We start from the raw sequence: 72,089 nt of genomic DNA, 5'->3' as shown, positions 1-72,089 counted from the left end.
ATCTTCGTAAGGCGATTTTATTAGCGCACATGCGAATATCGGCACGTCCCAGAACAGAGGCAAAGGGCTTTGCATTCATACATTAGTGAATTGAGTTGCGAATCTTCGTAAGGCGATTTTATTAGCGCACATGCGAATATCTACACTTGTCCCAGAACAGAGGCAAAGGGCTTTGCATTCATACATTAGTGATTGAATTGAGCTGCGAATCTTCGTAAGGCGATTTTATTAACGCAAATGCAAATATCTACACTTGTCCCCAGAACAGAGAGGCAAAGGCCTGTGCATTCATATAGTATAGCACCATATTCGCGAATACGTAGAACTTCGTAAAATTCGATTTACGAATATTCGTATTTTTTATTTTACTTTCCACCTTACAGATTACATTGATCTGTACTCTGTCAACTACTGTCATCACCCCCCACTGTATCTCGATTGATTCCCAAAAGTCTCACATTCCCTAGAAAGTGATTGAGGTGCGAATCTTCGTAAGGCGATTTTATTAGCGCACATGCGAATATCTACACTTGTCCCAGAACAGAGGCAAAGGGCATTGCATTCATACATTAGTGATTGAATTGAGTTGCGAATCTTCGTAAGGCGATTTCATTAGCGCACATGTGAATTTTGCATAGCATATGTATTATGCGATAATTCGAATTATCGCATATGCGAAATAATAACGAATTTGAATAATCGCGAATATTTTACGAATATTCTTTCGAATATTCACAAAATTTCGCGAATTCGAATATGGGACATGCCGCTCAACACTAGTGCTGGGCCTAAATTTATGACAATGGACTGTTGCAGTGGTGGGTGACGTGAAGCCTGATTCTCTGCTATGACATGCAGACTGATTCTCTGCTGACATGAAGCCAGATTGTCTGTTACGGGACCTCTCTCCTCTGCCTGGGTGCTGGGCCTAAATATATGCCAATGGACTGTTGCAGTGGTGGCTGACGTGAAGCCTCATTCTCTGCTATGACATGCAGACTAATTCTCTGCTGACATGAAGACAGATTCTCTGTTACGGGACCTCTCTCCTCTGCCTGGGTGCCGGGGCCTAAATATCTGAGAATGGACTGTTCCAGTGGTGGCTGACGTGAAGCCTCATTCTCTGCTATGACATGCAGACTAATTCTCTGCTGACATGAAGACAGATTCTCTGTTACGGGACCTCCCTCCTCTGCCTGGGTGCTGGGCCTAAATATATGCCAATGGACTGTTGCAGTGGTGGCTGACGTGAAGCCTCATTCTCTGCTATGACATGCAGACTAATTCTCTGCTGACATGAAGACAGATTCTCTGTTACGGGACCTCCCTCCTCTGCCTGGGTGCTGGGCCTAAATATATGCCAATGGACTGTTGCAGTGGTGGCTGACGTGAAGCCTCATTCTCTGCTATGACATGCAGACTGATTCTCTGCTGACATGAAGCCAGATTCTCTGTTACGGGACCTCTCTCCTCTGCCTGTGTGTGTGCTGGGCCTAAATATATGCCAATGGACTGTTGCAGTGGTGGCTGACGTGAAGCCTCATTCTCTGCTATGACATGCAGACTGATTCTCTGCTGACATGAAGCCAGATTCTCTGTTACGGGACCTCTCTCCTCTGCCTGTGTGTGTGCTGGGCCTAAATATATGCCAATGGACTGTTGCAGTGGTGGCTGACGTGAAGCCTCATTCTCTGCTATGACATGCAGACTAATTCTCTGCTGACATGAAGACAGATTCTCTGTTACGGGACCTCCCTCCTCTGCCTGGGTGCTGGGCCTAAATATATGCCAATGGACTGTTGCAGTGGTGGCTGACGTGAAGCCTCATTCTCTGCTATGACATGCAGACTGATTCTCTGCTGACATGAAGCCAGATTCTCTGTTACGGGACCTCTCTCCTCTGCCTGTGTGTGTGCTGGGCCTAAATATATGCCAATGGACTGTTGCAGTGGTGGCTGACGTGAAGCCTCATTCTCTGCTATGACATGCAGACTGATTCTCTGCTGACATGAAGCCAGATTCTCTGTTACGGGACCTCTCTCCTCTGCCTGTGTGTGTGCTGGGCCTAAATATATGCCAATGGACTGTTGCAGTGGTGGCTGACGTGAAGCCTCATTCTCTGCTATGACATGCAGACTAATTCTCTGCTGACATGAAGACAGATTCTCTGTTACGGGACCTCCCTCCTCTGCCTGGGTGCTGGGCCTAAATATATGCCAATGGACTGTTGCAGTGGTGGCTGACGTGAAGCCTCATTCTCTGCTATGACATGCAGACTAATTCTCTGCTGACATGAAGACAGATTCTCTGTTACGGGACCTCTCTCCTCTGCCTGGGTGCCGGGGCCTAAATATCTGAGAATGGACTGTTCCAGTGGTGGGTGACGGGAAGCCAGATTCTCTGCTATGGAACCTCTCTCCAATTGATTTTGGTTAATTTTTATTTATTTAATTTTTATTTTAATTCATTTCCCTATCCACATTTGTTTGCAGGGGATTTACCTACATGTTGCTGCCTTTTGCAGCCCTCTAGCTCTTTCCTGGGCTGTTTTACAGCCTTTTTAGTGCCGAAAAGTTCGGGTCCCCATTGACTTCAATGGGGTTCGGGTTCGGGACGAAGTTCGGATCGGGTTCGGATCCCAAACCCGAACATTTCCGGGATGTTCGGCCGAACTTCTCGAACCCGAACATCCAGGTGTTCGCTCAACTCTAGAAAGTATTCTAATCCGAGGCTCCGTTCCCAAGTTATGATATTTTTTCTTGGTGCAATGAGGGAATCACCATTGCTTTCATTATTCCAAAGATCTGCTTTAATTAACAGAGTCAGGCAGTGGCAAAACAGGGAAGGAGGAGCTGGTCAGAGAAATGAGTGGAGCTTGAGTTTAACAAGAGCAATGATGACACCCTTTGCGTATTAAGAAGAATTATCGCAAATCAGGAATGGAGCTTCAGATCATTAAAAGAAAGCAATGTTTAATTGGATAGACTCTAGTTATGTTTCTATGCAAACAGTTGGATAGGGAGATCAATGGTGACCGATTATTTTACTTAGTTCAAAAATTCCAGGAAAAAAAGTTGCACTAGTTGGCTTTTTTTTTTTTTTAGATTGCATATTTTAAAATAAAAATCTTGTCATTTTAGTGTGTCTTTTTGTAGCCATTTCCAGGCTTATTTATGTGTTGATGAGTCTGTTCATATTCACAGTAAAGTAACAATAAGCAACATTACTGTGATATTTTGAAGCTTCATATATTTGCATTCTAAATTTAGAACAGCTGTTAACAAGCGCGGAACAAACATCCAAAATAATACATACTCTGCAATAAAATGTTTCTAATGTTCTATTCTTTACTTTGCAAGCAAGGCAATATTAGAAAGATCCTGTTTCGACTTTCTTTGATAAAGGAAATGAACATATATAGCAGGACGATTGTTATAATTATTCCAGATGTTTTTTTTTCCTAAAGCCTAAAATAAATCAAAGCTGTTATATGTTGCTGAATTAAATTTTCCTTCTGATTTTTAAGGCTTTCACACTAGCGTTTTTGCTGGATAATACAGCCATCTGCATCTGTTATGAATAGATCCAGTTGTATTATCTTTAACATTGCCAAGACAGATCCATCGTGAACTCCATTGAAAGTCAATGGGGGTGGATCTGTTTTCTATTGTGTCAGATTGTGTCAAAGGAAACTGATCTGTCCCCATTAACTTGCATTGTGGGTCATGACGAATCCGTTTTGCTCCACATCCCAGGAAGGAAAGCAAACTGCAGCATGCTGCGGTTTGCTCTCCCGTATGAGAACGGAACAGAATGCATTTTGGAGCATTCCGTTCTGTTCAGTTATGTTTTGTCCCCATTGACAATGAATGGGGACAAAATGGATTTTTTTTTTTCCGATATTGAGACCCTATGATGGATTTCAATACCGGAAAATATTAACGCTAGTATGAAAGTAGCCTTAGACAAGTGAAATTTGTGTTCTAACGTGCAGACTTGTTAAATTTGCAAGGGCAAGCTAAAAGATGCAGCTATGCAACAGCTAGAGTCACATGTCTAGTAATGATCAAAAGATTTGAACACAAACTTTTTTTTTTGCTGCTTCAGTGTTCTTAGATTTTTTGTCAAATATTTGTATGATATACGGAAGCACAAATCTAAGGTTTTTTTTGTAACTTTTATTAACAAATACATCAAGTTTATGCAAAGACTCAATATTTCCAGATCCTTCTTTACAAGACTTCCGCCATTTAATTCTGGCTTGCTAGATATTAGCTTCTGGACCAAATCCTGACTGATGGCAACCAATTCTTGCCTTATCATTGCTTGGAGTTTATCACAATTTCTTTGTTATTGGTTATCCATCTCCTTTTTGAAGACTGACCAAAGTTTTTCAATAGGATTGAGATCTGGGCAGTTTCTGGGCCATGGACCCAAAATTTTGATGTTTTCTTCAGTGAGCCACCTACAGTAGTTATCACTTTTGTCTTGTGACAAAAGCATGATGGAGGGAGCATGATGTCCGAAGAACAAAACATTGACATTTTGGTTCCATGTCTAGAAAACTCATAAGATTTCAATCCCATTAAGAACCTGTAGTCAATCCTGAAAAAGCTTGCGGACAAACATACAAAGAAATTGTGATAAACTCCAAGCATTGATTAGGTAAGAATGACTTGTTAGGCTACTTTCACCCTAGCGTTCGGGGCTCCGCTTGTGAGTTCTGTTTGAAGGCTCTCACAAGCGGCCCCGAACGCATCCGTCCAGCCCCAATGCATTCTGAGTGGATGCGGTTCCGCTCAGAATGCATCAGTATGGCACCGTTTGTCCGCTGTGCGGAGGCAAACGGATCCGTCCAGACTTACAATGTAAGTCAATGGGGACAGATCCGTTTGAAGTTGACACAATATGGCTCAATTTCAAACGGATCCGTCCCTCATTGACTTTCAATGTAAAGTCTGGACGGATCCGTCTGAGCAACTTTCACACTTAAAATTTTTTCTAAAATATAATGCAGACGGATCCATTCTGAATGGATCCCATCGTCTGCATTATATGAGCGGATCCGTCTGTGCAGACACCAGACGGATCCGCTCTGAACGCAAGTGTGAAAGTAGCCTTAGCTGTTAGGATTTGGTGCAGAAACTGATATACAGTAAAACAGGGCGAATTGCAAAAGTCTTGAAAAAGAAGGGTAAACACTGGAAATATTGAGTCTTTGCATAAATATTTCCTTATAGAGAGCACCTTAAACAGTTTGAGAAGTCCTATAGGCCATCCAACACTCCTCTGGAATTCTGGGAAGATTGTATGCAATTGAGCTCTTAACAAGTTCTGCCTCTAATGCTACCAGATATATAGCAGCTATCCTATAAGTCAATACAAGTTACAAAAAAAAACTTGAAATGCTTAAAATTGTACAACATACCATAGACACATCTGACAAAAAAAGATCTAAAAATATTGAAGCAGCATGGTTAGTGAAAACCAACATTTGTGTCAGTGTCAAAGCTTTTCAACAGAGCAGAAGTTGCTGAGTAGATTTATATATAAGTTTGTTGGGAAAGATTCAGTGTAACTTATATTTCATTTGTTTTTATATCAGTGTTTAAGATTCCAGTGGACTTTGCAACTGGCAGATTGAAAGCTATCTGTGTATGCACAAGCATACAGTGTATGTTTTCAGAAACTAAATAGGATCACGCACTGGACTCTTACGATTTCTCGTTTTCTTTGTTTTTGTGTTTTAATTCCAGCCTTCCCAAAGCCATAACTTTTTTAATTTTTTCATTCACATAGCTGTATGAGTGATGTTGTAATTTCTAATCGCTAATTTCCGGTTGCATACAATGTAGTGAGAAGCTGGAAAAAACTCTGAATGGGGTGGAATTATAAAAAAAGCACAATTCCACCAGTTTTATGGGTTTTGTTTTTATAGGATTTCTTATGCAATATCACTGTCCAATTAGGTTCATTGTCCAGGTTTGTAACGATAACAAATATGTATATTTTTCCTTTCATTTTAATACTGAAAAAAAAAATATGGAAAAAACTAATTTTTTCTTTGCATTGCCATATTCTGATCCCATAAGTTTTTTTTATTTTATTTTATGTGTACAGAGATGTTTTAGGGATTATTTATTTACTGGGCAATCTGTACTTTTTGCTGATATAATTTAGTTCACTTTTTTTGTGGGAGGTGAAACAACTCGTGGTTATACCTATGATGTTTATTTTTTTTAACGTTTATGTAATTTTATATATTTTTTCACACTTTTTAATAGTTCCCCTAGGGAGCTTGAACAAACAGTCATTACATTTCTTCTCTCATAGACTCCAATGCATTTGACTGTGTTCCTATGGAGGCCTGCCAGAGTAAACAATAAAGTGATTGATAGCACTGTCTGGGTAAGGGCGGGATCACATCTTATGAGTTCCATTATTGCTTTCCATTATAACATGATAACGGAATTCATAAGATGGAATTTAAAACGGAAACCTCTACGCTGGGTTCAGACCTGAGCGTTCGCGATGGAGCGCTCTGTATGCGCGATTGTACGGGCGTTTGCAATCGCGCATACAGAGACAGGCGAACGCCCATTGTCGCGCGTTCCCGCTGAAGTCTATGTACGGGAACACGCGACAAGACACCCCAAAGAAGCTCCTGTACTTCTTGGGGCGTCGGGCGTTTTACAGCGCGATCGTACGAGCTGTAAAACGCTCAGGTGAGAACCATTCCCATAGGGAATCATTGGTTCTTGCCTGTTGAGCGTTTTACAGCGCTTAGGAACGCGCTGTAAAACGCTGAGGTCTGAAACCAGCCTCAGAGGCATTCCATTTTGATCCATCATATTAGAGGTCTATGGGCAACTATAATGGAACCATCTGAGTCCTATAGACCTGTAGGTCCTGTAAACAGGACTTTCTCGTTCGTCCTGCATCATGGAAATGCAGCACCACTCACCCCTGTACAACCCCTGTACCACTCCCCTGCAGGTCCATGAATGATCCGGAGCTGCGATTCACCGGTCTGCAGAAACCAGCCAATCACAGTGATCGGGTCTGCAGGGGAACGGAAAAACCTCCCTGTGCCCCTAGGAAAGATGGCTGCCTGCTGTGCAGAGCAGCCTACATACCCCGGTCACCGAGCAATTTCGCTCAAGGACCGGGTTTACACAACAGTATTTGTGTCCCGCATTTCTGCACCGTACATGTATGCCGCTGGTATCCTATGGGTTAATAGCACTGTCTATGCAAGTGTGTATACAGAGATAGCTGTCAGTCACTGATACCTGTACCCGGGAGGTGTTATCAGTGATTGATAGCATTGTCTGTATAAGCATGTGTATACAGAGATAGCTCTCAATGATAACACTTCCCCTGTGAACAATGAAATCAAAAATAGCAGATATTTAAATGTATAAATTACACATTTTATTCAATCTTTCCTGACAAAATTACATATCAATCTGCTCAGCTTTTTCCGCTCTATGACATGCTGCCTGTGCAACGGACAGCCTCCCCCTAGTGCCCTCTAAGTTGCGCATCCCAGGTGTAGCAAACACAGAGTGGTATGTTGTGGCCTAAAATGTCTCTTATTGTGTGTCACGGTATTCCTACCTGGATACGGCTGGACCCTAGGATTTGGCTCCGAAGTAATAAATAGGGAGAATAACCTTGAGATGAAGTTCAATGGCAGCTTTACTTTGCATAAACGTTCTCCAAAACGGTTTACAGGCTTTGTCTTGGTTCCAGCAGGCGTTAGCATGAAACTGGCAGGCAAACTCAACTCTGCTATATCTGTTTCTCTCTGACTCTGCTGTACTGACAGGCGGGCTATATAACTCGGCTTCTTCTGTATGTTGCACTTCTCTCTTTAGTCTGACTCTAGGTCATGCCAGGGAATTTTCCTCCTGTCTCCTGAGACTTTAAGCTTTGGCTTCTATACCCAGCAGAGCTTAAGGTGCTCGGCTGGCATGGGCATGCCTAAAAGAGACATGCCCCTGCACACCCTTCCCTTAGATGGGGGTTAGTTAGACTGGAACTAACTGGTCCCCACCCATCCTGCAGGAAGTATGGTTGGCCCACTCCCCTACAGAGGGGGGTTAGAATGGAATGGTAAGTTCCATTCTATCTAAGTACATCTCAGCCATGTTTGCTGCCACCTGCTGGTGAACCAGGCACATCACATGAACAGTTACATAACATTAGAAATGCACAGTGTGGAAGACCTGGAATAAATTCATAAGATGACATGAGGTTAGACCATTAGAGATAGTAGAAGGGTATAAGAGTGGCAATACCACTTGGGGCTGTTAAACCTGCAGCTCCTATTTTAAGCCAGCTTTTTTATTTAGAATGTTAATTAACCACTACAGTGATTATTTTGGTTAATTTAGGGCAGAATAGGCTATTAAACAAAAATGTAGGAGCTTGTATCTATTCCATTTGCATACCCATTTTAGCTGATGTGCCTTTTATGAGTTGTCTGCTATATTGATTGCTTCCTCCCCTCTGATGTGGTTCCCCTAATGATGAAGGTGCATAGTCTCATCACACTGCACTTGCACTGCATTCTGTACAAGGGCAGTAAGATGCATCAAATAGATCATCTGTTCCCTCACACTGCAGTTTCTCCTATGTAATGCCTTCTTCTTGTGATAGGCTTCTCCCTGTAAGCTCTTACAAGTAGGAGGCAACAAGGAGCACTTATTGCCCCTTTACACTATCTGAACATCAGGCAGATCATTGCTAACAATCTTTTGTATGATAAGATAAGATGCCTTTATTGTCACTGTACAATACAATGTACAATACAATGAAAAGTTGTTTGGAGCAATCCTAGATGCCATGGACAGAGGTAAGAGAACTGACATTTAAACTAAAGCATTACACTAGAAAAAAACTAAACATTGCACTAGAAGGCATTACTATTCACAGTTCATAGCATATATATATATATATATATATATATATATATATAGCAAGAGCAAAGTAGGAAGTGCTTACGAGTATATACACACTGATTCAGACATCATTGCAGACAAGAGGTCATCATGGGTTCATGAATGCAGCAGTCACTTTCAGTCTGTGGTAGTTTCTATCCTAGGAAGGGGCAATAATCTCCGAGCATTTAGGAGACAGATTGCTTTGGGGTAAAAGCTGTTCTTCAGCCTAGTGGTGCGGGCATGTAGGGCTCTAAGACGCCTACCAGAGGGCAGGGGAATGAAAAGGCTGTGGCCGGGGTGAGTTGGATCCCCGCAGATAATTTTTGCCCTGTTGCTGCAGCGAGCAGTGAATATGTCATCCAGTGATGGTAACTGAGTACCAGTGATTCTGCCAGCCATTCTGATGATGCTCTTGAGGGTCTTCTTCTCCTCAGAAGAGCAGCCGGAGTACCACACTGTAATGCAGTATGTGATAACAGATTCTATGGTGCACCTGTAAAAATTACTAGCAGCTGTTTTGGGAGTTGTGCTTTCTTCAGACTCCTCAGAAAATAAAGCCTCTGAAGGCCTTTTTCGGTCATTTCTGTTGTGTTTTTTTATCCATGACAGGTCCTGACTAATATGAACTCCCAAGAATCTGAAACTTTGAACTATCTTCATGTTTCCACCATTAATGCTAATGGAATGGTGTCCATTTTGTTTCTGCTTCCTAAAATCCAGAATTAGCTCCTTTGTTTTCTTGATATTGAGTATGAGGTTGTTGTTCTTCATCTCTCTAGGTTCTCAACCTCTTTCCTATAGGCTGTTTCATCATTGTTGGAGATTAGGCCTATCACGGTCGTGTCATCTGCAAATTTTATAATGGTATTGGTATTGTGAATAGGTTTACAGTCATTTGTGAAGAGGGAGTAAAGGAGAGGGCTCAACACACAGCCTTGCGGTACCCCAGTGTTTAGTGTTAAGGATGAAGAAAAGTGCTTGCCCATGCGTACGATTTGTGGTCTTTTTGTAAGAAAATCCAGTATCCAGTTGCACAGGTGTGAGCTGAGACCCAAGTTGTTCAGTTTCGTTGCCAACTTGTTGGGAGTGATGGTGTTAAAGGCTGAGCTATAATCAATGAACATCTCTCTGTCTCTCTGCTCCAGGTGTGACAGCGCAGTGTGAAGGGTAAGTGAGACAGCATCCTCAGTTGACCTATGTTCTCTGTAAGTAAACTGGTATTGGTCCATGGAGGTGCAGATTGGTCCACGGTACTGCGCCTGCGCAAGTTTTCTGGCCGCAGATAGGAAGGAGGACGGGGCATTTCTATAATGTAGATTATGATGTGGGGAGGGGGCGGAACCGTTTGCCGGGCTGTGGGAGGTGTTTTGATGATCAGGAGGCTGTCTTGGGCACTGCAGGGGGGCGTCACTGGGCACCGGAGACTGAAAAAAAAACGCCCCTCTGGGCACCTTGGACCCTAATTAGCATAACATAGAAATTGCTTTTATATCAAAACTACCAAACGAAAATAAGTAAAAAGAAGACTGCAGGAAATAAGGTACTTTAGTCAACATAGTGATGGTGCCAGCTTAAAATGCTAAAAGCAGGTGACAGAATCCCTTTAAACAATTTAGAGAAGGTCACATTAAGTTCAGCTATAAAGGTTAAAGTGCATTTTTGGTTCATTCTGAAATTTCACCCACAAGGCAAATATCCCTAACTTTTGTGAGTAGTGTATATGTGTGCACTTCTGCGCTTTTAGATAAGACAGAAATGTTATCTTCAGCAGCACTCTTCGCATGAAGACTTAGGGAGACATTAAGGGGAATACATAGAGTGGATTTAGGTAGGAGCTATCTGAAAGCAGCCAGGAGTAGTTTGCTGGATGACGTAATCTTGTAGTTCACATGAAGCAAGCCACACAAGAGGGTCTGATCTCCTGTCTACAGACTGTGAGACTGTGAGATATGACTCAAATGCCCATAATGTAATCTTAACCCCTTATGGACACACAGTGGCGTACCAAGGGGGGGGGGGGGGCGGGCCGCCCCGGGTGCCACTCACAAGGGGGGTGCTGACGCTGGAGTCACCCGTCCCCGGCTCCATCCACTGCTGCGACCGTGCGACGCGACTCGGCGGCAGGCGCCGGCTTCGGTCCAGTGGAAGAAAGATTATTGCGGCGGCGGGCGGCGCGCAACATGACGTGACGACATCACGACGCTGACGCCGCGCCGCCACCTTCACGGATCAGAAGGATCCCATCCATCTATTATACCAGCGCAGCGGTCAGACGGCCGGGCGGCGGGGGGCATCATCAAAATAAATGTGAGACACACACAAGTAAAGTAAATAATTGTGTAATTAAGGGGGGTACGGGGTGTACCGTGTAATTAAGGTGGGGAGGGAGGGGGTGTAATTAAGGGGGGGTGTTTTGTTATTAAGGGGAGAAGAAAGGTTGTAATTAAGGGGGGGTGCAGGATTTGTTCATTTTATTGATGGGGATTTGGATTTTTTTTCTTTTTGGTGCAGATGGAAAGTGATTTTTTTTAAGGGGGTGCAGGTTTTTATTTTATTAACCACCTCCGGACGGCCTAACGCAGATGTGCGGTCCGGAGGTGGCAGCGCTGCGCACAGCGACGCATATACGCGTCATCTCGCGAGACGTGAGATTTCCTGTAAACGCGCGCACACAGGCGCGTGCGCTCACAGGAACGGAAGGTAAGCGTTAGCGAGTGGATCTCCAGCCTGCCAGCGGCGATCCCTCGCTGGCAGGCTGGAGATGTGATTTTTTTAACCCCTAACAGGTATATTAGACGCTGTTTTGATAACAGCGTCTAATATACCTGCTACCTGGTCCTCTGGTGTCCCTTTTGTTTGGATCGACCACCAGAGGACACAGGTAGCTGTGTAAAGTACCACAAAACACCACTACACTACACTCCCCCCTGTCACTTATTAACCTCTTTTGAACCACTGATCACCCCTGATCACCCCATATAGACTCCCTGATCACCCCCCTGTCATTGATCACCCCCCTGTCATTGATCACCCCCCTGTAAGGCTCCATTCAGAGGTCCGTATGATTTTTACGGATCCACTGATACATGGATCGGATCCGCAAAACACATACGGATGTCTGAATGGAGCCTTACAGGGGGGTGATCAATGACAGAGGGGTGATCACCCATATAGACTCCCTGATCACCTCCGTCATTGATCACCCCCCTGTAAGGCTCCATTCAGACGTCCGTATGATTTTTACGGATCCACTGATACATGGATCGGATCCGCAAAACACATGCGGACGTCTGAATGGAGCCTTACAGGGGGGTGATCAATGACGGAGGTGATCAGGGAGTCTATATGGGTGATCACCCCTCTGTCATTGATCACCCCCCCTGTAAGGCTCTATTCAGACGTCCGCATATGTTTTGCGTATCCGAAAATTTGTAATAAATATTATTGAAAACATTGAAAAAAGTTTGTGCATGTTTTCTTAACTTTCTTGGGGGGGGGGGGGGTGCCAAACAAAGGGTTCGCCCCGGGTGCCAAATGCTCTAGGTACGCCCCTGTGGACACATGACGTATCGGTACGGCATGTTTCCCAAGTCCTTAAGTCATGTGTTGTTCCGATCACTGCCGCCCGGCGGGCGGTGATCGGAACAAGGTGCCTGCTCAAAGCATTATAAGTCAAAGCGTTTTAAAGTTATCAGCACTTAAAGTGACACTGGTCAGATTTGCAAAAAATGGCCAAGTCCGTAAGGTGAAATAGGGCTGAGTCCTTAGGGGGTTAAAACAACTTAGCTTAAAAATTGCATATCTAGAAAATTGGTGGTGAGTTAGCATTATATAAAAAAAAATGCTACAATGCTTCTTCAGGTTTTTAGTATAGAAGGGATAAAACAGTGAACAATGGATATATTCATCATTTATTGAAACCATACATAAATAACTTAAAAATGTATCCAATCTCTTCATCACACTAAACTTAAGGTTTCAAATGCCAAAAAAGATATTGTGAACAATTGCCAAGATTTAATAATCTATCTGAACCAAAATTCTGTGTAAAATCAGGCACATAATGGTGCTAATTGGCTCAATTTGGCGCATCAAAGGTTACTACATTTTTTTCCCGAACATGTTCAAAAAGGGGCATGGTTTAGCAGAAAGTAGCCAGAAGTTTATGGGTAAGAGAGCCGGGCCCAAGATTCCCCTTTTTGTGACAAATTTTTTGCTCAATTTTGGTGTAAAAATCTGTCTCAAAATAATCCAACGAATAGAGTGAGCGAAAAGTGTCTGTCCCTGTAACAGATGTATCATGCAGCCTGAGTCCCTGTGAAAAATCTTACTTACTAAATGTGGACCAATGTGTGCAACTATGTATAACAAAATTTGCCATGTACAGTAGCTGTCATATCCCAAATACACATTAATTTATTTGAAATAATAAGATGGTAGTAGAATAATGTTATAAATGCAAAAGTCACATAGAAATTTAGACAATGGGGAGATTTATCAAACTGCTGTAAAGGAAAACATGTACTAGTTGCCCATAGCAATCTATCCAGTTTCACCTTTCATTTTTCAGAGCTTCTTTGGAAAAAATGAAAGGTTGAATCTGATTGGTTGCTATGCACAACTAAGCCAGTTTTCCTTTTCAGCAGTTTTGGTAAACTACCCCCAAAGTTCTCCAACTGACTGTATCCAGAATTGTGTAGTGGCTTTAAACAACCAAGTAGCAGTTTTGATATGCCAAGTTCAAAAAATCTGAAAGACAGAAAATGTGGCAGCACAGAGAATGGCTGTACTTTCATTCACATTGACTTTTATTCTTGACCCATTATATTGATTCTCTCCATAAAAAAAAAAGAATAAAAGTATCTTCCCAATGTATAGACACTGTGCAGAGCTCAAAGCCATTACAGACATTAAAGGCTTTCTTTCAATATACTAATGTAGCCCAACTTCTCTACCCAGTAGCTCAAGGAACCCAGCTGTCTGATAGTTATAGAATAATGCAACTGTGTCTTTCAAAGTAGACTTATAATAGGGACCCCTCTGTAAGCATAAGGTCAAGGCTGCAAATTGAGTTTGAATGGTAGTTTCTTTCTGAGTCTTTTTTTTTCTGCCTAGCTTACTGAATTTCATTTCATCATAAGAGGAAGAATTTATTAGAAGAACACTTGCTAAAATAAATTCTCAATAAAGTAATCTTATCTATAAAGGCCAAATGGAGCAATTTAAATAGGCAGAGATGAAGAACAAATACAGAAGAAAGGAGTCAGAAACCAAATACACATACATAAAGTAGAGCTCCATTGACAGCTTAAAACCATTTATCATTCTTGGCTCATTTTAAGGTTCAAGTACAGTATTAAACATTGCTCTTTTAATACAATCATAACTGAACTTGGAAAAATAAATGGTGCACTAGGCTAATGTTAGAACTAGGAGAAGCAACCCACATTCAAATTGTATTCATGGTGAAATTATAGTAGGTGTATTACTGTATGATTAAAGGGTTAGAAGAGCATCTGCACAATGACTCGTTAAACAAATGGTCTATATCAGGCATGGCCAACCTGCGGCTCTCCAGCTGTTGTAAAACTACAGCTCCCACCATGCCCTGCTGTAGGCTGATAGCTGTAGACTGTCTGGGCATGATGGGAGTTGTAGTTTTGCAACAGCTGGAGAGACTTGGAATACTGTACCTACATTGAGACAAGAATCATATATCAGCTGAGTTCAATTCATTTGATCTGGCACTACTGGAAGAAAAAATATAATAAAATTACAGCAGACACATGAATAGTCCAGCTTCTGTCTACCATCTTGTCATCAACATTACTTAATGCAGCTCTGGTAAATATGTATCCCCTGATTCCTAATCACATACAGAAATATAGGCATTTCATGCTGACCAAAAACCATAGTTATGATGAACATTCCAGTGAGCAGATGGTAGAGAGCCACAGATATAGGGCTAAGCTACATGAAACGAGAAGCTGGAGACTGTGTCCTGTGAAGCTGCATTCACGACACAGGTAGTATGCATAATCCATTCCACAATTGGAGGGTCAGGAATGATTAGTTGATCATAAGTATACATCAGGAATAGTTTGCCGAAGTGTCATCAAAGGGCATGATAAGTAAAAATTTGCCACACTATGGTTTTCACCAGGGTTTTTCTGTAAGTAGTCATTAAATATTGTTGAATAGACTGTGAGGAACTGTTTTTTATACATTTTGAAGTTCTCATTTAGTAAATTATGGTTGAAAAGCAGATTTTAGAAACATCAGGAAATTAGTGTTCTTGCTAAAAATGTAAAATATGCAACAGTTTGAACATTAAAGAGGACCTTTCACCACTCCTGACATGTCTCTTTTAATATCTACATGCATTCCCCATGTATTAATAATTCAGGAACATCTATTCTTATGGCTCTATGTTGTGCCATTCCATTATTATTTCTACTAGAAGTTATGAATACATTGCTAGCAGTCTGCAGTAAGGGTAAAGAGGGTTGGTAACCAGTTGGGGGAGTGTACCTGCACAGACTCACTCTATACAATCAGTGCTGCCATTTTCGGACTGTGCAAGTACACCCCCCCAACTTTTTACCACCCTTACTGCAGACTGCTAGCAATTGTATGAATATATTAAAACAGGCATGTAAGGGGTGGAGAAAGGTCCTATTTAATTAAGCCATTATAAAAATAAAAATAAAAGCTAAACAAACAAACAAAAAAAAAAAGAATGGAAGAGTAAAGCAGCCTTTTTTTGGTGGCTTGAGAACCCAAATGGTACAATTATCCTGTAATGTACTAATAATGCTACTAGTAGTTCTGCCTATCTTCTAAAGCCATAATATAGAACACTGTACAGTATGTACCATAATATTCATCTTATTTATAACGTGAAATATTGCACTTAGTACAGATTTGCAATGTACATATAAGCTATTATTCTGTTTAGTATGTTCTAAGGTTTTCAGTATATTGAACAACATGAATACACACGGATAATTCTTGTATTCATGTATTTCAGAAATAACTAAAATAACTGAAATGATGACAGCTACTGAAGATACTATTAAACAATATTTTGACATTACAGATTATCTGTAACTAATTAACCAATTACTTTTTTTTACTTCTTGTAAAAATTGTGCATACAGTGCTCTGAATAAGTATTCATACCCCCTTGAAATTTTTGCCTTTTTTTACATTACTCCCACAAACTTAAATGTATTTTTGGGGGATTTTATGTATCTACCAACACAAAGTAGCAAGTGTGTGTGAACTGAAAAGAAAATGATACATGGATTTAACATTTTTTAAATAAATCAAAATCTGAAAAGTGTGGCATGCACTTGTATTCAGCCCCCGAGTCAATACTTTGTAGGACCACCTTTCACTGCAATTACAGCTGCATGTCTTTTGGGGTATGTCTCTGTCAGCTTTGCACATCTAGAGGCTGAAATTGTTCCCATTTTTTTCAAAATAGCTCCAGCTCAGTCAGATTAGATGGAGAGAGTCTGTGAACATTAATTTCAAGTCTTGCCATAACTTGGGCGTTAGGTCTGGACTTTGACTAGGCAATTCTAACAAATGAATACACTTTGATCTAAATCATTGTATTGTAGCTATGGCTGTATGTTTAAGGTCATTCTTCTTGCCGCTCTTCCATAAAGGCCAGCTTTGAGAACACCACTAATAGTGTCCTGTGGACAGATTCTCCTACCTGAGCTGTAGATATCTGTAGCTCCTCCATTATGACCATGTTCCTCTTGGCTTCCTCTCTAAGTATCTTGCCTAAGCCATCAATTTAGATGGATAGCCATATCTTGGTAGGTTTGCAGTTGTGCTTTACACTTCTCCACACCTTTATCCCTGACTTGTCTGGTATGTTCCTTTTCTTTCATGATGCTGTTTGAGCACTAATATTTTCTAACAAACCTCTGAGGCCTTCACAGAACAGCTGTAGTTATACTGAGAATAAATTACATATACTCTATTTACTAATTAGGTGACTTCTGAAGGCGATAGATCACACTGGATTTTATTTAGGCATATCAGAGTAGAGAGGACTGAATGCAAATGCTCACCACACTTTTCAGATTTTTATTAGTGTTGGTTGAGCACCAAAGTGCTTGTGTGCTATGGTGCTCCAGTAGAACATTTCCCGATGGTCGGATGCTAAAACATCAGTAGTAGTTTCCCACATATTATGCATTCATATATATCAGAAGTATGATTATCTCTCTCTCTCTCTCTCTCTCTCTCTCTCTCTATATATATATATATATATATATATATAGTTGCAAGAAAAAGTATGTGAACCCTTTGGAATTAAATGGATTTCTGCATAAATTGGTCATAAAATGTGATCTGATCTTCATCTAAGTCACAACAATAGACAATCACAGTCTGCTTAAATTAATAACACACAAATAATTAAATGTTAACATGTTTTTATTGAACACACCTTGTAAACATTCACAGTGCAGGTGGAAAAAGTATGTGAACCACTAGACTAATGACATCTCCAAGAGCTAATTGGAGTGAGGTGTCAGCCAAATAAAGTCCAATCAATGAGATGAGATTGGAGGTGTTGGTTACAGCTGCCCTATAAAAAACACACAATAGTTCTGGGTTTTCTTTTCACAAGAAGCATTGCCTAATGTGAATGATGCCTCACACAAAAGAGCTCACAGAAGACCTACGATTAAGCATAAAGCTGGAAAGGGTTATAAAAGTATCTCCAAAAGCCTTGCTGTTCATCAGTCCACAGTAAGACAATATGTCTTTAAATGGAGAAAGTTCAGCACTGCTGCTACTCTCCCTAGGAGTGGCCGTCCTGTAAAGATAACTGCAAGAGCACAGCGCAGACTGCTCAATGAGGTGAAGAAGAATCCTAGAGTGTCAGCTAAAGACTTACAAAAGTCTCTGGCATAGGCCTCATGCACACGACAGTATGGGTCCGTAGAAAATCACGGAAAACGGAAAAACGGACACAGGACACAACAACGTGTGTCGTGTGCATGAGGCCATATGCTAACATTTCTGTTAGCGAATCTACAATACGTAAAACACTAAACAAGAATGGATTTCATGGTTGGATACCACAGAGGAAGCCACTGCAACAAGTTGAGTTGTTTGGAAGAAAGAAAGCGATTCACACCAGACATCCCAAGAATATTGCTGAACTGAAACAGTTTTGTAAAGATGAATGGTCAAGAATTACTCCTGACAGTTGTGCACGTCTGATCTGCAACTAGAGGAAATGTTTGGTTGAAGTTATTGCTGCCAAAGGAGGTTCAATCAGTTATTAAATCCAAGGGTTCACATACTTTTTCCGCCTGCACTGTGAATGTTTACATGGTATTTTCAAAAAAACATGGTAACATTTAATTCTTTGTTTGTTATTAGTTTGAACAGACTGTGATTGATTGTCTATTGTTATGACTTAGATGAAGATCAGATCACATTTTATGACCAATTTGTGCAGAAATGCATATCATTCCAAAGGGTTCACATACTTTTTCTTGCAACTGTATATATACAAAACGGATTCCCAAAAAGTTGGGACACTAAACAAATTGTGAATAAAAACTGAATGCAATGATGTGGAGATGGCAAATGTCAATATTTTATTTGTAATAGAACATAGATGGTAGATCAAACGTTTAATCCGAGTAAATGTATCATTTTAAAGGAAAAATACGTTGATTCAAATTTTCACGGTGTCAACAAATCCCAAAAAAGTTGGGACAAGTAGCAATAAGAGGCTGGAAAAAGTAAATTTGAGCATAACGAAGAGCTGGAAGACCAATTAACACTAATTAGGTCAATTGGCAACATGATTGAGTATAAAAAAAACTTCTCAGAGTGGCAGTGTCTCTCAGAAGCCAAGATGGGTAGAGGATCACCAATTCCCACAATGTTGCGCAGAAAGATAGTGGAGCAATATCCGAAAGGTGTTACCCAGCGAAAAATTGCAAATACTTTGCATCTATCATCATCAACTGTGCATAACATCTTCCGAAGATTCAGAGAATCTGGAACAATCTCTGTGCATAAGGGTCAAGGCCGTAAAACCATACTGGATGCCCGTGATCTCCGGGCCCTTAAGCGACACTGCACCACAAACAGGAATGCTACTGTAAAGGAAATCACAGAATGGGCTCAGGAATACTTCCAGAAACCATTGTCAGTGAACACAATCCACCGTGCCATCCGCCGTTGCCAGCTGAAACTCTACAGTGCAAAGAAGGAGCCATTTCTAAGCAAGATCCACAAGCTCAGGCATTTTCACTGGGCCAGGGATCATTTAAAATGGAGTGTGGCAAAATGGAAGACTGTTCTGTGGTCAGACAAGTCACGATTCAAAGTTCTTTTTGGAAATCTGGGACGCCATGTCATCCGGACCAAAGAGGACAAGGACAACCCAAGTTGTTATCAACGCTCAGTTCAGAAGCCTGCATCTCTGATGGTATGGGGTTGCATGAAAGCGTGTGGCATGGGCAGCTTGCATGTCTGGAAAGGCACCATCAATGCAGAAAAATATATTCAGGTTCTAGAACAACATATGCTTCCATCCAGACGTCATCTCTTTCAGGGAAGACCCTGCATTTTTCAACAAGATAATGCCAGCCCACATTCTGCATCAATCACAACATCATGGCTGCATAGGAGAAGGATCCGGGTACTGAAATGGTGAGTCTGCAGTCCAGATCTTTCACCTATAGAGAACATTTGGTGCATCATAAAGAGGAAGGTGCAACAAAGAAGGCCCAAGACGGTTGAACAGTTAGAGGCCTGTATTAGACAAGAATGGGAGAGCATACCTATTTCTAAACTTGAGAAACTGGTCTCCTCGGTCCCCAGACGTCTGTTGAGTGTTGTAAGAAGAAGGGGAGATGCCACACAGTGGTGAAAATGGCCTTGTCCCAACTTTTTGGGGATTTGTTGACACCATGAAATTCTGATTCAACATATTTTTCCCTTAAAATGGTACATTTTCTCAGTTTAAACTTTTGTTCCGTGATGTATGTTCTATTCTGAATAAAATATTAGAAGTTGGCACCTCCACATCATTGCATTCAGTTTTTATTCACGATTTGTATAGTGTCCCAACTTTTTTGGAATCCGGTTTGTATATATATATATATATATATATATATATATATATATAGTAATTTTTATTTATTTATTACAATTACAAAAAAAATATATAACTCACAAACTTCTACATTACAGCCCAGAATGTTAACCACTACACTATAGAGCTGCATGGCCAGTTACTTAAAAAAAATATATATATATGAGACTTCTGCTATATAGGAATACTTACTACTAGTAAGTATTCCTATATAGCAGAAGTCTCATTTATTTTTATTTTTTTAAGGTAATGGTCCATGCAGTTCTATAGTGTAAACTGAGATTTTTTGTAACAAAATATAGATAAACTTTATTCAATAATTATCATAAAATATTAGATGTAATACATCAGATAAAAAAGTGAACTACACCTGTGGGGACATAACACAATTGACCAGTAAGAGGAGGGCAGTAAAAAACAACCACAATTGGCTGGAATACACACTGGGTACACTAATGTATACACATATATCCAAGTCATTTCAAAGTGCAAGTGCATATCTCTGTGAGCATAAAGGTGTGTAGTGGTTAACATTCTTGTAATGCTGTAATGTAGAAGGTTGTGAGTTCAAATCCTGCCAAAAACTTTTCAGAAATCAAGGCTAAATGAGATTTAAATACACTTATTCTAGCACACGCAATATTTAGCCAAGCATGCTCGCCCTACACTAATTTTTATTCTTTCAAATTTTTTAAACTGTGTATCATTTTCATTATACCTCACACATACTTGCTACTTTATGTTGGTCTATCACATAAAATTCCAATAAAATACATTTAAATGTGTGGGTGTAAAATGAATGAATGTGGAAATGCTCAAAGGGTTTGAATACTTTTTTAAGGCACTGTAAGCAAGATTCACTTCACTTAACAGCTGGAAGGGCAGCAAATCTTACTGTATAATCAACATTAACCTATGTTCAAATATAGCAAAACAATAAAGTATTATTGATACATAATAGAGATGATCAAGCAAGATGGCTGATGAGTTGAGTATGATTTACATATTTTTTTACCACCATTTCAGGGAACATTGATTTGTTACCATGAAGCATGAGGAAATTCGGCTTTGTTGCGAATTGAATTTTCCCTGAAATTCAGATCAAAGTCCACTTAGGATACTTTGATTAGCTTAAGGCCTCATACACACGACCGTCGTGTGTTTTGCGGTCTGCAAATCGCGGATCCACAAAACACGTATGGCGTCCGTTAGCGTTCCGCAATTTGTGGAACAGCACGGACAGCCTTTAATATAAATGCCTATTCTTGTCCGCAAAGCGCGAACAAGAATAGGACATGGTATATTTTTTTTAGCGGGGCCACGAACAAATAAATGTCTCCCTATGTTTTTATTAACAAAAAAGTATTCAAAATCACACAGGGGGTCATTTATTAAGCTAAAATCAGCCTATATTAGGCGTATTTCAGGCGTAGATTTCTATGCAACAGCTAGTTGTGCCAAAATCTGCGACTTCTTCTTGCTCACTCCAGGTCTAAAATTGTGGGCAGGGAAGGGGAAAGGCTGGGAGGCCCATCTTATTTACCGTTTTCTACACCTTTCCCAAGTATGGCAATTTTAGTAGCAGTGTATTATTGGCAGTGTATTACACTGGATGTACCATTAAGGCCTTATTGTTAGCGTGTTGCAGTTTGCAAACTACAGATTCCCAAAAAAGGATGTCGAGCATTTTTTTTACTAGAATTGACTATTTTTTTATGCAAAATTAACAAGAAGAGGAAATGTTCTATATGTTGCACAGCACACAGATTAAATTGGTGAGCTGTCCGCATTTTTATGGTCACATAGAAACAAATGCAGATTGAAGGCAGACCCAAACTATGGTCATGTGCTTGGGGCCTAAATCATACTGCAGTAAGATTATTGCAATTAGAAAGTAATAGTGCAATCATTTATGGGAGGAGGTTGAGGCAGTAGAAAATTCTGGAAGATTTACTTCCTGAAGCCAAAATAAGCATGTGGGATATGGAGTGCTGGACTGAAAGTCTGACTGTACACAACATGTAAAGTAACGTGGTTCATACGTTTACCAACTATTCATATACATTGACTCTATACATAAAACATAAAATGGCTGCTTAAAGCTACTAAATCTGTCATTGCAGTAAATCGGAAAAAAAATCTAAAATAGTTTATAATGAATATTATGCTTTTAATAATATACTAAATGTAAGCAATCAGTAGAGCAAGTTGTTATATATGTTTACTGTACTTTCATCTCTCCCCTTGCAGTGCTGAGCTCCATTTTTATTTTTCATGCATGCCTCTTGGAAGATTAAATGCCAATGGGAAATCATGATTATACATTTAAAATGTCACTGCACTTGAAATATTTTACTTGCAGTAACTATCCAATTTTTCACTCAACACTTCTGTATGTGCACTATGCATAATTAAAGGAACTTAAATTGATTTTACATAGAACAAGTTGAAAATGTATGGCTGGCAAGACACTCCCAAAATATAAACACAAAGAAATATATTTATAATATACTTTATGGGCTATAAATTTTGTAAAATATACTGTGACAGCAACATCAGACAAGTTTACAAATTTCGCCTTAATAGGCATACTTAGAGCATGTTCGCATCTGTGTTGGAGACTCTGTTTGGCGCCTCCATCGCAGATTCTGCCAAAAGACAGGACAAAAAAATCCTGCTGCACACAGGTTTTTCCCCCCCTAAAGCCCTCCAATAAAGAAAACACCTGAATGGAAACAGAACAAAGCAAATGTGATCTGTTCGCACTATTGGTTTCCTGCGCTTCCGTTATTTTCTTTGTTCTGCTCTTCTAATGGTGTCTTTATGTCAATCAGTAATGATCTGTCTCCAACCCAAAGATGCTATGACTATGTGCAGGTCATTGTGATCAAAATTTCTAGATAAATGGGTTTTGATATAATTACAGATGAACAAAGTTCTCAAAACTTCGATTTGGCTGCTTCACCAAATTTCATAAAGAAATTTGCTTTGAATCGTGACGAATTACCATTACCATAACACTACAACCACCATGTTTCACTGTTGGTATGATGTTCCTTTACTGAAATGCTGTGCTAGTTTTAAAATAGATATAACGGGACACACACCTTCCTAAAAGCTCCCAAGGTTTTGGAGTCCCAAAACCTTACAAATGGCTTTGTAACTTTTACCAGACTGATAGATGTCAATGTCTTTCTTTCTCATCTGTCCGTGAACGTCTTCAAAACAGTGATGCTTTTTTGAGATCTTTTAACCTACTTCATGTTTTCAGACAGATTCTACTTAAGTGATTTCTTGAATGTACAGGTTCGGCAGTAATCAGGCCTGGGTGTGGCTAGGGAAATTGAACTCAGCTTTCAAACAACTGTGGTTAATCACAATTAATTCATGGGGGAGGGGTTATTTGTTTGGGAAGACTTTTTTTTCTTAATAAATTAAACCATAATTTAAAAACTGCTTAATCTGAAAATTTGTGACAAATGGGCAAAATCAAAAGAAATCTGTAAGGGGGCAAATACTTTTTCACAATAATGTACAGTACTTCACATAAAGCAATTGCAATAAGCATGAAAAAGATGAGTTACAAGCTGGTACAGAAGGAAAGAGGACCCTGCCCATGAGGTTTTACAATGTACAATGGATTGGAGAAGGACACAGTAGGTGAGGATAAAGCTGGTCATAGGAGTATAGAAGAAGCAGGGTCAGTGTAGGTTGTATGAAGAGATGGGTTTCAAGTTCCTTTTGAAGGTTTCCACTGTTATAATCTTGTATGATATGTTGGGGTAGAACATTCCTAGTAATACGAGGAGAGTAGAGAAGGAGGTCTTGTGAGGATCGGATATTACACACAATTATTGGGAAAGTAACTCAGAGATTTACAGAAGGGACATGTAGTGGATAGATTTATATGTATTTGTTAGTATTTTAAACTAATTTCGCTAGAAAATTGGGAATCAGTGAAGGGATTGGCAGAGGGGAGAGGCAGAGGAAAATAGGAGGAGAGGTGGATTAGTTGGGCAGCAAAGTTGAGGATAGATTGGAGGGGTGCAAGGGTGCTAGATGGAAGGTTACAATGGAAGATGTTACAGTAGTTTAGGCAGGAGATGATGAGGGAATGTACAAGCATTTTTGCAGACTCCTGGTTGAAGAATGTGCAGATTCAAGAAATATTTTTTAACTGGAGCAGGCAGGTGTTAGAAAGGGCTTGGATGTGCAGTTTGAAGGACAGGGCAGAAGGGTTACTCCAAGAATATGGCTTAAATAAGTGTTTATGAGGTCAGGAGATGAGAAATAAGAGCTACACATGAGCTGTCAGATAATGAGATTACAAATTCTGACTGATAGTTAAGGCTGCATGCAGCCTGTTATTGTGGGAGGGGCCAGGTCCCCTTACTTAAACCCCCTCGTACAGCTCACCATCACCGCGCCCGCCGACCAGCACTTCATGTGACGCACGTCACTTCCGGTAAGCACGCGCCCCAGGTAAGTATCACCACGCGCCTCCCGTGGTGGGCTCCGGTCTTCCGTCTGCTGGGCCGTGGCCGACCGCTGGCCCGCTCCTCCATTCGCCTTCGGCCGCCGCAGGCTCCCCTCTCCGCCGTCCGGGGGCGTCCGTCCTCTCGCGAGAGGCAGGACGCATGCGCGGCGCCTCGGAATTTGCTCACGGCCGCACGCTGGCCGCCTGGGGGGGGGGGCCGCACAGAGGGGAGCCCAATCCCCCGCCACGGCCGGGCTTCCCACCCGCTGCCCGCCTCCCACACTCCGGCCGGGGCTGTCTCGGCTGGCGGCTGCCATGCCCCCGGTTGGGGCTGAGACATGCGGGCACCTTGTCCTCCCACCCCGGTGGGGCTGCCGCTGCTGTCTGCTCAGCCGGGTTGCTCAGGCAGCCGCCACCCGCGCTGTCCCGCGGCCACATCTTAGTCACTCATGTTGCCTGGGCCAGGCGCTTACTCCCCCACTAGTTAGCCGGGTAGCTTCCTCCCAATTCATGGCTCCGGCAGCCATGGATCCATGCTGGCCAGCCTGCAGTTGCAGGCAGGCCACGTCCCGCTCCAGGCCCGGCCTGAGACGGCTCTCTGGTCATGACCAACATTTGGGTGGGCTGAGCCCTGGCACGCGGTAAATTGCCCATCACAGGTGGCCAGATGGGCAATTCACGGGCCACACCCCCTCCACGTCCCACATTGCCCCATTCAGGTCGCCGTGCCTGGCCCGGCATGTCCACCCCCAGGCCCGCTCCTGCCTGGCTGGCATACGCCACGGTCTCCGTCACACACATTCAGGTCAGATCCGTGGCGCTCCAGGTCGTTCACGCCCCGGCCTACCCACGGCCTCCCAGCGGGGCCCTTGGGGGCTCCGGCCTTGTTGCTCCCTATGTTCACATGTGTGTTCCTTTCCCAGGTGCCAGTAGCGTTCGTGGTCCCCGTCGTACCTTATCCCGACTTTCCCGACGTCAGGTTAGGTCCTGCAGAAAATCGCTGTCGGCCGCTCGCGGGAAAACTCATACTTGAGGGTTCAGGTAGGTAATCTGGGGCTGCTTCTGGCAGTTCCTCTTCCCGACATCCCGGGTTGCCTCCCAGGAGGCACGCGGGGATGTGTTCTCGCTCTCAACCCGAGACGTTCAGGTGTCTCCTCTGTCCTACTTAGCCTGAGGCGTTCAGGTGTCTTCTCTTTCCAGGTACCCTGAAGCGTTCAGGTGTTCTCTCTGTCCATCTTGGCCTGAGGCGTTCAGGTGTCTTCTCTCTCCAGGTTCCCTGAAGCGTTCAGGGGTCCTCTCTGTCCATCTTTGCCTGAGGCGTGCAGGTGGCTTCTCTGTCCAGGTACCCTGAAGCGTTCATGGGTCTTCTCTGTCCATCTTTCCCTAAGGCGTCCAGGTGTCTTCTCCGTCCAGGTACCCTGAAGCGTTCTGGTATCTTCTCTGTCCTTCCTTGCCTGAGGCGTTCAGGTGTCTTCTCTGTCCAGGTACCCTGAAGCGTTCAGGTGTCTTCTCTGTCCATCCTTGCCTGAGGCGTTCAGGTGTCTTCTCTGTCCAGGCACCCTGAAGCGTTCAGGTGTCTTCTCTGTCCATCCTTGCCTGAGGCGTTCAGGTGTCTTCTCTGTCCCAGCACCCTGAAGAGCTCAGGTGTCTCCTCTGTCCATCTCAGGCGAGACGTTCAGGTGTCTTCCCTGCCAGGGGCCCCGAGGCGCTCGGGTGTCTTCTCCGTCCACGGTGGCTGGTAGCGTCGGGGTCGGTCCTGGGCTCGTCGGCCTCAGGTGCAGCCACCTTCCCGGTAGACAGCCGGTGCTTTCAGGTCACGCATCGCCACGCGTCTCGGTACTCCCAGGCCCCTCCTCACCACAGTCCCTAGTCTCCGCCTCCTGGTGCCCTTCTTCCTGGTCCATGTTTTGTCCACGTCTCCCTGTCTCCACATTAGACAACACTACGCGGTGTCCACGCGCACCCACGATGGTTCCAGTCTCGCGCGGCATTTTTCTCATGTCACTCCTAACTTTTCCAGTCCTCAGGTCCAGCCGGTTCGTTCCCGTCCATCCTCTGACGGTAAGACAAGGGTGTTGATCCAACGCTCCCAGGTACGTCATCTTTTACGTTCATCCACGACCTTTTTAGTCGGGGTGCACGTCCCCATGACCTCTCCAGCGGCCGTATTGTTGTCTCTAATTCCAGGTGTTGCAAGGTCTCTGCTATTGTTGAAGCCATGTCACAGGTCTCTGACGTCGACGACACGTTGTCCCTCCCGGGTACGTCGGTCTCCAGCCAAGGCGGCCCAGTTGCCCTCCGAAGATGGACTGTGCCGAGGCTCGTTGCGGAATTGGCCAAGAGAGGCATCAGACACCCAGCGTCAGCCAGGAAGGCCGAGTTATACCGCCTATTGATGACCGAGCCCAGCGCTCCTGAAAGGGAAGATCCACCCCCAGCCATCCAGCAGTCCCTGGTGCTGTTGCAGGCCTCCTTGGATTCGCTCATCTCGTCCGTTGCCGACATCAGGACCAGGGTGGTGGACTTGGAGTCCAGAACACCGGCGTCTTCCCAGGCGGTGGTCCCCGTCTCCGATCCCCCTCTATTTCAGCTTCCGGCTCCAGGTACGTCCCCGGCTGCTCCGGTGGTGGCTCCTGCGCACTTGGTACCGGACCACATCAGGAGGGACATCTTGGCGGGCAAGGACGTGAATCTCGCGTCCATCCTGATTGCGTCCCACGATGCCGCAGACAACAAGACTTTTGACTGCGGGGAGGTCTCGGTGGTCCTTCGGGCCAAGGATGGACGTCTCAACCGCAAGCTCTCTGTCGTCGAGTTTGTTTTGGCCTTCGGCCTGTTTAGAGACGTGCTCTGCTCCGCTTTCCCGGCCCGCCGGGAGGAGCTGGACACGTATCTACACAGGGTCACTGGACTTGGGCACAAGTACGGCGGCACGGCTTTTTATGACTACCACCGCTCCTTCTCAGCCAAGGCCGCCGCCGCGCTTGCCCAGTTCCAGTTCTCCGTCAACTGGGCCATGCTGGACATGGAGTTGTTGCTGCCAGCATTTCGCCGGCCTCCGGGCCCCCGCGTGTTCGACCTGCCAGTCGATTTTCCACTCTACTGAGTGGTGTCCTCAAACGGCCACGGCCCAACCAGACAAGGCTATTCCAGGCCCCTCTGGGGTCCCCCGCAGTCCCTCCACCACCGATAAGTTGGGTAGACCCATTGTCTACCTTGGCAACAGCCAAGTTTGCAATAACTTCAACTTTGGTTCCTGTCTATTTAGCGGTTGCAGGGCCCTGCACATCTGCTCCATCTGCTTCAGGGCTCACCCCAGGTCCACATGTCCCAAGAAGGCTTACAAGCGCCTATGACTAGCCGACTGCGACATCGACCTCCTGGCTCTCCTGTTACGGGACCATCCGGTGCCAGGGTTCGTGGACTTCCTGATCACTGGCCTCTGCTCCGGGTTTGACACAGGGTTGGTGGCACTACCCCATTCCAACTGGGAGTGCGGCAATCTGCAGTCAGCCAGGTCAGATCCCACCGCTGTACAGGAACTCCTGAATTCTGAGGTGAAGAAAGGGTTCCTCCTGGGCCCCTTCAACCAGGTTCCTTTCTCTCGCTGGCGGATCAGTCCCATAGGCATCGTGTCCAAAAAAGATTCGAATAAAAAACGTTTGATTTACGATCTCTCCGCCCCCCATGATTCCGTCATCCCCAGCATCAATTCGCTCATCCCTTCTGAAGAATTTTCCATGACCTATGCGTCCATAGACGAAGCCATTGCCCTCATCCTTAGCGCCGGGAAAGGCGCCTGGTTGTCTAAAACTGACATAGCGGACGCCTTCAAACTGCTGCCCATTGCCCCTCACCTTTGGCAGTTCTATGGCATCAGGTGGGAGGGCAGGTTCTATTTTGCCAACAGGTTGACCTTCGGCTCAAAAAGCAGCCCGTGGTTATTCGACCAATTGGCGCAGGCCCTGCACTGGATCCTGATCCACCACGGCAGCGCCCCAGCGGTCATCCATTACCTGGACGACTTCCTCCTCATAGAACCTCCGCTATGTCGGCCATCAGGGCTGCTCTCCCTCCTGGAGATCTTTGCCGCCCTTTCCATCCCAATTTCGCAGGGGAAGACCGCGGGGCCGGTCACTTCCATCACCTTCCTGGGTATTGTCCTGGACTCAGACAGAATGGAAGCCAGGCTTCCAGAGGCAAAGCTGTCCCAGATACGGGAAGTCGTGGCCAGGGCCATCACCTCTTCCCAGGTGACCAAGGTCGAGCTACAGTCCATCCTGGGTCGGCTGAACTTTGCCTTAAGGGTCATGCCCCAGGGCAGGGCTTTCATTTCCCGGCTGCTCTCGCTCCTTCCCTCAGCCTCCGAACCCAGCAGCATTGTCCACTTGGACAGGGCTGCCATGGCAGACTTGCGCATGTGGGACAGCTTTCTGTTATCTTGGAACGGGGTCAGCCTGTTTGTCCCCTCATGGTCCCAGTCATCTACCAGGGTGTTTGCCGATGCCGCAGCATCCCGGGGTTTCGCGGCCATCTTCGGGTCCCAGTGGCTGGCTGGCCCATGGCCTCCTCAGGTCAGTTCCGACCCTCAGTCCCTCAGCTCATCACCGTTCCTGGAATGTTACCCCATCGTGGCGGCCGCATCCGTCTGGGGTCACCTCTGGGCGAATTCCAGCGTCATGTTTATATCTGACAGTCAGGACCTTGTGGACATCATCTCCAAAGGCCGAGCTAAGTCGGCCAGGGTCATGTCCCTGTTGCGCAAACTGGTCTGGCTGGCCATGACCCATAACTTTCATTTTTCATGTTCCCATATCCCAGGTGCCAGCAACACGGCGGCCGATGCATTATCGAGGTTCAATTTTCACACCTTCTTTCAGGTATGTCCAGAAGCAGACCGGACCGGGGCCCGGATTCCCGGTTTCAGCGACCTGATGTTGGACTGAGGTCTCTGCTGGCAACCGCCGAGGACCTCAGGCACCGATCCCTTTCGGTCAACACGGCTCGCAACTACGGCACAGGTTGGAACCACTTCCAGAAGTTTTCCAGGGACCATCCCCAACAGGATATGTCCTTCATTGCGTACATCATGGCTTTCATGGCCCATTGCCATGTCAACCTCAAGCTGGCACCCAGCACCATCCGTTTATACCTGGCCGGGGCGCAGCATTTCTTAGCCCTTCAGAACCCAGAAGTACGCGCAGCGTTCACATCCCAAGCCGTCAAGGCCACGCTCAGGGGCATTGAGAAAAACAGTAAAGACTCCAACCCGTCCCGTCGGCCGGTCTCCGGTGAGCTGTTTAGGCAGCTGTCTGCATCCCTAGATGGCAATCCTTTTGGCCATTTCACTAGTCTGGTCATCAAAGCCGCGATGTACCTAAGCTTCTACGGCTTCCTTCGTCCAGGAGAATTTTCAGTTTCTTCCCTGAAGACGGTCTTCCTGAAAAAGAAGCAGCTATCCTGGAGCCAGGATCATCTGGTATTAAGCCTGCCTTCCACCAAGACGTCCCAAACCGGTCCTCCCATACTGATCCGTTTCTTCAAGTCCGGGAACGCCTGGTGTCCGGTGGTGGTACTCCAACATCTCCTGGGTTCCACACCATCTCCAGATCCAGAGTCTCCGTTGCTGCCATTCCAAGGGAAACCCCTATCCACGCCACAGTTTGTCTCCCACATCAGATCCCTGGTCGCAGGGTTGGGGGTGGACCCCAAAACCATATCAGGACATTCGTTCTGCATCGGAGCGGCTTCAGCGGCTTCCAAGCACGGGACGCCTCCGCACGTCATCCGTCACATGGGTAGGTGGAGATCTGCCTGTTTTTCCCGGTACATCCCGGATCCGCTGACTGAAACCCGACAGGTATTCCGTTCCTTGGTTTTGTAACCCTGTTCCACACGCATTAAACAGCAGCACTTCTCCTACCTGGTGTCTTTTTGGCCCTCTTTTAGGCAGTCTCACGTCCCGTGGCTCCAGGCACACCCCAGCCACTGTCTAGCCCCCTCCCGTCACCTTACTGACCGTGGCCGCGGCCACAATAAAATCTTATAAACATTCTGATTTTTAACCCTTGTATTTCAGAAATGGCTGAACATTTTTAATAAAGACCAATTTCAAAAAAATATAGTTGTAACCCAAAAATACTAAAATTGACTTACTTTGTCCAAAAATATTGATACAATTTTTGGTGATAATTGGTAAACATTTAAAGTGTTTGTCTGTTAATGCCTAAGTGTTAATTAACTGATGCCTACAGCCTGCCTCTGTTATTAAAAGATTTATACTTAACTGCTCCTTGCTGCTCTGGCCAGGCACCCCAACTATCCACACGTCCAGTTATCGCTTGTTTACTTCCTCCCCAGCATGGACAGGATCTCCTGCTCTGCTGCAGCCAATGACTGGCTTCAGCAGTGACACGTTCACACATGTCATCTAGTAGAATCAGGCTGCAGCATCCATGAAAAGTTTGTTCCTGGACACCTCTTTTAAGCTGTCCTGTAAGTCCTGTTTACATCAAGCCATGCATTTTATAAAACACTAATTTAATGAGATGCAAGGCACGTACATTCATTTTCCCCACCAGAATACAAAGTTCTGGTGTATTTTTGATGAGTAAATCACACTTATTGCACTGAAAAGTTTGACGCTCCCACTAGTAATCATTGGTTAATGATATGTTTAAACAGAAAATATAAAGGTCCATTATAAACTCAAATATTGCACATATACATGTAAATTAAGAAATAAATTAGCTAATTTTTTTTTATAAGCTGCTCTAAAGGGAATCTATCACAGGAACAGCAGCATCGGGCTAGGTGCAATGCCCTGAAGGGCTGCTGGGGCTGATTACATTGATATCTGTTTTATCCGAGTCTGTTGCACTGTTCTAGAGATGCATGTTTTTTCTCTTAATATGCATGTTGTTTCTCAAGTCACTTAGTACACCTAATATCCTCCTCTCTACTTCACCAGTTACTCCTCCTTCCAAGGTGTCCTAATTAGAGATTAGCAAATTACTTCTCATGAATCGATTTGTCTCATCAACTAGACCTGTCCATGAAGCTGAAGATCCTTCCCCTGCCCCTTAATCGACAGGCTTGGACTTCTGCTTTGCTCTTCTGACTAGCAGCACAACCACAGAGTCCCTATTTCCACCTCCAGAGCAGTGACTATTCACACTCCAGTAACCGGAAGTGTAGCGGTGCATAAATGCATAAATAGTTGCTGCTCCAGTAGCAGAAGCTGAACCTCTGCGGTTATGTTGCTACTCAGAGCAGTCAATTAAGTGGCAGAAAGAAAGTCTTTAGCTGCGAAGAAAGCATCTTGCAAGTGTAAAACGCTGGTTGATCAGACCAATGAATTCATAAGAATCAATTCACTCATCTCTATTCTTAAGCATTAGTTTTGAGCGAACTGAAGTTCATGAAGTGGACTTAGATCTGAATTTCAGGAAAAATTTGATTCATGACGAAGCCGAGTTTCCTCGTGCTTTGTGGAATCGAATAATTTTCCCCTGAAATGCGGTAAAAAAAAAAAATCATACTTTCCTCAACCATTTGAGCATAAAGAGGCCACTGCGGTCATCTTGCTTGAAGATCCCTTAAGAAATCTCATGCGCAGGAATTTGCTCTGGATTTTTATGCAAGATGGCTGCAACGGCCTCCTCGCGATCAAATGGATGGATCATTTTTTTGCGTTTTAATACTGAAAAAAAATTTAAACCTTTTTTTCATAACCATATTCTGACCCTTATAACTTTTTTGTAGCTATGTGTAAGGAGCTATGTGAGGGTTCATTTTTTGCGGTTTGCGGGACGATCTGTTCTTTTCAGTGATACCAATTTTAAGTGTGATATATATATAAATATTGGGTAGTTGAAGTGACAAAAAATGGCAAATTGGCTGTTTTAATTTTTCCCCCCTACGCCATTTGCCATATGCCATTAATATTGTTATATTTTAATAGTATGGGCATTTTCGCATGCAGCGATGCCCATGATTTTTATTTGTTTTATTGGTTAAATATTTTTATTTTTATTTTAAGGAAAGGGGGTGATTTGAACTATTTTTTTAATATATTTTTTTATATTTGTGAAACCTTTTTTTTTGCATAAAAAATAAATAAAAAATTAGGTCACCTTGTGTGTAAATAACTGGCAATCATTCGATTCCCCATAGTATTCAGTGATGGCTAAATAGCCATCATTGAAGACTTCAATTGCACTATATCAATACAAGGCTGCCACCTAGTGACCTGTATCAATATATACATCTAATTGACTCGGAAGCCGGCTTCGGGCTTCGGTCACTTAGATTAAGGTAATAGGTCCCCCGATCTCAGCCGGGGAACGCTGTTACCGGAACGGAAGGGCGCGACTTCCGGTTCCAGTCTGTGCAGATGCCGTGGTCACATATGACCACGGCATCTGAAAGGCAAGATGTATGCCATCAGCCTTATGGCTGATGGCATACATGTGTCGCGGGTCTCTGCTATTTAAAATGGCAGAGACCCCACGGCTAAGGCGCCCGCTGCACGTGCGAGCGGGCACCATGTTTAGGGATCAGACCCATGATGTATAGCTATGTGGGATTATGGGGTCATGGGTCCTTAAGGGGTTAATCACCATCAATCCTGAGTCTGTCAATCAGCTGGAGGTAGAAGTGGCTGTTGATGCAGAGATGAAATGCTAGGGTGCTCAAAGTGGCTTGGGTCCGCTTTCTGTGCACTTTTGACCTTATTTGTCTATTAAGAAAAAGTGCTGTATCGTCAGAATGTTGCAACGAATTGGAAAAACCAGTATTGATGTATTAATCGGAGAGAGGCCCAGTCGGCACAGTGCCTGGTTCCATACTTTTGTTCCTGGTGACGGATAAAGAATTTCTCAATCTGATTTTAAGATAATCTGCAGGGCTAAAACTTGTTAAATTCACAGTAATTTGAATCCTAACATTGTATGTGACAATTATTACTTACGCACAGATTGCCTAGAGTTTGTAATATGATGAGTGATGTTTGTATACACAGAGTAACCGAGGTTAGATCAACAATTTGATTGTTTAGCGCTATATTTTCTTCATGTTTAGTCTGGTCAGGAGGACACCAGCAATGCAAATTGCTGGCACAGATGGAGGAGTGCTATAAATTACTGCCACTGCACCCACTGAAGGGTGACTATCACTTTACTGTGTTAGTTACAGTTGCTGTAACCCTTTCTTCTCTATGATGAATGATTGGAAGAAGTAAAAGGCAAAGAATCATCAGGATTAATTTATAAATAAAACAATAGATGAATTTTTAGATACGGTTTTTATTAAGCTCTTAGTATAATGTTTATTGTATAGAATGGGAAAGGCAACGGAAGAGAATAATTACAACAGGCAGTGCAGTACATGGTCTTTGGAGAAATTACAAACAATTAGTGCCAGTCACATTGGCATACAGCGAGCTAATAATAATTGCTACTAGTTTATCAGAGAGAAAAGCAACTCAAAGCTGAAGAGTGAAGTACGCCTATTATATGATTGGGTTTAATGGTAAGACATTTTCTGTGGGCAATGAGCATGTAGTTTAGATGAAATCCTGGGAGTAAGGCCAAGATGTAAGATTATAAATCTTGTTTATGGGAACTGCGGTGTGTGGGGTGGAACCAAAAGGAGGATAAGGAAAAAGTATACTGTATGCGATAGATATAAACTGCTCTATGTGTTTGATTTCTGAAAAGCTGTCTGTGCCAGTTTTCCATGGATTGGTCATCTAAGGGTTTAGTCTATATCTTTGGAAACCTAAAAGAAAACAGGAGAATCTATGAACAATCCCAAACCCATACATTTGTTTCTTATCATGTTTTTAATGGTCAGACTTAAAACCTATATATATATACAAATTATATAAATGCCAGCCTATCAATCAAATTAATCTTACACTTTTATGTGTATGAGGGCTGGATTTAGACATGAACCATCCTTCCATGCCTTTGTAGTAGTGTTAAGCGAGCACCAAAGTGCTTGGGTGCTAAAGTAGAACACTTTGCGATTCTCGGGTGCTCTACCTGGCACCCAAGCACAATGGAGAACCGCAGGCACCCCCTGCTTTAAAAGGACTCTAGTTCGGTTTAGGAGTCCATGATATTTTGAATATATAATATATTATAATATATTATGGATAAAACATCAGTAGTAGTTTCCCACATATTATGCATTCATATATATATATATATATATATATATACAGTACAGACCAAATGTTTGGACACACCTTCTCATTCAAAGAGTTTTTTTTATTTTCATGACTATGAAAATTGTAGATTCACACTGAAGGCATCAAAACTATCAATTAACACATGTGGAATTATATACATAACAAAACAGTGTGAAACAACTGAAAATATGTCATATTCTAGGTTCTTCAAAGTAGCCACCTTTTGCTTTGATTACTGCTTTGCACAATCTTGGCATTCTCTTGATGAGCTTCAAGAGGTAGTCACCTGAAATGGTTTTCACTTCACAGGTGTGCCCTGTCAGGTTTATTAAGTGGGATTTCTTGCCTTATAAATGGGGTTGGGACCATCAGTTGCGTTGTAGAGAAGTCAGGTGGATACACAGCAGATAGTCCTACTGAATAGACTGTTAGAATTTGTATTATGGCAAGAAAAAAGCAGCTAAGTAAAGAAAAAGGAGTGGCCATCATTACTTTAAGAAATGAAGGTCAGTCAGTCTGAAAAATTGGGAAAACTTTGAAAGTGTCCCCAAGTGCAGTCACAAAAACCATCAAGCGCTACAAAGAAACTGGCTCACATGCGGACCGCCCCAGGAAAGGAAGACCAAGAGTCACCTCTGCTGCGGAGGATAAGTTCATCCGAGTCAACAGCCTCAGAAATCGCAGGTTAACAGCAGCTCAGATTAGAGACCAGGTCAATGCCACACAGAGTTGTAGCAGCAGACACATCTCTAGAACAACTGTTAAGAGGAGACTGTGTGAATCAGGCCTTCATGGTAGAATATCTGCTAGGAAACCACTGCTAAGGCAACAATCAGGAGAGACTTGTTTGGGCTAAAGAACACAAGGAATGGATATTAGACCAGTGGAAATCTGTGCTTTGGTCTGATGAGTCAAAATTTTAGATGTTTTGTTCCAACCACCGTGTCTTTGTGCGACGCAGAAAAGGTGAATGGATGGACTCTACATGCCTGGTTCCCACCGTGAAGCATGGAGGAGGAGGTGTGATGGTGTGGGTGTGCTTTGCTGGTGACACTGTTGGGGATTTATTCAAAATTGAAGGCATACTGAACCAGCATGGCTACCACAGCATCTTGCAGTGGCATGCTATTCCATCCGGTTTGCATTTAGTTGGACCATCATTTATTTTTCAACAGGACAATGACCCCAAACACACCTCCAGGCTGTGTAAGGGCTATTTTACCATGAAGGAGAGTGATGGGGTGCTGCGCCAGATGACCTGGCCTCCACAGTCACCGGACCTGAACCCAATCGAGATGGTTTGGGGTGAGCTGGACCGCAGAGTGAAGGCAAAAGGACCAACAAGTGCTAAGCATCTCTAGGAACTCCTTCAAGACTGTTGGAAGACCATTTCAGGTGACTACCTCTTGAAGCTCATCAAGAGAATGCCAAGAGTGTGCAAAGCAGTAATCAAAGAAAAAGGTGGCTACTTTGAAGAACCTAGAATATGACATATTTTCAGTTGTTTCACACTTTTTTTGTTATGTATATAATTCCACATGTGTTAATTCATAGTTTTGATGCCTTCAGTGTGAATCTACAATTTTCATAGTCATGAAAATAAAGAAAACTCTTTGAACGAGAAGGTGTGTCCAAACTTTTGGTCTGTACTGTATATATATATATATATATATATATATATATATATGTATATATTTTTTTTTGTTAATTACACATTTATTTTGTGCCATACATTTTTTACAATTACAAAAAAATTATATAAATCTAATTTAACCTCTATTTCTGAAAAAGTTTGTGACAGTGGCTGAACTCACAGCTTCTGCATCACAGCCCAGAACTTTAAGCACTACACTATATAGCTGCATAGCCAGTCACTTAAAAAAAAAACTAAATAAAAATATGAGACTTCTACTGTATAGGTCTCAGTAGAAGTACAGTACAGTAGAAGTCTCATATATTTTTTTTTTACTTTTCTTTTTTTAAACTTTTTTTTTAAACTTTTTTGAAATACAGGCTAAATTAGATTTAAAAACACTGGGGTGTCCCCAAGCACTGACTCCATATATGGAGTCAGAGCAGGGACTCCTAAGTCGCGGACTCAAGCTGAGGGATTCCAGCGATCTTTTGCATAGAAATAGAGGCTAAATTAGATTTAAATACACTGACTCGAGCATAGCGCTCGAGCACACGTGGTGTTCGCCCAAACTCTGCGATGTGCTGAGCGTAGCGATCCTCGAGCCGAATTGGTGTTCGGTGGAGCATGCTCACTCAACACTACTTAGGAGCTGAGCATCAGCTTTTTTCCCTCACCATAATACTAGTAAACATTTGGTAGTTTAAACATATGGTTGGAGGACATCACTTTCTGCAAAACAAAAGTTAGGCTACAACGGTACAACGCAACCACAATCAACCAGATTATTAAGTAATGGTAATTTATGCCAGCCAATTCCAGTATTAATTACCACATCTCTACAATCTTTTTCTGTGCAGGAGAGCAACAAGCAAGCAGGCATAGTACAAGCATTGCTCAACTGTTTAAATGCTTTGTAAATGTGTGTTGATTGATACTCAAAAATGTACAAAGCAATCAAATCAGGTCCTTTCTGAACTCGATCATCCGTCAGCTTTTACTCAAGTTTTATCTTTAGGCCTTATTTAAACATCAGTGAATGTCAGACGTGTACTGTCCGTGTTCTCCACGGACAGCACAAGTACCCATTGATTTTAATGTATGTATTCACATATCCGTGATTTTCCATGATCTGTGGCTAATTCATGCTCCATTTTTGTTTGTGAAAAAAACATAGACACAACACAGATGGCATCTGTATTTTTTCTGTGTTTTACAGATGGCTAGGAAATGCTTTTGAAATTAATGTTTAGCTGAGCATTGTCAGTGGAATATAGATGACACAGAGACAGCAAAGAAATGGGCACAAGGACTAAAAACAGATCCTTCTGAATAGATGAACCACTGACCATCTGTCATGGGTATCATCACGGACATGGAAATGTCAGTGAGGCCTTACTCTGGATGTTTCTCGGGCATTACCTTATATTTATAAACACAATAATGATAGCATGTTTCAGGGTTCTTGTCCCTCATCAGCATTCAAAATAAGTGATTCATGATATCTCAGAAGGTGTCAGGGGTCGACTTATACAACAACTGTAGGACCATGGTCATTAAAATGTATCACCTTACAAGCTTCTTATATTCTATTTCTTGGAAAAGAGGTGTATAGGGAAGAGTGTGAATGAATATAAAACTAATGTTGGGTAAGGGTCCATTCACACATCCGTGTGTGTTATGCGGATTAGCAGATCCGCAAAACACGGACAGCGGCAATGTGCGACTCAATATTTTGCGGACCGCACATTGCCGGCACTAATAGAATATGCCTATTCTTGTCCACTATTGCGGACAAGAATAGGACATGTTCTATTTTTTTTCAGGATCGGAATTGCAGTGCGGGTCCGCAATTCCGGATCAGGAACGCACGTTGTGCGGCCCTATAGAAATTATTTGACTTGCATTATGTGACCGCAGCAGCCATTGACTGGCCACAGCAGTCACATGCAGCCCAGGTTGCTTGTCATTGTGTTAAGTGCTGCATGGGTGACACATCATTCCTGTAGCCAATCATTTATTGGCTGCAGTGGTCACATGACCCAAAATTGATGTTGATGCAGTAGGACCCAGGACCTGCAGAGACAGAGGGGCAGAAATAAATCAGGGGTCTGGTCTGGATCAAGAAAATATGTTTACCACCTTGGATCTGGAAACACTGGAGAGTCTGAAGAAAATTTAACAAGGGAAAACAACCCTTTTAAAGCTTCACGTATTCATGAGAACTGTTCTTTTCAGAATTAATTATAACAATAGATACACTTTTGATATTAAAGTTTCACAAATGCTGTGAAAAGTGTAGGTGATGAAATGTATTCCAATCTCCACAGTTTGCCCTGATATACTGAACATGTCATTGACTCATTGACATAAATTTATGACTTTTAATATACTAACCTATTGACAAATTCTGTAGTAGTTTTATGGTGCATTTTATGATCATCATTTGAGCCTCAATTTTAATTTTATGTATTTCAAGTAATAATTAAATAGAAAAAAAAAAATACAAATGATTTATTTCTGCTGTTTATGACCCTCAGAAATACTGTTTTGCTATTAAACTTTTCAGACCTACTTATTTTTTAATTATGAGAACATTATGCTGTCAAATAACATTTTGACATATCTGCATCTTGCTACCTTTAGAGATGAGCAAATCAATTGTAAACCTAATTAGTAGGGTTTAGCTGCAAAGTTCGGGTTCGTACCGAACTTTAGGATTTTTGGACCCCGGACCTGAACCCGAACTTTTCAGAAAAAGCTTGGGTTCGGGTTTGGTGTTCGGCAAGTTAATGGCACTTTTTGAAAGGCTGCAGAACAGCCAATCAACAAACGTTTAACTCATGTGCCCTTAGAAGCCATCACAGCCATGCCTACTAATGGCATGGCTGTAATTGGCCAGTGCAGCATGTGACCCAGCCTCTATATAAGCTGGAGTCACGTAGTGCTGCACGTCACTCTGCTTTGATTAGTGTAGGGATAGAATGCTGCTGCTGTGAGGGAAAGAATTGGACAGAATCTTTAATCAGAAGAGCTTCTTAACTCAGTGATCTACCTAGATTTTGTTTTGTAGGTGCAGTGCACAATCTTTTTACCCTGCACTAAGCCCAGTGACCCAGAAAAATAGCTTTTATCCATCTGTTAGTTAGGTGGGCGGCGGCGGCCATTTTATGCAAGCTCAGTGCACCAGCACAGCATATGTGCATTTTGACAGTCAAATAGAAGCTTGAAATACTGCAATTATATTCTGGGTTTTAAAAAATCACCAATTTTTGGCAATACCCTACATCTGTGGCCTTTGCAGCATTTGTCTGAGTACAATTTAAGCTTGAAACACTGCAATAATTTCTGGCTTTTAAAAAACACCTATTTTTGACAATACCCTCCATCTTGGGCCTATTCCGCATTAGTCAGTGTGCAATTTAAGGTAGAACCCAGAAAAACACCCTTTTTGGGCAAAATACTAAATTTTACAGCCCTTTCTGCATCTGTCAGTGTGAAATTCAAGTGTTATATACTGCTGTCACATTCTGTTATTAAAAAAACACCCATTTAGGGCAAAATCCAAATTTTGCCTCATTTGCTGCATCTGTCATTGTTAAAAACAAGCTTGAAATACTTCAATAATTTTCTGGGTTTAAAAAAACACCAATTTTGGGCAAAGTACTTAATATTGCAGCCTTTGCTACATTTGTCATTGTGAGATACACGCGTTAGATACTGGTGTTCTATTCTGGTATTAAAAAAACACCTATTTTGGGCCAAATACAAAATTTGCTGACTTTGCTACATCTGTCAGTGTGAGATACACACATTAGATACTGTTGTTCACCCATTTTTGGCAAGATCCTAAATTTGAGAAATATGAGTAGAGTGTCAAATAAGGGACGTCGCCACAGTCGTGGTGCTGCTGGTGGAGCTCCTGTTGCAGGGAAAGGACGTGGTCGATCTGTGCCAGCAACACGCACAAGTGAAACACCTTCCTCAGGTGCGAGTAGGCAACAGAACCTTCAACAGTATTTGGTTGGGCCTAATGCGGCTCTAAGAATGGTGAGGCCAGAACAAGTACAGGCGATAGTAGATTGGGTTGCTAACAGTGCATCCAGTTCCTTTACATTGTCTCCCACCCAGTCTCCTGCTGAAAGATCAGAGTTGGCACAAGCAGCCGATGCCCATCAGCCTATCACCTCACCCCCTTGCAATTCAGCCAAGCAGTCTGAGCCCCAAGTCATGCAGCAGTCTCTTCTGCTTTTTGATGACTCTGCTAGCAGGGTTTCCCAGGGCCATCCACCTAGCCCTGCCCCAGAAGTGGAAGAGATTGAGTGCACCGATGCCTAAACACTTATGTTTCAAGATGAGTACATGGGAGGACCATTGAAGCATGTCTCGGATGATTATGAAACACAGGTGCCAACTGCTGTGGCTTTCGAAAGTGTGCAGACCGACAAGGAGGGCAGGGGTGAAGATTGGGTGGAAGATGATGTGGAGGACGATGAGGTCCTCGACCCCACATGGAATCATGGTCATACGAGTGACTTATGTAGTTCGGAGTAAGAGGCGGTGGTCGGCACAGAGCCACCAGAACAGCAGAAGAGGGAGCAGGCTGCAAAAGTGGAGCGGCCGTCTCCTAGACAGTACGCCTGCTACTGCCCACCGTAGCAAGGGACCAAGCACACCATAGCCAGCTCTAAGTAGTTCCCTGGCATGGCAGTTCTTCAGACAATATGTTGATGACAAGACACGAGTGGTTTGCACGCTGTGCAATCAGAGCCTGAAGCAGGCATAAACGTTCTCAGCCTGAGCACAACCTGCATGACTAGGCATCTAGGTGCAAAGCACGAGCTGCAGTGGAGTAGACACCTGAAAAATCAAGAAAGGTCTCTGGCTCATCCTGCTTCCTCTTCTGCTACAGTCTCGGCCTCTTCATCCACCTCTGGAGTGACAGTGCCACCTGCCACCCCGCAAACAGATTATCTGCCAACAACACCGCCACCTGGGTCACCAAGCATCTCCACAATGTCCCACAAAAGTGTTTAGCTCTTCATCTCCCAAACACTGGAGCGGAAGAGGAAGTACCCCCCTACCCACCCACGATCCCTAGCCCTGAATACCAGCATTTCAAAATTACTGTCTTTTGAAATGCTGTCATTCCGTCAGGTGGAGACGGAGAGTTTTAAAAGCATTATTGCGATGGCTGTCCCTCAGTACGTATTTTTCCAGGCCTGCCATCCCTTCCCTGCACAACCAAGTGGGGGACAAAATCATGTGTTCACTGCGTAATGCTATCTGTGGCAAAGTCCAACTAACTACGGTTATGTGGACAAGTAAGCACAGTCAGGGATGTTATATCTCCCTAACAGCACACAGGGCAAATGCAGTGGCTGCTGGGCCTGAGGCAGATAGCAGTTTGACTGCACTGTACTTCCACCACCGAGGATTGCAGGGAGCTTCTCTTTGCTTGCTGTTTGTTCTTCCTCCTGCTCTGCTTCCTCATCGTCTACCGGCTCCTCATCCGGTCAGCTTAACACCTTCACCACCAACTTCAGCACAGCCAGGGGTAAACGACAGCAGGCAGTTTTAAAACTTATCTGTTTGGGGGACAAAGCCCACACTGCGCAGGAGCTGTGGACGAGCCTTGAACAACAGACCAATGAGTGGTTGGTGCCAGAGAGCCTCAAGCCCGGCCTGGTGGTGTGCGATAAAGTGCAACATCTCGTAGCAGCTCTGGGACTAGCCGGATTGACACACATCCCTTGCCTGGTGCATGTGCTGAATTTGGTGGCGCAGAGGTTCCTTAAAAATTACCCCGATATGTCAGAGCTGCTGCATAAAGTTTGGGCCGTCCGTGCGCGCTTTCGACATTCTCACCCTGCTGCTACTCGCCTGTCAGAGCTGCAGCATAACATCGGCCTTCCCGCTTACCGCCTCATATGCGACATGCCAACAAGGTGGAACTCCACCTTGCACATGCTGGCCAGACTGTGCGAGCAGCAGAAGGCGATAGTGGATTTTTAGCTGCAGCACGCACGGGTGAGTCGCTCTAAGGAACAGAAACACTTCACCACCAATATCTGGGCCTCCATGCGAGACCTGTGTTCCTTATTGCACTGTTTCGAGTACTTCACCAACATGGGCAGTGCCGATAACGCCTTTCTCAGCATTACTATCCCACTTCTATGCCTCCTTGAAAAAACGCTGCTGGCGATGATGGAATAGGATGTAGCACAGGAGGAGGAGGAGGAGGAAGAGGGTTCATTTCATAGAGTTTCCAGCCAGTCATTCACAAGTGGCTCCGAGAGTGGGTTCCTGCACCCACAAACGCCAGGTACACAATTGTTCCACCAGGGCACAGTTCTGGAGGATGACGAGGTGGAGGATGAGGAGGAGGTGGAGGAAGAGGAACGGTGTTCACAGCATGCTGGAACCCAAACCAGCTCATGGCCATCACTGATGCATGGCTGGGGGGATACAGAGGACACAGACAATACACCTCCCACAGAGGACAGCTTTTCGTTGCCTCTGGGCAGCCTGGCACACATGAGCAATTACATGCTGCAGTGTCTCCGCAATGACCACCGAGTTGCCCACATTCTAACTTGTGCTGATTACTTGGTGGCCACGCTGCTGGATCCCTGTTACAAGGACAATGTAATGTCCTTAATTTCGTCACTGGAGTGGGATCGTAAGATGCACGAGTACAAGCGCACGCTGGTAGACGCGCTGCTGGAGGCATTCCCACCTGACAGTGGGGGCACAGAGGCTGGATCCTAAGTTGGGATCCCTGTAACTGGGAGCTCCTACTAACACAGCCTTCCCCAGGCAGGGGTAGCTGGTACACTAACTTAACTTCCTTCTCCTCCTCATGAGACAGGACATAGGAACAGCCCACTTCTGCTCACGCAGGGGAGACTAGACTGGAATGAACTATTCCAGCCTAGATATACTAAACTGGCTAAGGTCTGCTTAATACATTGCTGCCACCTGCTGGTGTACATGGAAGTTATAGCATAATATATATATATATTTTTTTTTTTTTGCTTTCAAAAATTTATTGGGAAAAATACTAAACATTTACAGTAAAGAAAATTTTTACAATCTCTCAATTCTTAGTGACCCAACTATTTATATATAAACATAAATATATTCAACTCGTCTTTTCATAACATTTAGAAAACCCTCCCCTCCCTCCCCCCCAGTTTGTGGTGCGTCAAAGTAGGACCCCTATATATGAAACAACTTGACCTCAGCTAATCAATCCTCCAACCACCCCATATCCTACTCCACTGGTACTCAATTTCCCTCCGTTTATATATAATTTTCTCATAGTTCTTTACCTTATCGGTTAAATTTATCCATGTATTTATGTCTGGAGTGGATCGGGCAAACCAGGTCCGACTGATCAAAACTCTAGCCAACATCAGTATTCTGCTCAGGAAAATCTTTTGATACTTGTGATTTTTTAATTTGGAAAGATCATTAAGAACAAATACTTGTGGTTCAAAAGGAATTCGAATTTTTAGTTTATACATAATACAATTATTGATACTATTCCAGTAATTTATAAGTTCTGGACAGGTCCATATCATATTGAGAAAGTCCGCTCCTACAGTGTCACATTTGGGACAGCTGGACGTATCTCTTAACCCGCATTTATTCATCCACAGGGGAGTAATATATAATCTGTGGCAAATATAGAATTGTATTAGAACATGGTTGAAGTTCTGGGATAATGAAGATAAATTCCCAAAAATATTCTCCCACCCTTCTATTTGTAAATTCGGACAGTCCACCTCCCACGCTTTTTGTCCTGGTGAGTGTATATCACTAAACCGTACCTTAAGTAATAACTTATATATATTTGAAATTTTTATTCTAGAAGGTGTACCCCCTACCCAATCATTCAGAAAAGATAGATTATCTATATCCAACAGCCGCTTATCATCCAAACTAGATAGTACAGATCGCAATTGAAAATACCTAAACCATGAAAGATTTTTTATATTATGTGTCATTTCCATAAAGGGTTTAATTTCTCTGTCTTTAACTACCTGTGAAATATATAAAATTTTATTCTTCTGCCAAAATGTGTCAGCTGCAATTTCATCCAGCCTTTGTAAATACAAATTATGCCAAAGAGGCGTAAATGTAAGTGAACCCTTAACCTTCAACCATGTCCTAGTTGTAGCCCACACTTTAAGGAGTAGTTTTATAGTCTCTCTATAGCCTCGCTCATAGCTCTTCAATAGCCCAGATTCCAACAAGGTAAAAATATTATTGTGAGCGTGACTAGTTACCAACTTCCCCAGCAGTGCACTGTTCTCTGATTCATAGCACATCAATAACTGGGCTGCAATAAAATACCCTTTAAAGTAGGGGAGATTTAAACCCCCGCACTCCACTGATTTATACAAATATTCCAACTTAATTCGAACTCGCTTTCTTCCCCATATTAAATCATTAATTATTCTTTCCATAAGTTTAAAATGTTTATCTTGTATCCAAATAGGTGTATTCCTAAGCACATAGAGAAATTGTGGTAATATCACCATTTTAACTAGTGAAACTCGATCAGCTCTAGATAGGGGAAGTTTCAGCCAGATTCCTATTTTAGCTCTAATCTTTACCATTATGGGGATCAAATTAAGTTCTACAAAATTTTCAACCCGAGGCGATATAATCAAACCCAAGTATTGAAAAGTATCGACAATATCCAACTGTGTAACAGGAACCTCTTTCTGTGGCAGGGGATCTATTGGGAGCAGACTGGTCTTGGCCCAGTTTATAAGAAGACCAGACACCTCACCAAATACTTTGACCATTTGAATAATCCTAGGGAGAGTAGTTTCCGTATGATCTATAAAGAACAGAACATCATCTGCATATAATGAGATACGATCTTGTGTTCCTAGCGTACCAAATCCTTTAACCTGATCATCCTGCCTGATGGCCATCGCAAGGGGTTCGATATACACATCGAATAATAAGGGAGATAATGGGCAACCCTGACGGGTGCCCCTGTTTAAATCAATACTACTACTCAGAATTCCATTGAGACTCAATTTGGCCCTTGGAGATCTATACAATAACCTAAGAGTGCGTATACACCTTTCTCCAAAGCCCATCCTAACAAGAACCTTCCAGAGGAAACGCCACTCCACCCTGTCAAAGGCCTTAGAGGCATCCAATGACAGGATGGAGCGGGCGGTCCCCCCAGGGGCCTGGATATTAGAAAAGAGCCGATGTAAATTCTGATGTGTACCCTTATTTTGAATAAAACCGCTCTGATCCGGATGGACAATGGAGGAGATGACCCCAGAAAGCCTTGTAGCAAGGACCCTCGCAAGAAGCTTTACATCTGCATTGAGCAGAGAAATTGGTCTATAAGATTCTAAATCTAAAGGGTCCTTGCCTTTTTTTGGAATTAGTATTATTGTAGCCTCCATCATTGAATCTGGTAGCATCCCATCCTCCATTGATTCAGCAAAGACCTCCAACAATCTGGGAAAGATACAGTCCCCGTATTTACTATAAAATTCGTATGGAAGCCCGTCTGAACCAGGAGTGGAGTTAGCTGAACATAGTTTAATAGCTCCCTCAAGTTCCTGAATTGAGACCTCCAATTCTAGTGCTTTCTTTTGCGTCTCAGTAATAGTTGGAAAGTTGATCCTATCTAGATAGAAATCTATCTTATCATCTGTAATGTTAGAATCAGCTTTATACAGATCAAGAAAATAATCAAGAAAGGCCTTCTCCACCGGGCCCTGTCTAGTGACTATCCTACCATCACTCGCTCGAACCTTGTCTATATGTTTTTTGGGTTGTTGATTGGAGATTACTCTGGAGAGGAGTTTACCAGGTCGCCCTGACTCTGTAAAATATTTTTGCCCTTTAAAAAAAAGACTCTGTTGGGCCTTATCCAATAAAAACTTAGCATATATTTGTGTGGCTTTTTGCATATTTTCCCTATTCTTCTCCGTCTTATTTATGTGGAAGGATTCTGTCGCCAACACTACATGTTTTTCTAGATTTTTCTGTTTTTTTCCATATTCCCTTCTAAGATTCGTGATATTACTAACCATCAATCCCCTCATATACGCCTTAAAGGTATCCCATACCACTTGAATTTTTGCTGAGCCATAGTTAATATCCCAGAATCGGCCTATTTCATTTCAAATTATTTCATGTGTCTTTATAACTGATAGCCAATAAGGGTTTAGTCTAAAGGGAGGTTTTGGTGTATATCTTTCCTGAGATAAGCATAATTCAAGTAATAGCGGAGAATGATCAGATATTGACCTTGTTTCATATTTCATTTGCTTTATCAGTTTCACATGTTTACTATTTATCAATACAAGATCTATTCTGGACAACGATTTACCTGCTTTGCTAAAGCATGAAAAAACCCTTTTCCCCTGTCCCAGATGTTCCCAAGCGTCCTCAAATCCAGCCTCCAGGCAAAACCGTGCGAGGGGAGACCCCTGGACCGGACTGTCTCTCCCAGCACTCATAGAAACCCTGTCACGTATAGGATCGATGACACAGTTAAAATCGCCAATAATCAATGTTGGACATTCTGGCCATTTATCCATGAATAATAGAAGAGAATTAAGAACCGAAAAAGAAAATGGCGGTGGGATATAGACAGAGGCCAAAATACATAACTTTCCCCCTAACCTACAATATAAAAAGATAAATCTCCCCTGTTGGTCGACAGAGGATGCCTCACAAACGAAGTCAATAAGTCTATGTATCAACACCGTAACACCTCTCGAATAATTGGAGAGGGTAGAATGATACGTATGCGCAGCCCATCCCCTGTCGACCACTCTAGTGGTCTCTTCAGTAAGGTGGGTCTCTAACAGGCATACTATTGCTGGTAGATGGGCCTGAGTCAAGTCAAAAACCGCTTGTCTCTTACCTCTTTCCCCCAAACCACGTATATTCCAAGCAAAAATTCTAATCATCGTCATCAACAATGGTTAAGTGAAGAAACAGGAGAGAGGGAGAGGAGAGAAAAAAGAAAAAAATAATAAACCAAAAGAAGGGAAACCACACCTACTTTGACGCACCACAACCCAACCCCACCCCCCCCCCACCCCCCTCCCACAGGCAATCCACCACATATTGTAGTAGATTTCTTTCCTATGACCAACCCTCCCACACTCCCCCCACTCAGCCACCCCCATTAGGAAGCAAAGAAAAATACATTTAGGGGTATAAGCCCCTTATAATACTAACTATTCCCGCCAGATCATAACCCAATTAAATTATCGATTATTTCGGTCAAGCCAGTCCACAGCTTCTTCCGGGGTGTCAAAAAAAAGGGTTTTATCATTAAAAACAATCCGCAATTTGGCTGGGAATATGAGAGAATATTTAATATCCCTTTCTCTTAGCCTCTTTTTAGCAATCATAAATGTGCGTCTCTTTTCTTGTATTTCTTTCGAAAAATCGGGAAAAAAGGCCAGTCTAATCCCGTTATACACAACCGGTGGGGATTCCCTCGCCCTTCTCAGGAGGACATCTCTGTCCCCTGTAGTCAATAACTTAGCAAGGAGTGTCCGAGGTTGTCTCCCTGGAATTGGTTTTCCCCCTGGGACCCGATGAGCTCTTTCAATCATAAAAAGAGGAGAAAATGAATCTTTCCCAAAGTTCTCAAGAATTAATTTCTGTACAAATTGGGTTGGATTTTTCTCTTCCACACCCTCTGGAATCCCAATTATTCTCACATTGTATCTTCGTGACTAGGGATGAGCGAACCCGAACTGTATAGTTCGGGTTCGTACCGAATTTTGGGGTGTCCGTGACACGGACCCGAACCCGGACATTTTCGTAAAAGTCCGGGTTCGGGTTCGGTGTTCGTCGCTTTCTTCGCGCTTTTGTGACGCTTTCTTGGCGCTTTTTGAAAGGCTGCAAAGCAGCCAATCAACAAGCGTCATACTACTTGCCCCAAGAGGCCATCACAGCCATGCCTACTATTGGCATGGCTGTGATTGGCCAGAGCACCATGTGACCCAGCCTCTATTTAAGCTGGAGTCACATAGCGCCGCCCGTCACTCTGCTCTGATTAGCGTAGGGAGAGGTTGCGGCTGCGACAGTAGGGCGAGATTAGGCAGATTAACTCCTCCAAAGGACTTGATTAACTGATCGATCTGCAGCTGTGGATCATTGAGCTGCTGATCCTCAATTGCTCACTGTTTTTAGGCTGCACAGACCGTTTGTCAGTCTCATTTTTCTGGGGTGATCGGCGGCCATTTTGTGTCTTGTGGTGCGCCAGCACAAGCTGCGACCAAGTGCATTTAACCCTCAATGGTGTGGTTGTTTTTTGGCTAAAGCCTACATCAGGGTGAAGCTGTGACACCAAGTGCATTTAACCAGCAATAGTCTGTTCATTTTTTGGCCATATACAAAATCAGGGGCAAGCTGCGCCTGTCACCAAGTGCATTTAACCCTCAATGGTGTGGTTGTTTTTTGGCTAAAGCCTACATCAGGGTGAAGCTGTCACACCAAGTGCATTTAACCAGCAATAGTCTGTTCATTTTTTGGCCATATACAAAATCAGGGGCAAGCTGCGCCTGTCACCAAGTGCATTTAACCCTCAATGGTGTGGTTGTTTTTTGGCTAAAGCCTACATCAGGGTGAAGCTGTCACACCAAGTGCATTTAACCAGCAATAGTCTGTTCATTTTTTGGCCATATACAAAATCAGGGGCAAGCTGCGCCTGTCACCAAGTGCATTTAACCCTCAATGGTGTGGTTGTTTTTTGGCTAAAGCCTACATCAGGGTGAAGCTGTCACACCAAGTGCATTTAACCAGCAATAGTCTGTTCATTTTTTGGCCATATCCCAGTCTAATTCTGTCACTAAATCCATACCGGTCACCCAGCGCCTAAATACTAGGCCTCAAATTTATATCCAGCTAAATCTGTCCCTAGTGCTGTAGCTGGGCGAGTTATTTAGTGTCCGTTCAAGCACATTTCTTGTTCTGGGTTGAAATACAATTCCCAATTTAGCAATTTCATAATTTAGTGGTTCCTGCTATATCAGAGCTCTTTGAAATCTATCCCAAAAAGGGTATATAATATTGAAGGTGCACATAGGGTCATTCAGAGTAACTTCACACACACCCGCTACTGTGTATTTCCAAGTCTAATTCTGTCACTAAATCCATACCGGTGACCCAGCGCCTAAATACTAGGCCTCAAATTTAATTCCCTCTAAATCTCTCGTTACCCACCGCTGTACTGTTGTTGCTGGGCAAGATATTTAGTGTCCGTCAAAGCACATTTTTTGTTCTGGGTTGAAGTACAATTCCCAATTTAGCAATTTCATAATTTAGTGGTTTCTGCTATATCAGAGCTATTTGAAATCTATCCCAAAAAGGGTATATAATATTGAAGGTGCACATAGGGTCATTCAGAATAACTTCACACACACCCGCTACTGTGTATTTCCAAGTCTAATTCTGTCACTAAACCCATACCTGTCACCCAGCGCCTAAATACTAGGCCTCAAATTTAAATCCCTCTAAATCTCTCGTTACCGTTGTCCTGTTGTAGCTGGGAAAGTTATTTAGTGCCCGTCAAAGCACATTTTTTGTTCTGGGTTGAAGTACAATTCCCAATTTAGCAATTTCATAATTTAGTGGTTCCTGCTATATCAGAGCTATTTGAAATCTATCCCAAAAAGGGTATATAATATTGAAGGTGCACATAGGGTCATTCAGAATAACTTCACACACACCCGCTACTGTGTATTTCCAAGTCTAATTCTGTCACTAAATCCATACCGGTGACCCAGCGCCTAAATACTAGGCCTCAAATTTAATTCCCTCTAAATCTCTCGTTACCCACCGCTGTACTGTTGTTGCTGGGCAAGATATTTAGTGTCCGTCAAAGCACATTTTTTGTTCTGGGTTGAAGTACAATTCCCAATTTAGCAATTTCATAATTTAGTGGTTTCTGCTATATCAGAGCTATTTGAAATCTATCCCTAAAAGGGTATATAATATTGAAGGTGCACATAGGGTCATTCAGAATAACTTCACACACACCCGCTACTGTGTATTTCCAAGTCTAATTCTGTCACTAAACCCATACCTGTCACCCAGCGCCTAAATACTAGGCCTCAAATTTATATCCAGCTAAATCTGTCCCTAGTGCTGTAGCTGGGCGAGTTATTTAGTGTCCGTTCAAGCACATTTCTTGTTCTGGGTTGAAATACAATTCCCAATTTAGCAATTTCATAATTTAGTGGTTCCTGCTATATCAGAGCTCTTTGAAATCTATCCCAAAAAGGGTATATAATATTGAAGGTGCACATAGGGTCATTCAGAGTAACTTCACACACACCCGCTACTGTGTATTTCCAAGTCTAATTCTGTCACTAAATCCATACCGGTGACCCAGCGCCTAAATACTAGGCCTCAAATTTAATTCCCTCTAAATCTCTCGTTACCCACCGCTGTACTGTTGTTGCTGGGCAAGATATTTAGTGTCCGTCAAAGCACATTTTTTGTTCTGGGTTGAAGTACAATTCCCAATTTAGCAATTTCATAATTTAGTGGTTTCTGCTATATCAGAGCTATTTGAAATCTATCCCAAAAAGGGTATATAATATTGAAGGTGCACATAGGGTCATTCAGAATAACTTCACACACACCCGCTACTGTGTATTTCCAAGTCTAATTCTGTCACTAAACCCATACCTGTCACCCAGCGCCTAAATACTAGGCCTCAAATTTAAATCCCTCTAAATCTCTCGTTACCGTTGTCCTGTTGTAGCTGGGAAAGTTATTTAGTGCCCGTCAAAGCACATTTTTTGTTCTGGGTTGAAGTACAATTCCCAATTTAGCAATTTCATAATTTAGTGGTTCCTGCTATATCAGAGCTATTTGAAATCTATCCCAAAAAGGGTATATAATATTGAAGGTGCACATAGGGTCATTCAGAATAACTTCACACACACCCGCTACTGTGTATTTCCAAGTCTAATTCTGTCACTAAATCCATACCGGTGACCCAGCGCCTAAATACTAGGCCTCAAATTTAATTCCCTCTAAATCTCTCGTTACCCACCGGTGTACTGTTGTTGCTGGGCAAGATATTTAGTGTCCGTCAAAGCACATTTTTTGTTCTGGGTTGAAGTACAATTCCCAATTTAGCAATTTCATAATTTAGTGGTTTCTGCTATATCAGAGCTATTTGAAATCTATCCCTAAAAGGGTATATAATATTGAAGGTGCACATAGGGTCATTCAGAATAACTTCACACACACCCGCTACTGTGTATTTCCAAGTCTAATTCTGTCACTAAACCCATACCTGTCACCCAGCGCCTAAATACTAGGCCTCAAATTTAAATCCCTCTAAATCTCTCGTTACCGTTGTCCTGTTGTAGCTGGGAAAGTTATTTAGTGCCCGTCAAAGCACATTTTTTGTTCTGGGTTGAAGTACAATTCCCAATTTAGCAATTTCATAATTTAGTGGTTCCTGCTATATCAGAGCTATTTGAAATCTATCCCAAAAAGGGTATATAATATTGAAGGTGCACATTGGGTCATTCAGAATAACTTCACACACACGCTTCTGTGCATTTCCAAGTCTAATTCTGTCACTAAATCCATACCGGTGACCCAGCGCCTAAATACTAGGCCTCAAATTTAATTCCCTCTAAATCTCTCGTTACCCACCGCTGTACTGTTGTTGCTGGGCAAGATATTTAGTGTCCGTCAAAGCACATTTTTTGTTCTGGGTTGAAGTACAATTCCCAATTTAGCAATTTCATAATTTAGTGGTTTCTGCTATATCAGAGCTATTTGAAATCTATCCCTAAAAGGGTATATAATATTGAAGGTGCACATAGGGTCATTCAGAATAACTTCACACACACCCGCTACTGTGTATTTCCAAGTCTAATTCTGTCACTAAATCCATACCGGTGACCCAGCGCCTAAATACTAGGCCTCAAATTTAATTCCCTCTAAATCTCTCGTTACCCACCGTTGTACTGTTGTTGCTGGGCAAGATATTTAGTGTCCGTCAAAGCACATTTTTTGTTCTGGGTTGAAGTACAATTCCCAATTTAGCAATTTCATAATTTAGTGGTTTCTGCTATATCAGAGCTATTTGAAATCTATCCCTAAAAGGGTATATAATATTCAAGGTGCACATTGGGTCATTCAGAATAACTTCACACACACACGCTTCTGTGCATTTCCAAGTCTAATTCTGTCACTAAATCCATACCGGTCACCCAGCGCCTAAATACTAGGCCTCAAATTTATATCCCGCTGAATTTGAATACAATACATTGGGCCAAATAATATATTTGTTGTTGTGGTGAACCATAACAATGAGAAAAACATCTAGTAAGGGACGCGGACGTGGACATGGTCGTGGTGGTGTTAGTGGACCCTCTGGTGCTGGGAGAGGACGTGGCCGTTCTGCCACATCCACACGTCCTAGTGTACCAACTACCTCAGGTCCCAGTAGCCGCCAGAATTTACAGCGATATATGGTGGGGCCCAATGCCGTTCTAAGGATGGTAAGGCCTGAGCAGGTACAGGCATTAGTCAATTGGGTGGCCGACAGTGGATCCAGCACGTTCACATTATCTCCCACCCAGTCTTCTGCAGAAAGCGCACAGATGGCGCCTGAAAACCAACCCCATCAGTCTGTCACATCACCCCCATGCATACCAGGGAAACTGTCTCAGCCTCAAGTTATGCAGCAGTCTCTTATGCTGTTTGAAGACTCCGCTGGCAGGGTTTCCCAAGGGCATCCACCTAGCCCTTCCCCAGCGGTGAAAGACATAGAATGCACTGACGCACAACCACTTATGTTTCCTGATGATGAGGACATGGGAATACCACCTCAGCATGTCTCTGATGATGACGAAACACAGGTGCCAACTGCTGCGTCTTTCTGCAGTGTGCAGACTGAACAGGAGGTCAGGGATCAAGACTGGGTGGAAGACGATGCAGGGGACGATGAGGTCCTAGACCCCACATGGAATGAAGGTCGTGCCACTGACTTTCACAGTTCGGAGGAAGAGGCAGTGGTGAGACCGAGCCAACAGCGTAGCAAAAGAGGGAGCAGTGGGCAAAAGCAGAACACCCGCCGCCAAGAGACTCCGCCTGCTACTGACCGCCGCCATCTGGGACCGAGCACCCCAAAGGCAGCTTCAAGGAGTTCCCTGGCATGGCACTTCTTCAAACAATGTGCTGACGACAAGACCCGAGTGGTTTGCACGCTGTGCCATCAGAGCCTGAAGCGAGGCATTAACGTTCTGAACCTGAGCACAACCTGCATGACCAGGCACCTGCATGCAAAGCATGAACTGCAGTGGAGTAAACACCTTAAAACCAAGGAAGTCACTCAGGCTCCCCCTGCTACCTCTTCTGCTGCTGCCGCCTCGGCCTATTCTGCTGCTGCCGCCTCGGCCTCTTCCTCCGCCTCTGGAGGAACGTTGGCACCTGCCGCCCAGCAAACAGGGGATGTACCACCAACACCACCACCACCACCTCCGTCACCAAGCGTCTCAACCATGTCACACGCCAGCGTTCAGCTCTCCATCTCACAAACATTTGATAGAAAGCGTAAATTCCCACCTAGCCACCCTCGATCCCTGGCCCTGAATGCCAGCATTTCTAAACTACTGGCCTATGAAATGCTGTCATTTAGGCTGGTGGACACAGACAGCTTCAAACAGCTCATGTCGCTTGCTGTCCCACAGTATGTTGTTCCCAGCCGGCACTACTTCTCCAAGAGAGCCGTGCCTTCCCTGCACAACCAAGTATCCGATAAAATCAAGTGTGCACTGCGCAACGCCATCTGTAGCAAGGTCCACCTAACCACAGATACGTGGACCAGTAAGCACGGCCAGGGACGCTATATCTCCCTAACTGCACACTGGGTAAATGTAGTGGCAGCTGGGCCCCAGGCGGAGAGCTGTTTGGCGCACGTCCTTCCGCCGCCAAGGATCGCAGGGCAACATTCTTTGCCTCCTGTTGCCACCTCCTCCTTCTCGGCTTCCTCCTCCTCTTCTTCCACCTGCTCATCCAGTCAGCCACACACCTTCACCACCAACTTCAGCACAGCCCGGGGTAAACGTCAGCAGGCCATTCTGAAACTCATATGTTTGGGGGACAGGCCCCACACCGCACAGGAGTTGTGGCGGGGTATAGAACAACAGACCGACGAGTGGTTGCTGCCGGTGAGCCTCAAGCCCGGCCTGGTGGTGTGTGATAATGGGCGAAATCTCGTTGCAGCTCTGGGACTAGCCAATTTGACGCACATCCCTTGCTTGGCGCATGTGCTGAATTTGGTGGTGCAGAAGTTCATTCACAACTACCCCGACATGTCAGAGCTGCTGCATAAAGTGCGGGCCGTCTGTTCGCGCTTCCGGCGTTCACATCCTGCTGCTGCTCGCCTGTCTGCGCTACAGCGTAACTTCGGCCTTCCCGCTCACCGCCTCATATGCGACGTGCCCACCAGGTGGAACTCCACCTTGCACATGCTGGACAGACTGTGCGAGCAGCAGCAGGCCATAGTGGAGTTTCAGCTGCAGCACGCACGGGTCAGTCGCACTACAGAACAGCACCACTTCACCACCAATGACTGGGCCTCCATGCGAGACCTGTGTGCCCTGTTGCGCTGTTTCGAGTACTCCACCAACATGGCCAGTGGCGATGACACCGTTATCAGCGTTACAATACCACTTCTATGTCTCCTTGAGAAAACACTTAGGGCGATGATGGAAGAGGAGGTGGCCCAGGAGGAGGAGGAGGAGGAGGAGGAAGAGGGGTCATTTTTAGCACTTTCAGGCCAGTCTCTTCGAAGTGACTCAGAGGGAGGTTTTTGGCAACAGCAGAGGCCAGGTACAAATGTGGCCAGCCAGGGCCCACTACTGGAGGACGAGGAGGACGAGGATGAGGAGGAGGTGGAGGAGGATGAGGATGAAGCATGGTCACAGCGGGGTGGCACCCAACGCAGCTCGGGTCCATCACTGGTGCGTGGCTGGGGGGAAAGGCAGGACGATGACGATACGCCTCCCACAGAGGACAGCTTGTCCTTATCCCTGGGCAGCCTGGCACACATGAGCGACTACATGCTGCAGTGCCTGCGCAACGACAGCAGAGTTGCCCACATTTTAACCTGTGCGGACTACTGGGTTGCCACCCTGCTGGATCCACGCTACAAAGACAATGTGCCCACCTTACTTCCTGCACTGGAGCGTGATAGGAAGATGCGCGAGTACAAGCGCACGTTGGTAGACACGCTACTGAGAGCATTCCCAAATGTCACAGGGGAACAAGTGGAAGCCCAAGGCCAAGGCAGAGGAGGAGCAAGAGGTCGCCAAGGCAGCTGTGTCACGGCCAGCTCCTCTGAGGGCAGGGTTAGCATGGCAGAGATGTGGAAAACTTTTGTCAACACGCCACAGCTAACTGCACCACCACCTGATACGCAACGTGTTAGCAGGAGGCAACATTTCACTAACATGGTGGAACAGTACGTGTGCACACCCCTCCACGTACTGACTGATGGTTCGGCCCCATTCAACTTCTGGGTCTCTAAATTGTCCACGTGGCCAGAGCTAGCCTTTTATGCCTTGGAGGTGCTGGCCTGCCCGGCAGCCAGCGTTTTGTCTGAACGTGTATTCAGCACGGCAGGGGGCGTCATTACAGACAAACGCAGCCGCCTGTCTACAGCCAATGTGGACAAGCTGACGTTCATAAAAATGAACCAGGCATGGATCCCACAGGACCTGTCCGTCCCTTGTCCAGATTAGACATTAACTACCTCCCCATAACCATATATTATTGGACTCCAGGGCACTTCCTCATTCAATCCTATTTTTATTTTCATTTTACCATTATATTGCGAGGCTACCCAAAGTTGAATGAACCTCTCCTCTGCCTGTGTGCTAGGCCTAAATATATGCCAATGGACTGTTGCAGTGGTGGGTGACGTGAAGCCTCATTCTCTGCTATGACATGCAGACTGATTCTCTGCTGACATGAAGCCAGATCCTCTGTTACGGGAGCTCTCTCCTCTGCCTGGGTGCTGGGCCTAAATTTATGACAATTGACTGTTGCAGTGGTGGGTGACGTGAAGCCTGATTCTCTGCTATGATATGAAGACTGATTCTCTGCTGACATGAAGCCAGATTGTCTGTTACGGGACCTTTCTCCTCTGCCTGGGTTCTGGGCCTAAATTTATGAAAATTGACTGTTGCAGTGGTGGGTGACGTGAAGCCTGATTCTCTGCTATGATATGAAGACTGATTCTCTGCTGACATGAAGCCAGATTGTCTGTTACGGGACCTTTCTCCTCTGCCTGGGTTCTGGGCCTAAATTTATGAAAATTGACTCTTACAGTGGTGGGTGACGTGAAGCCTGATTCTCTGCTATGATATGAAGACTGATTCTCTGCTGACATGAAGCCAGATTCTCTGTTACGGGACCTCTCTCCTCTGCCTGGGTGCTGGGCCTAAATTTATGACAATGGACTGTTGCAGTGGTGGCTGACGTGAAGCCTGATTCTCTGCTATGACATGCAGACTGATTCTCTGCTGTCATGAAGCCAGATTGTCTGTTACGGGACCTCTCTGCTCTGCCTGTGTGCTAGGCCTAAATATATGCCAATGGACTGTTGCAGTGGTGGCTGACGTGAAGCCTCATTCTCTGCTATGACATGCAGACTGATTCTCTGCTGTCATGAAGCCAGATTGTCTGTTACGGGACCTCTCTGCTCTGCCTGTGTGCTAGGCCTAAATATATGCCAATGGACTGTTGCAGTGGTGGGTGACGTGAAGCCTCATTCTCTGCTATGACATGCAGACTGATTCTCTGCTGACATGAAGCCAGATTGTCTGTTACGGGACCTCTCTGCTCTGCCTGTGTGCTAGGCCTAAATATATGCCAATGGACTGTTGCAGTGGTGGGTGACGTGAAGCCTCATTCTCTGCTATGACATGCAGACTGATTCTCTGCTGACATGAAGCCAGATTGTCTGTTACGGGACCTCTCTGCTCTGCCTGTGTGCTAGGCCTAAATATATGCCAATGGACTGTTGCAGTGGTGGGTGACGTGAAGCCTCATTCTCTGCTATGACATGCAGACTGATTCTCTGCTGACATGAAGCCAGATTGTCTGTTACGGGACCTCTCTGCTCTGCCTGTGTGCTAGGCCTAAATATATGCCAATGGACTGTTGCAGTGGTGGGTGACGTGAAGCCTCATTCTCTGCTATGACATGCAGACTGATTCTCTGCTGACATGAAGCCAGATTGTCTGTTACGGGACCTCTCTGCTCTGCCTGTGTGCTAGGCCTAAATATATGCCAATGGACTGTTGCAGTGGTGGGTGACGTGAAGCCTCATTCTCTGCTATGACATGCAGACTGATTCTCTGCTGACATGAAGCCAGATCCTCTGTTACGGGAGCTCTCTCCTCTGCCTGGGTGCTGGGCCTAAATTTATGACAATTGACTGTTGCAGTGGTGGGTGACGTGAAGCCTGATTCTCTGCTATGATATGAAGACTGATTCTCTGCTGACATGAAGCCAGATTGTCTGTTACGGGACCTTTCTCCTCTGCCTGGGTTCTGGGCCTAAATTTATGAAAATTGACTCTTACAGTGGTGGGTGACGTGAAGCCTGATTCTCTGCTATGATATGAAGACTGATTCTCTGCTGACATGAAGCCAGATTCTCTGTTACGGGACCTCTCTCCTCTGCCTGGGTGCTGGGTAGTGTTGAGCGCGAATATTCGAAAAGCAAATTTTTTTCGCGAATATCGCAACTTCGCGATTTCGCGAATATTTCGAATATAGTGCTATATATTCGTAAAAACGAATATTCGTTTTTTGTTTCCCCCCCCCCCCCCACAAAATTACAGTACACATATAATTGATTGTTTCCCAAAGGTCCAACAGCTCAGATCTTACTCACATTGCCTAGAAAGTGATTGAGGCGCGAATCTTCGTAAGGCGATTTTATTAGCGCACATGCGAATATCGGCACGTCCCAGAACAGAGGCAAAGGGCTTTGCATTCATACATTAGTGAATTGAGTTGCGAATCTTCGTAAGGCGATTTTATTAGCGCACATGCGAATATCTACACTTGTCCCAGAACAGAGGCAAAGGGCTTTGCATTCATACATTAGTGATTGAATTGAGCTGCGAATCTTCGTAAGGCGATTTTATTAACGCAAATGCAAATATCTACACTTGTCCCCAGAACAGAGAGGCAAAGGCCTGTGCATTCATATAGTATAGCACCATATTCGCGAATACGTAGAACTTCGTAAAAGTCGATTTACGAATATTCGTATTTTTTATTTTACTTTCCACCTTACAGATTACATTGATCTGTACTCTGTCAACTACTGTCATCACCCCCCACTGTATCTCGATTGATTCCCAAAAGTCTCACATTCCCTAGAAAGTGATTGAGGTGCGAATCTTCGTAAGGCGATTTTATTAGCGCACATGCGAATATCTACACTTGTCCCAGAACAGAGGCAAAGGGCATTGCATTCATACATTAGTGATTGAATTGAGTTGCGAATCTTCGTAAGGCGATTTCATTAGCGCACATGTGAATTTTGCATAGCATATGTATTATGCGATAATTCGAATTATCGCATATGCGAAATAATAACGAATTTGAATAATCGCGAATATTTTACGAATATTCTTTCGAATATTCACAAAATTTCGCGAATTCGAATATGGGACATGCCGCTCAACACTAGTGCTGGGCCTAAATTTATGACAATGGACTGTTGCAGTGGTGGGTGACGTGAAGCCTGATTCTCTGCTATGACATGCAGACTGATTCTCTGCTGACATGAAGCCAGATTGTCTGTTACGGGACCTCTCTCCTCTGCCTGGGTGCTGGGCCTAAATATATGCCAATGGACTGTTGCAGTGGTGGCTGACGTGAAGCCTCATTCTCTGCTATGACATGCAGACTAATTCTCTGCTGACATGAAGACAGATTCTCTGTTACGGGACCTCTCTCCTCTGCCTGGGTGCCGGGGCCTAAATATCTGAGAATGGACTGTTCCAGTGGTGGCTGACGTGAAGCCTCATTCTCTGCTATGACATGCAGACTAATTCTCTGCTGACATGAAGACAGATTCTCTGTTACGGGACCTCCCTCCTCTGCCTGGGTGCTGGGCCTAAATATATGCCAATGGACTGTTGCAGTGGTGGCTGACGTGAAGCCTCATTCTCTGCTATGACATGCAGACTAATTCTCTGCTGACATGAAGACAGATTCTCTGTTACGGGACCTCCCTCCTCTGCCTGGGTGCTGGGCCTAAATATATGCCAATGGACTGTTGCAGTGGTGGCTGACGTGAAGCCTCATTCTCTGCTATGACATGCAGACTGATTCTCTGCTGACATGAAGCCAGATTCTCTGTTACGGGACCTCTCTCCTCTGCCTGTGTGTGTGCTGGGCCTAAATATATGCCAATGGACTGTTGCAGTGGTGGCTGACGTGAAGCCTCATTCTCTGCTATGACATGCAGACTGATTCTCTGCTGACATGAAGCCAGATTCTCTGTTACGGGACCTCTCTCCTCTGCCTGTGTGTGTGCTGGGCCTAAATATATGCCAATGGACTGTTGCAGTGGTGGCTGACGTGAAGCCTCATTCTCTGCTATGACATGCAGACTAATTCTCTGCTGACATGAAGACAGATTCTCTGTTACGGGACCTCCCTCCTCTGCCTGGGTGCTGGGCCTAAATATATGCCAATGGACTGTTGCAGTGGTGGCTGACGTGAAGCCTCATTCTCTGCTATGACATGCAGACTGATTCTCTGCTGACATGAAGCCAGATTCTCTGTTACGGGACCTCTCTCCTCTGCCTGTGTGTGTGCTGGGCCTAAATATATGCCAATGGACTGTTGCAGTGGTGGCTGACGTGAAGCCTCATTCTCTGCTATGACATGCAGACTGATTCTCTGCTGACATGAAGCCAGATTCTCTGTTACGGGACCTCTCTCCTCTGCCTGTGTGTGTGCTGGGCCTAAATATATGCCAATGGACTGTTGCAGTGGTGGCTGACGTGAAGCCTCATTCTCTGCTATGACATGCAGACTAATTCTCTGCTGACATGAAGACAGATTCTCTGTTACGGGACCTCCCTCCTCTGCCTGGGTGCTGGGCCTAAATATATGCCAATGGACTGTTGCAGTGGTGGCTGACGTGAAGCCTCATTCTCTGCTATGACATGCAGACTAATTCTCTGCTGACATGAAGACAGATTCTCTGTTACGGGACCTCTCTCCTCTGCCTGGGTGCCGGGGCCTAAATATCTGAGAATGGACTGTTCCAGTGGTGGGTGACGGGAAGCCAGATTCTCTGCTATGGAACCTCTCTCCAATTGATTTTGGTTAATTTTTATTTATTTAATTTTTATTTTAATTCATTTCCCTATCCACATTTGTTTGCAGGGGATTTACCTACATGTTGCTGCCTTTTGCAGCCCTCTAGCTCTTTCCTGGGCTGTTTTACAGCCTTTTTAGTGCCGAAAAGTTCGGGTCCCCATTGACTTCAATGGGGTTCGGGTTCGGGACGAAGTTCGGATCGGGTTCGGATCCCGAACCCGAACATTTCCGGGATGTTCGGCCGAACTTCTCGAACCCGAACATCCAGGTGTTCGCTCAACTCTATTCGTGACCTATCTTCAAGGTCCACTACCTTTTTCTTCAAGAGATTATATTCAGATTTAAATGTGGAGACTTCCGTATTTATTTTTTTGGATTCATTCTGTATAAGGGTGACGGAACTTTCAAGGTTGTGGACTCTGTCTCGGATTTTTGACAAATCATCTTTTATTAGTCCCACATCAACTTGAATAAACCCAAGTTGGGTTGTGACCGCCTGTATTAAATCCCCGTTCTGTTTAACCGCTAGGAGTATTTCTTCCAGCGGAGAAGAATTATCATTAGGGATTACTTCCCCCATTATACCGTCTTCTTCTTCGGGGTATCTAGCGACTTTTTGTGTTTCTAACTCAGTTGTCTCTGAGTCATCATTTTTTTTTTTGGGGAAAAATTCCTTTTGTCCGCCCCTCGTATTGACCCTAGGAGACCTCAAGAACTGGTCCAGTTTTGTTGGTTCAACAGTTTTGGAGCCGTGTTTCTGACTTGAAAGATCAGTCGAGCGCCTACTAGCTTTTGGGGCCATGTCTTATTCCTGCTTTTTTTTTTTTTCTCTTTTTCTTTCTTTCGCCTTATTCCGCCTCTTTCTCTCCTTTTAAGTATATATCTTTTCTTCTTTGCTCTCCTTCTTTCTCCTTTTTTTTTCCTTTCCTTTTTTTTTTTATTCTCTTTTTAATTTCTTTTTTTCTTTTTTTCCCCCTTTTTTTTTTTCCACTCCCTTCTTGTTTGTTCTTGTTTTCTTATCTTCTTTTTTCCCCTTTCCTCCCCCTTTTTTTTATTTTTTTTGTTAAATATGTCCACTCTTCTTTGTACTCTTTCTCCTCCTTTTATTTTTTTTTTCTTTTCTTTCCCCTTCTCCACCTTATGCTTTATACTCTATAGTTCACTACTTTTATAATCATAGGCACCTCATTTTTATTTTATTTCTTCCCCAAAGATATTAACACCAACAGCCTATCAGAGTAGGATAAATAAAATTAGTCCCAGCAGTATGGAGGAAAAAAAGGGGAAAATAATAATCAAAAAAAATACTGGACAAAATCCAAAGACCCAATACGGAATTAGTTGTATCATGGGCTTCATACAGGCCCCCTGAAGAGTCCCCCAACAAGTTATCGATCTCCACTCAGGGTTAGTTGGAGTCAGCAATCACAGGGAGGGAGGTTAATCACCACAGGATCAAAGAGAAGAGGGAGCAAGTCGGTAAAGGCTGAAAACACGAGGGAAAGACCAGATCATGTACAATAGCGTGAGGAGAGAGCTAGCAAGGAGAATCGGCAGCGGTCCTAAATATGTTTCTTCAGCTTGTCAGCTTGTCCAACAGAGGTGTTACTCACACTGACAGCAGGAGGGGAGCAGCGAATCAACGAGGACTGGAGACACACTCCACAGAAGAACTCCACATACCGACCTGTTCACGACGGCACGGAAGGTATGACTGAGCTAGCCGGGCGAGGAGAAAGCGGCAGGAGCGGCAGGAACAGCAAGATCGAAGATAAGCAAAAAAAAGCAGGCCCCACGTCCGAGCTCAACAACCGGTGGCAGTAGCGTCTTAGGCTGTAGATGAGAGGCAGTAGCGCTGTAGCTTAACCCACGGTCATGGAGAGGGTGCGGGGAGGGTTCGGCACAGAGACGCCAACATGTTCCAAGCAGCGAGACAGCTGAGCCGGGGGGGGAGGCGGAGAGCGCGACGTCCTCTACGTCATCACGTCATCCCCTTACTGCATTATGATAATATATCAAACAAGCCTGAAAATACATATACAGGGAAATGCAATGTTAGATTACACAAGATGACAATAAATATACACCTGACATATTGTAGCGGGGAATCAGAGTTTAGTAACATACTCTGGGATGTTACAGAAGCACAAGGCGAAGGCAGAGGAGGAGGAACGCAGCTGGGGCACCACCAGCACCTCAGAAGGCAGGGTTAGCATGGCCGAAATTTGGAAAAGCTTTGTCAGCACGCCACAACAACCAGCACCACCAGCTGATATGGAACGTCTTAGCAGGAGGCAGCATTTCAGCAACATGGTGGAGCAGTATGTGTGCACAAGCCTACACGTACTGAATGATGGGTCTGCCCCTTTCAACTTCTGGGCTCCAAATTGGGCACATGGCCAGAGCTTGCCATTTATGCCTTGAAGGTGCTGGCCTGCCCTGCAGCCAGTGTATTGTCTGAACGTGTGTTTAGCGCGCCAGGGGGCGTTATCACAGACAAGCGCAGCCGCCTGTCCACAGACAATGTGGACAAGTTTGCGTTCATTAAAATGAACCAGGCATGGATCCCACAGGACTTGTCCGTACCTTGTGCAGAATAGACATGTATACCGGCCTTAACCAACCATTGTTATACTGCAGCGCAATTGCTCATTGCTGTATTTTGGATATTTCACACTCTTTTGTAGTGTACCCTAATAAAAAATAAATAAATAAAATAAAAAATTACAACCAAAAACCAGTGTTGGCTACCTCATCCGCTTCCACCTACACCGCTACGTACACCGCCTACTCAAACTCCTACTCCATATGGACCTCCACCTCATAAATCAAAAAAATATATATTTTTTTAATTTGTACACATTTTATTTGATTTTATGTAATTTCACTAATATGTCTGTTATATATTTTGGTGAAATTTACCAATTTTGGGGTTTGATATACCCCTGCTCTACCTAGTAGACAAGTAACATTTCACTCATTTGTTTGTTACATATTCGGGTGAAATTCACCAATTTTTGGGTGTGATATACCACTGCTCTACCTAGCAGACAGGTAACAATTCACTAATTTGTCTTTTACACTTTCAGGTGAAATTCACCAATTTTGGATGTGATATACCACTGCTCTACCTAGTAGACAGGTAACATTTCACTAATTTGTCTGTTACATATTTGGGTGATATTCACAATTTTTTGGGTGTGATATACCCCGGATGTACCTAGTAGACAGGTAAAAAAAATCACTCATTTGTCTGTTACATTTTCTGGTGAAATTCACAAATTTTTGGGTGTGATATACCCTTGCTATACCTAGAAGACAGGTAAAACCTTTTACTAATTTGTCTGTTACATTCTTGGCTGACATTTGACCATTTTTGCCGTGATTAAACCTCTGCTCTGCATAGGTGATAAGGACATAAATCGTCTGTTGTATTGTCAGGTGACATTTTACCAATTTTGCCGTATACAAACCCCTGCTCTGCATAGGTGACAGGGAATAAAATTTCAAAAATTCTTCTTTAATTGATGAGCAATGGTCAAATGTGTTCAATGCTTAAACTTTAACAACTTGTCCCACATTTGCGCTTCAATAATTTATCCCACTTTTCCGCTCGATCATATTTAATTTCAAACAATTAACTTCCCTTGGATGTGGTCTCTCTTTCTCACTCTCCCTCTCCGGCGTGGAATTCTGATTCAACGATAACCATGATCAACATGGTAGGCTCAGAAAAGAACATCGAAAGTTGATAGAGAAGATATTAAAATGGATCGTGGGTGGACGTGATCAGGCAGTAGTTATCTAGAGTCAACAAAGTGGCAAATCGTTTCCAAATCCTAAATACCCCAGTGACATTCCCTATAATTTTTTTTATTACTCATTCTAATAACAGGGCATCTTAAGAGTCCTGTATTGTTATTTATCGTCACTACCTCCCCGAGTCGGAAGTGGGTAGTTGCCGTGCGCCCCATCCTTTCCTTCGATTCTTCCGTTTTAATAGCTTCTCTTACATTTCCGCTCGATCACAATAAAATTTCATCCATTGATCTCCCTTGGATGTGCTATCCCTTTCTCACGCACACTCTCTGGAGTGGAACCCTGATTCGCCGCTAACCGTGATCAACATGGTAGGCGCAGAAAAGAACATCGAAAATTGATAGAGCAGATATCCAATTGTATTGTGAACTTCACGGGGACGTGCGACATGGTGGGGCAGTATGTGTGCACACGCCTACACGAACTGACAGATGGGTCTGCCCCCTGCAACTTCTGGGTTTCCAAATTGGGTGCATGGCCTGAGCTTGCCCTTTATTCCTTGGAGGTGCTGAAATGCCCTGCAGCCAGTGTATTGTCTGAACATGTGTTTAGCACGACTAGAGGGGGTTATCACAGGTTATATTTCCCAATGTTTTAGGGTGTACCCTAATAAAATTTAAATAAAAAAATGTAAAACAAAAAAGCAGTATAGGCTTCCTACACCGCCACATCCACTGCCTCCTCAACCTCCTACTCCATATGGACCTCGTCCGCCTAGATCAAGATTATAATTTTTAATGTTTACGTATTTTATGTTATTTGAAGTCATTTCTCTATCCACATTTGTTTGCAGAGTACTTGCCATGCTCTCAACCACATTTTGCTAGCATTCTAGCCCTTTCCATTACATTTTTAGAGCCATTTATTTTTTATTTTTTATTTATAAATTTTATTGTTTTAGTACAAAATCAATAACCAAAGTACATAGCCAACAGTTCACAGTCCATCAGTCCGTCAAATCCAGTCCATGGACGTAATTGACAATAACTGTGTAGAAAAAACCACAATTGTGCAAACATTTTGAAAATCAAATGGAGGACTCTAGCTGAGGAGGATGGCAGGATCCGGAGCCTGGCAAGCAGATATGTACAGCCCTCTAAATAAACAAGAGTTACAGCCTTTGTTTCAATGCCGGAGAGTCCCCCCATCCTCAACATTCCTAGAGATCCCCATGTGCCCAAATATATCTTCGCATTCTTCCCCGGTACAATACATATAGAGCGAGCCGGACAAATGGAGTGTCCCCCTATCTCCCCCCCCCCCCCCACCCACCCGCCTTGCAGGAAAAAAAAAAAATTAAAATAAAGATTTCCTAGTTAATTAACCCTTTCACGACTGCAATCTGTATATATACGTGATAGCTGCACATACCCCGTGCAGCTACCACGTATATAAACGTTCTGGCAGCTCTTTAATCCAAGCACTGCAAAGCGCTTGGATTAAAGCTTCTGCCCCTGCCCTGTATGCTGGGCAGTAATGCCGGCAAGGGACCAATCAGAGTGGCTCCTTGCCGGCAATCGATCCGATTGGTTAGTCTGTGCAGACTAACCAATCGGATCGCGGCAGTGTTAAAATGCCGGTTTCATGCTCTGATCTGCGCTCTGCAGACCAGAGCATGAAATCAGGTAATGTGTCCTCGAGTAATACACCCCCCCCTGCCGATCTGTGCCTCTGATCTGTGTCTGTGCCCCCCCTTGTGCCGCCTGCAGCTCAACTCCTACTAGCTGCCGAGATGTGGTCCGCCCCCTCCCCGCCCCCTCCAGTAATTTTGTAGCCTCCCCGATCCCCCCCCCCTACCCATGCAGTCATTTTGTAGACCCCACGATCCCCCCCCTTTCCAGCGCTGCCCTCCGATCCCCCTGCTGTGTGCGATGGCGGCGGCTCCATTACTGAGCCGCCGCCATCAGCAGAGAGTGTCAGCTCTATGCTGACACTCTCCTGTAACCCCATAGATGCCGCGGTTGCGGCATCCATGAGGTTAACAGAGGGAGGGAGCTCCCTCTCTCAACCATCGGGGCTGCAGCGCTGTGATTGCAGCACCCGATGATTGCCATGGCAACCGGATGCTTTGCAAAAGCGTCCTGTTGCCATGGAAAGGTGTCCAGTGCTGCCACCTACAGGACATCTGGAAGTATTATACTTTGGAATACAAGAGCATTGCAAAGTATAGTACAACTATCAGCCCCACTGGATCTTGAAGATCCAAGAGGGAACTGATAAAAAAAAGTGAAAATAATAAAAGAGAAAATAAGTAAATAAATAAATAAAAATGTAAATTAAAAAAATAAATTGCCTTTTCCTATAAAAAAATGAAAAAATAAAATAAAATACACATATTAGGTGTCAGCGCGTCCGTAACGACCGCCTCTATAAACATATCACATGATAGACCCCGTCCGATAAACACCATAAAAATAAAATAAAAAAAACAGTGCCAAAAAAAGCTATTTTTGTCACCTTACATCACAAAAAGTGCAACAGCAAACGATCAAAAAGGCTCATGACCCCCAATATAGTACCAATCAAACCGTCAACTCGTCCCGCAAAAAATGATACCCTATTTAAGACAATCGCCCAAAAAATAAAAAAGTTATGGCTCTCAGACTATAGAGACACTAAAACATCATTTTTTTGGTTTCAGAAATGCTATTATTGTGTAAAACTTAAATAAATAAGAAAAAGTATACATATTAGGTATTGCCACGTCCGTAACGATCTTCTCTATAAAACTATCACATGACCTAACTCCTCAGATGAACGCTGTAAAAATAAATAAATGAAAACTGTTCCAAAACAGCCAATTTTTGGGTCACCTTGCCCCATAAAGTGTAATAATGAATGATTAAAAAATCCTATGTACCCAAAAATGGTACCAATAAAAACCTCAACACTTTCTGCAAAAAACGAGCCCCTGCACAAGATGATCGGCAGAAAAATAAAAAACATATGGCGTTCAGAAAACCAATCCAGCACAATCAGCCTTCCAAAAACCGTATGGCATTTATTTCCTTCTGCGCCCTGCCGTGTGCCCGTACAACAGTTTACGACCACATGTGGGGTGTTTATGTAAACCGCAGAATCAGGGTAATAAATATTGAGTTTTGTTTGGCTGTTAACTCTCAATGTGTTAAAGAAAAAAAAATTATAAAATGGAAAATCTGCCAAAAAAGTGAAATTTAGAAATTTCATCTCCATTTTCCTTTAATTCTTGTGGAACGCCTAAAGGGTTAACAAAGTTTATAAAATCAGTTTCGAGTAACTTGAGGGGTGTAGTTTCTACAATGGGGTCATTTATGGGGGTTTCCACTATGTAAGCCCCACAAAGTGACTTCAGACCTGAACTGGTCCTTAAAAAGTGGGTTTTGGAAATTTTCTTAAAAATTGTAAGAATTACTTCTAAACTTCTAAGCCTTCTAACGTCCTAAAAAAATAAAATTACATTTCCAAAATGATGCCAACATAAAGTAGACATATGGGGAATGTTAAGTAATAAATATTGTATTAGGTATCACTTTCTGTTTTAGAAGCAGAGAAATTGAAATTTGGAAAATTGTGAATTTTTAAAACTTTTTGGTAAATTTGGGATTTTTTCATAAATAAAGGTGAAATATATTGACTCAAATATATGACTATCATGAAGTACAATGTGTCACGAGAAAACAATCTCAGAATGGCTTGGATAAGTAAAAGTGTTCCAAAGCTATTACCACATAAAGTGACGCATGTCAGATTTGTAAATTTTGACCTGGACACTGGGGCATCAATGACCCTTGGTCATGAAAGGGTCCCAGTCTTTCCATAAGTTACTCCACTTTAAATAAGATCCTCTTTGTTTATGAAGTATCCTCTCGTAGCTTTTCACTTTCTCAACTAAACTCAGCCAGTTATTACAGTCTGGGGCGGAAGAGGAAAACCAAGCTCTAGAGATAAGTAGTCTAGCCAAAAACATCACTTTAGTGCTCAAAAGTTTGGGTCCCCATTGACTTCAATGGGGTTCGGGGTCAAGTTCAGGTCAAGTTCGGGTCCCGAACTCAAACTTTTTTTGTGATGTTTGGCCAAACCCGTCGTACCCGAACATCCAGGTGTCCGCTCAACTCTACTAATCAGTTTAGAATTTCTCAAAAATGTTAGCTTTCCTGGGATTCAGAAACTTTTGCGATTTATATTCATAAAAGATGAAGAAAGCAGAGGAAGAAGGAAAAACACATGACCCCGTACAATCAATACAAATGTTTTTTTTATTTAAAGAAAATGTGTCACTAGTGACCTCGCAATCAAACTATTTGCATCAACACTTAACCAGATTAAAACAATGTTTTTTTTTTTTTTTTTTTAACTTCTTTTAAGTATGCAAATTATGCCTATGGTGCAAGGAGAGTGTTGCCATGGCTCTTGTCGCACCCAAGCTCCCCTCATTTCTGTGGCTAGCCCCTCGCTCATTAGTCTGCCACTGCCTGGCTAGTCAAACAAAGCAGAGAGGTAGGGCCTTCCTAGATACATTTTCCTCCATTTATAATTTTATCTACATATTTGTTTAATCTATTGCTGTGTTTGTGTCCCCATATAATGTTCTCTGTAAAAGAGACATGCAAGCCAGTATCCTCCTTTCATCTCGCTAAGGCGATGTCCAAAATGAACAGAGGAATCTGATTGGTTGCTATTGGCAACTAATCAAGTTCTGCTTACACCAGTTTGATAAATTACCCCCTGAGTGTCTCATATGAAGAACCCAGATCTTTCTGGGTAACTACTCTTTAGCAGAACAGATAAAATAAAATAGCTTAGCTGCCTGAGAGGTCTTGGTTGGGGTACTACAGTATTTTTTAAGGAGACCGCTGAGTACACATGAGTATTAATACTCCTCTGGGTTTCTGTAAATGCTCATCTGGGTTTCTGCAAATAATATTTGAAAATTAACACTTTTTACATCTGCCACCATCAGATAGGCTTAGGAAAGTTAACTTGAATAAATTTCCCAGAAACCCATAGCAGCATTGCCTGGCCTACAATATTCTGCACACATACTTTGCATACTAGGTGCTCTCCATAATGAGAAATAGACAAAGCATATATATTGATTGATGACTGGTGGTCACTCTTCAACATTACCCAAATTCTTATAAATAGCAAGTTGAATCAAATCCTCCATAGGACTATGCTGGAAGGAGAAGACAAAATGCTTTATTTTATTTTTTTTGCCACATTGAGATTTAAGTAATATCATACTTATGCTGTACTAATAGCATCTTTAGGATATCCCTGCTTTTTAACCTCATACATAAATCATCTGCTCGGGCCATATTTTCCTCATCATCATTGTTAATACCTCTAAGCTGCATAAATTGCCCATAGTTGAGAGCAATAATTATAACACTGCAAAAGTGCATTAGATACCCTTTAGTCTTAACAGCAAACTTTACAATGTTCATTTCCTGGTCTCCATATATACTAGTAAATTGCATGTTTATATACTTGCTATTCAAATGCCCAATAAACCAGTCATAAAATCATATGAGTGCAGGATAATAGTCTCTTGGGCCGCCCAACGTGCACAGCATCATTGTAATCTATAATGCTGTGTACTCCAGTGCGCGCGATCAATGCCGTTCCAGGACATATGGCCCGCTCATGGACTGTATGTCTCAGAGGGCATACGGTCATGTGCAAGAGGCCTCACAGATGATACCACTTTCTATTCTAACTGAAAGGTATTATGTCCCAGAATGAACTGTAGGTATTTACATAGATAGCTGATCAATCTATCATTGCCGCATCCTGATATCAATAAACCCACTTCAATGAATTTGCATGCGCTGCTAAACAAATTTACTCACAGTAAACGGCACATGTGCAAGATTATCATGGCCGTGCAAGATGTGCCGCAATGTAAATCTGCCGGCACATTAGAGAATTGTCTGTAGAGAAATTTTCCCTCATAGATGTAGAATTAATTTGTATGAATCAACTCACTCATCTGATTCACTTGGCTGGCTATATTATTAGTTTTTTCTCTCTCTGTCAAATTCAAAGTCTTCAGATAATTTAAGGATTTATGGGGTAATTTATCAAACTGGTGTAAAGTAGAACTGGCTTAGTTGCCCATAGCGACCAATCAGATTCCACCTTTCATTTTCCAAAGGAGCTGTCAATAATAAAAGGTGGAATATGGTTGGTTGCTATGGGCAACTAAGCCAGTTCTACTTTACACTGGTTTGATAAATGACCCTATTAAAGGTTCTGTATTGCTTGCGTGTAAAAAAAAAAGGTCCAAAATACCACCAGCAAGGGGGGATTGGAGGTAACATCCACTTATCGACAGATTCCTCTCTACATCAGAAAAAAATTACAGCTGCAGTTAACCACTTCAACCCCGCTAGCTGAAACCCCCTTAATGACCAGGCCACTTTTTACACTTCTGCACTACACTACTTTCACCGTTTATTGCTCGGTCATGCAACTTACCACCCAGATGAATTTTACCTCCTTTTCTTCTCACTAATAGAGCTTTCATTTGGTGGTATTTCATTGCTGCTGACATTTTTACTTTTTTTGTTATTAATCGAAATTTAATGATTTTTTGCAAAAAAATGACATTTTTCACTTTCAGTTGTAAAATTTTGCAAAAAAAAATGACATCCATATATAAATTTTTCGCTAAATTTATTGTTCTACATGTCTTTGATAAAAAAAAATGTTTGGGTAAAAGTTATGGCGTTTACAAACTATGGTACAAAAATGTGAATTTCCGCTTTTTGAAGCAGCTCTGACTTTCTGAGCACCTGTCATGTTTCCTGAGGTTCTACAATGGCCAGACAGTACAAACAACCCACAAATGACCCCATTTCGGAAAGTAGACACCCTAAGGTATTCACTGATGGCATAGCGAGTTCATAGAACTTTTTATTTTTTGTCACAAGTTAGCGGAAAATTATGTTTTTTTTTTTCTTTCTTACAAAGTCTCATATTCCACTAACTTGTGACAAAAAATAAAAACTTCCATGAACTCACTATGCCCATCACAAAATACCTTGGGGTGTCTTCTTTCCAAAAATGAGGTCACTTGTGGGGTAGTTATACTGCCCTGGCATTCTAGGGGCCCAGATGTGTGAGAAGAAGTTTGCAATCAAAATCTGTAAAAAATGACTGGTGAAATCCGAAAGGTGCACTTTGGAATGTGTGCCCCTTTGCCCACCTAGGCTGCAAAAAAGTGTCACACATGTGGTATCGCCGTACTCACTTGAAGTTGGGGAATGTGTTTTGGGGTGTCATTTTACATATACCCATGCTGGGTGAGAGAAATATCTTGGCAAAAGACAACTTTTTATACAAAGTTGGCATTTGACCAAGATATTTCTCTCACCCAGCATAGGTATATGTAAAATGACACCCCAAAACACATTGCCCAACTTCTCCTGAGTACGGCAATACCAGATGTGTGACACTTTACTGCAGCCTAGGTGGGCAAAG

The sequence above is a fragment of the Bufo gargarizans genome, chromosome 1 (assembly GCF_014858855.1).
Source record: "Bufo gargarizans isolate SCDJY-AF-19 chromosome 1, ASM1485885v1, whole genome shotgun sequence".
Classification (NCBI taxonomy): Eukaryota; Metazoa; Chordata; class Amphibia; order Anura; family Bufonidae; genus Bufo; species Bufo gargarizans.
The sequence above is the reverse complement of the archived record's forward strand: the minus strand, read 5'-3'. Positions refer to the sequence as shown.